This window comes from Helianthus annuus, chromosome 14, assembly GCF_002127325.2.
Source record: "Helianthus annuus cultivar XRQ/B chromosome 14, HanXRQr2.0-SUNRISE, whole genome shotgun sequence".
NCBI classification, from domain to species: domain Eukaryota; kingdom Viridiplantae; phylum Streptophyta; class Magnoliopsida; order Asterales; family Asteraceae; genus Helianthus; species Helianthus annuus.
This window is the reverse complement of record NC_035446.2, coordinates 29,808,990-29,881,078: the sequence shown is the minus strand read 5'-3', so window position 1 is coordinate 29,881,078 and position 72,089 is coordinate 29,808,990. Positions and strand designations below refer to the sequence as shown.

Below are 72,089 nucleotides of genomic sequence, written 5' to 3'. Positions count from 1 at the left end.
TATACGTGTGGGTGTGCCTTATGTGTTACTTGTGCGTGCTTACCTTATGTTTGGTGTGGTATTCAAGCAAATCAAGCGAAAATCAAATCGAAACTCGAAAAGCAATCGAACTCAATCGAAACCGACATCGAAACGTAACTTATGGAAGATTGTATGTTAGATATAGTGGTTGGGATTAAAAGTAATTTGACTAGGAACTCTATCGTATTTGTGTCATCGTCCGTCAAAATCGAAACGTCGAAAATCATCGCAAAATACTTGAAGTGCGTGGCGGATCGAACAGGAAGCATCCTGATTGAACAGGCCAGCCGATCGGCTAAGCACTTTGCCAGCCGATCGAGCTGCCCACTCGATCGGAGTTCCCAGCCGATCGGCTGCCACTTTCCTCTTTTGGAAGCCTATAAATAGGGCTGTCATTGTCATACTTTCCATTTTTGGAAAGCTCTGACCGAACCAGCTATCTTCTTCACCTTTTCTCAGATTTCTCTCAATCCCGGTAAGTTTTCACTCTAATTCTTGTACGATCTTGATCATTACTTGATTCTACACCTTTCTATCTTTCAAAACTTGGATTCTAACCGTGAAATCACCAAGATCTAAGTGTTCTTGGGTGATGTCATCATGGTGTTCTTGAAGAACATCATGTTTTGGCCTCATTCCACTATGATTAGCTTAGATCTAACCGATTTCCACATAAACAAGCTAAGATCCATCATGGATCTAAACATTTTCATAATGTAAAGGATTGAAAGAAGGAGTTCTAACTTTCTTTCAACTCTTTTACACTCAATGCTTTCAAACCGGTAGAAACGGAGCTTGAACAAGCTAACCAATCATTCAAATGGTTTAGAAGGTTCAAGATTCGGGCTCTATGGACAAGGTTCACCGATATCGGTTAAACTCTAAACCGACATTCCAAACCGTTCAACCGGCCGGACTTGGGTGATTCCTGTTCGAGCCAAGGGAACAGGTGGGAACGAAGGTTATCATAGTTCAACACGTTGTCAAGATACCTTGAAAGAATAACAAATAAACAAACAACCAAGTGTTAGACGAAAGGCCGACCAGGTCAGAAATGCTGGCCGAACGGCTAGGCTGTCGAACAGCCCAGCCGATCGGATATGCCAGCGGATCGACCGGGCCAGCCGATCGGCTAGCACATGGCCCCACACTCCCAAACTTTTGAAGAATAGTATTGACGAAGTAATGTTCAATCGAATGGGTCACTCGATGGGTATACATTACTGTTCGGATCATGAGATACTATGCTTCAACACTTAATCGTTTTCACAACTTGTTCTTAGTAGAGAATGTCAGCCGATCGAACAGACTATTCGATCGAGTGACATTCAGTTGAGGGCTAACTTTGAAGCTCCAAGCCGATCGAGTGAGCTAGCCGATCGAGCGAGCTAGCCGATCAAACGAACCGTTCGATCGAACGACTTGAAAAGGTAGGAACACTTCAGTGTTCTCAAATACTGCAACAAAAACTTCAAAAGTTCAAATCCTCTAACACAAACACACTAGAGGAAGAAACAATCCACTTGAATGGTTCAGCCGATCGAGCCAACCGGCCGATCGAACAGGACTGTCCAATCGGATATACCAGCCGATCGAACAAGTCGTCCGATCGAACCTGTCGTTCGATCGACCAGCCCATTCGATCCATCCATACTTGTTTACTTTTCCGCGTTACTCATCATTATGCTATCGAACTATTCAGGCTAATCTTACTCTCAGCGCTCCCTTCAATCCACAATCAATCACTGTGAGTATACTCGATCCCTTTTTACTTTTAGCACTTTTGGGTGTTACATACTTTACCTATCAAATCACAATCAAACACAAACTCTATGAACGCTAACCAACTTGCATGTGCTATTTGACTAAATAAATGTTGTTTATTATGTTTACACGTGGAGTGCTATCTACCTGCCTTAGCAACATAGTACTATAGTTTGGACTCAGCACCCGTTCACACGGGGGTTGTTAAGGACAAATACTTGCATGGATTACGGTGGTAATCATGTATTGCGAACCGTCTCAGACGGTCAACCCGCAGTCGTTGGTACCGATGGTCCCATGTCGATAATTAACATGCATCGTTTTCCTCTGTGTACGTGCCTGGTTATGCGTAAACTATTCGAACCCTATATGCTACTATCAAACTTGTGTGCTCACCTTTACATTTTATGTATTGACTTTATTTTAACGTATGTGACAGGTAATTAGGATGCTTACTTGCTAGGAAAGCGAGGCAATAATAAAGCTTTAGAGCCCATCTAGCAGTTGTAGGTCGTAGCCTACCTAGGGGTCTCTAAAAGTGAATAAACTATAGCCATGGAGCCGTTGGAGTTGTTCGATCAAGCATCTATGGCATCAGTTGTCTGTAGATCTTGTCCGGACGAGTCTTAATGACTCTGGGCAGTACTTTTAAACATTTGGTTTGTAATAAATTAAATCTGAGTTGTCGAAACAGTACTATTTGTTTAGTTGTATTCTATGATAACTTGTTTATTTATTTGGGATACGGTATGGGACGTATCACTTAACTGAATTTGTAATAATAGTTGTTGTGGAAACTTCTGGACAATCTGTTTCGCTCAGTGCCGCGCCCCGATGATTCCGCCATCGGTTGGGGTGTGACAACGTGACTACCCCGAGGTGTTCCCTGAAGAACTACCTGGACTCCCTCCCCACCATCAGGTCGAATTCCAAATCGAGCTAGCTCCCGGAGCAGCACCTATAGCTCGTGCGCCCTATCGACTAGCCCCCGCAGAACTAAAGGAACTCTCGACGCAACTACAGGAACTATTGAATAAAGGATTTATCCGTCCTAGTTCGTCACCCTGGGGAGCACCAGTGCTCTTTGTTAAGAAGAAGGATGGCACATTCCGAATGTGCATCGACTATCATGAGCTAAACACGGTTACCATCAAGAATCGCTACCCTCTCCCACGTATTGACGACCTATTTGATCAGTTGCAAGGATCGAGCTACTACTCTAAGATTGACCTACGATCAGGCTATCATCAGCTAAGAGTCCGTAATGAAGACATCTCCAAGACTGCGTTCAGAACTCGTTATGGACATTACGAGTTCCTTGTCATGCCTTTTGGAATGACTAACGTGCCTGCGGTATTCATGGATCTCATGAACCGAGTGTGCAAGCCTTACCTCGACAAATCCGTAATTGTGTTTATTGATGACATCCTGATCTACTTGAAAAGTCAAGAGGAGCATGAACAACACCTGCGTCTTATTCTCGAACTCCTTCGCAATGAGCAACTGTACGCCAAGTTCTCGAAATGTGACTTCTGGCTTCGAGAAGTCCATTTCCTTGAGCACGTACTCAATAAGGACGGAATTCACGTCGACCCAGCTAAGATCGACTCTGTAAAGAACTGGCCTACACCTAAAACTCCGACCGAAGTTCGCCAATTCTTGGATTGGCAGGATACTATCGTAGATTTATCAAGGGATTTTCGAAGATTGCTCAGCCCCTCACGACTCTCACCCAGAAGGGTATTGCTTACAAATGGAATGAAGCTCAGGAGTCCGCATTTCAGAAGCTGAAGGATAACCTCTGTAGTGCTCCTATTCTCTCGTTACCTGAAGGTACCGACGACTTTGTGGTTTACTGCGATGCGTCTATTCATGGGCTCAGTTACGTGTTAATGCAACGCGAGAAAGTTATTGCCTACGCTTCTCGACAACTTAAGACTCACGAAAGGAACTACACTACGCACGACTTGGAACTGGGAGCAGTGGTTTTTGCTCTTAAGATATGGAGACATTACCTGTACGGTACCAAGTGCACCATTTACACCGATCACAGGAGTCTCGAGCATATCTTCAAGCAAAAGGAATTAAACATGCGACAACGTCGATGGGTCGAACTCTTGAATGATTACGAATGCGCAATTAAGTACCATCCGGGCAAGGCCAATGTCGTGGCAGACGCCCTTAGCCGAAAAGACGCTGCACCCAAGCGCGTGCGAGCGCTACAACTTACTATCTAGTCTAACCTCCCTACTCAGATTCGAAATGCTCAGGTTGAAGCACTGAAACCAGAGAACATCAGGGCTGAGTCCCTGCGAGGATCGAGGCAGGGGTTAGAACAAAAAGAAGATGGCGCTTACTATGTGATAGGGCGCATTTGGGTTCCACTCTATGGAGATCTACGTGAACTTGTGATGGACGAAGCCCATAAGTCCCGTTACTCAGTACATCCTGGTTCGGATAAGATGTACCACGACTTAAGGACTACATATTGGTGGCCTGGCATGAAAGCCCACATAGCAACATATGTCAGCAAATGTTTGACTTGCGCAAGAGTCAAGACCGAGTATCAGAAACCCGCGGGCCTACTCCAACAACCAGAGATCCCGAAATGGAAATGGGAGCAAATTTCCATGGATTTCGTTACTGGCCTGCCTAGATCTCAACGCGGAAATGACACTATCTGGGTGATAGTGGATCGATTAACTAAGTCTGCACACTTTTTGGCTATTAAAGAAACAGACATATTCTCTACCTTGGCAGACATTTACTTAAAGGAAGTGGTTTCGAGGCACGGGGTGCCAACCTCCATTATTTCTGATCGAGACGCACGTTTTACTTCCGAGTTGTGGCAAGCTACGCACAAATCCTTTGGCTCACGTTTGGACATGAGCACCGCTTATCATCTACAAACGTATGGGCAGTCTGAACGCACCATCCAAACCCTGGAAGACATGCTTAGGGCGTGTGTGATCGATTTTGGCAAGAATTGGGAGAAGCATCTACCGCTAGTGGAATTCTCGTATAATAACAGCTACCACACCAGCATTCAGGCAGCACCCTTCGAGGCATTGTACGGTCGTAAATGCCGATCACCTCTTTGCTGGGCGAAAGTTGGTGACAGCCAAGTCACGGTGCCAGAATTGGTGGTTGACACAACGGAAAGGATTGCCCAGATCAGACAACGCATGGTGGCAGCTCGAGACCGTCAGAAAAGCTACGCCGATAAGCGTAGGAAACCGCTAGAATTCTAGGTCGGGGACCGGGTTCTACTCAAAGTCTCACCCTGGAAGGGTGTGGTTCGTTTTGGAAAACGGGGCAAGCTGAATCCGCGATATGTGGGACCATTCGAAATTACCGAGAGGATCGGTAAGGTTGCTTATAGGTTGAACCTGCCAGAAGAGCTGAGTGCGGTGCACAATGTCTTCCACGTGTCTAATCTGAAGAAGTGTCTGTCAGATGAAACACTCATCATTCCTTTCAAGGAACTCACTTTTGACGAACAGGTACACTTCATTGAGGAACCAATTGAGATCACGGACCGAGAGATCAAAACCCTCAAACGTAGCCAGATACCTATTGTGCGAGTTCGTTGGAACTCGCGTCGTGGCCCAGAGTTTACCTGGGAGCGGGAGGACCAGATGAAGCACAAATATCCCCAGTTGTTCCCTAACGAAACTCCCAGCACTGAAGCTACAACCGAATTTCGGTACGAAATTCCAAACTAACGGGGGGATGATGTGACACCCCGTTGAAACGTTCTCACCTATACTAGCTTGATAATGGCTGCCTTAACTTTCGGGATGAAAGTTCTTAAAACTTGGGGATAATGTGACACTCTAGGTTTTCCCGAGAAACCCTCTTGTATTAGCAGTGTGTACGTATGAGTTATTAAATGAAAGGTGTGAATTATCTTGACGTGCTATGTGTTGATAACGTGTATGAAATAAGTAAATATATATATATATATATATATATGTGTGTGTGTGTGTGTGTGCATAAGAACTAGTGAACCGAGACCATGACTCGAGACCACTCGGTCTCGAGTGAACAGTAAGTAGTTGGGCCGGTTGGGCCGCAAACCCATTGAGCCCCACTCGAAACCCTTGTAGGGTGCACCACCCAAACCAAGTATAAAAACCCATCATCCACCTTTCCCTTACACTCTCACACATCATCCTACACACACTCTCTCCCTCACTAAAACCCGAAGTCTCAACATCCTTCTTCCCCATTCTCTCAGATCAATCGGCAACAACAAGGAGCCTCGGTCAAGCTCATCATCATCACTCGGACACTTCATTTTCTCACTTTCTTTCTTGACTCGGTGCCTTTTCACAACCGGTTAGTGTTTTAAGTGCTTTACTAGATGTTTAGGTGTTAAATGGTGTCACTAGAGTGAATGAATAGCATAATAGTGTTGGTTGCTTTGAATGTTTAAATGGTTGAGTATTGATAATATGCATTGTGACTTTTAAGTGTGATGAATGCAAGATGAACATGATTTCCTTTTGCAAGAATGTGAATCTTTGTAGGACAATATGATGGTAAGAGGTGTTAAATGGTGAAAGAATGATAGTTGGGATTGTTTATAAGCATCCGATTCCTGCTAGATATTATGGAACATGTGTGATATGATGGTTTGCAAAGATTGTTTTCGGATTTAGAATGATTGCATACATGATTATCTTGGTACACAAAAATTGTAGGATATGTGTTCTAGATGAATGAAAACCTTAAAGGTTGAACAATATGAATATGATATGAACATGTTATGAATATTTGAAAAATACTTATTTGATCCGTTTTGATTGAGAATTAGACAACAAAACATGTTTGTGCATTTTCATTGGATAGTATATGGGAGCATGACATGGGAATTCTATTGGATAGTACAACTTGTGCAGACATGCAGGAAACAGCAGGTGGTGGAGTCGAAACCCTTGGTCTCCACTCGAGACCATTGAGTTACAACTCGAGACCGCAGTGATTGCGACTCGAGACCTAAACCAAGCAACTCAAAACAGACTTCAGGGACTCGAGACCATCAAGGTCTCGACTCGAGATCACATAGTATCGACTCAAGACTGGACTCGAGACCTCTAAGGTTGCGACTTAAGCCTGCACTACTCGAGACCGGACATCTATGACTCGAGACCTCCTGGTTGCGACTCGAGACCGCATGTTCTCGAGTCGAGACCACTTAGTCTCGATTAGGCTGTCTGACTCAGTTATTGGGCCACCAAATGCGACAATGTGTTTTGGGCTTGTATCTGTGCTACTGTGCTATGTGCTGATTGAATGATTAAGGATCGGAACAGGCCCAATAACTTAAATGACAATTGTATGTTATGCATGCTATGTGTTAAGTTATGTGCAAAATATACGTGACATCTCTGTACCCAAACCTGACCTATACTGGTAACCATGCTAGGACGCGGTGACCAGCGTGCTTGACCAAGTAACCTAATCTGCCGAGCAACCCAAGTTGAGTTCACACACTAAAAGCATGCGTCCCAGGGAGGGACACAGACAAACTGCCAACTTTTGGAAAAACACTTTCGAACTGTTATTTCCGGGGAAATACGAATGGGTACTTTTAAATTACTATCTCCGGGGGATATACGTTTAGATATTATTTATAAATCACAACTAGCAAAACTAAACGAAACTCTATCACATTAAGTCCCTGCTTACAGTACGGATTAATCACCAGGGGCGAACGGGTTATTAGTTGATAGCGCTATTAGGTTTGACAACCTCACACCGTGACCGGGGGGATTGGGCGTGAACTAGTAGACCTCGCATCTTGGTCAATGACGATAGACATTGACTCGGGGCACAACAACGTTACGTCAACAGTTTCGGTATCGATAGTTTAGTGAGCTTACAGATGGGGTAGCTCCCCATAACGTGATTATAAATGCTTTATCTAAACAACTTACGTTTTCGAAAACTAAAACTTGACACCTCGTGAACTCGCCAACATTATGTTGATACCCTACCGCATGCTTTGCAGGTACCCAGTGACTCAGGAGCTTGCAGCTTGGGGATGTGTAGTGGTCGTCTAACCCATGTGTTGGGTTCTAAATAAACTTTAACTATGAACTTTGTTTTAAACTATTTTGTCTATGCTTCCGCTACTTACCTAAGCTACTATTTGAATCTAAAACTTTTAAACTTTGGTTATGATATTTGCTAACCCTGTGGTTGGTGAATATGTTATTAATTAAATTACTCAGTATAATTGGTGGCTGGATCCTGGTCAGTCACACCCCCAGGCGGTGGCACTCCGCATGTGGATTTTGGGGGCGTGACAATTTCCACCCATGAACCCAGAAAACGTTGCTGAACTATGCCGCTACGGCGAGGAACTGGTGGATGCAGGAAATAGAATTCGGGAAGTGGGGAAAAATATTACGTGGAAGTACGACGAGAGGGATCGTCGTTTCTGAAGAGCCAGCTAACGGTGGATGTGTGTTTGTATAATAATAATATGTAGATATATATATATATATAATATTGTATAATAGTAACTAAAAATAGAACTTTTGTAAAATACACAGTGTGTATCGATGCATACTAATATATATATAAAATATGAAAGTCGCAAGGTCGACAATTTTGGCTATACTTGTTGACGTGATTATGTGTGATTGCTTTATTGTGTTTGGTTGTTATTTAATTTGTGACAATAATTTGTATAACTTGTACATATTGATAATTATTCAGATGGAAAACATGGAAAACCAACCAGTCAACGAAGTTAATCAATCTGAACAAAACAACGAGGATCATTTTCTTAATAGGCAAGACAAAGAAAATATTGTTGCCCAGGGAATAGCTAATGCTATCTCGACAATCATCGCTGCTGTTAAAAGCCCTGTTGAACCTTCGCAAGCCAACTATACTAAACACACTCGCGACGATAATTACAGTAATGGCGTAAATGGAGGCGGCAATAATGATAATAATGTAATTCAAGCCCCAATACTTAAGAAAATGAAAGTGGCAACACCTGGTTGCACTTATAAAGAATTTCTTGCCTGTAAACTAGTCGAATTTGCAGGCAATGAAGGGGCAACTGCCGCACTGTGTTGATTAGAGAAAACCGAAGCTGTAATTAAAATAAGTAAATGCGCCGAGGAAGATAAGTTCATGTATGCATCTCACCTTTTCAAGGAAGAGGCATTAGAATGGTGGAATACGGTGTTGCAAGCCAAGGGAAGTGACATGGCTTATGCCATGAATTGGGAAGAATTAAGCAATTAGTAGAAAGAAAATTTTGTCCCGAATATGAAAAGGAACAAATGGCAAATAATTTCCTGAGCCACCGAATGATGGATGTTGACTGTCGAGGGTATACTTCGAAATTCTTCGAGTATGCCAGAATTGTACCAACTCTGGCTTCGCCAGAATCGGTACTTATTTCTCGCTATATTTGGGGTTTAATTAGCGAGATTCGTGATATCGTCAAAGCTGCGAGACCCCGCACAATTGACGATGTGGTTGAATTGGCTAATACCTTAACCGACGAGCTGGTGCGTATAAGAGAAGAAAACAGGAAAAGGGAATCGGCTCAGAAGATTACCCTAGGATTTCGTGTGGATAATAATAGTATTAACTTCAAGAAAAGGGGAACTGGGCAATCTTCCACCCCGCCATTTTGCTGAAATTGTAAAAAGAAACATTTTGGAAAATGTAGAGAAAATTGCAATTTCTGCAAGAAACCGGGCCACCAAGAGGAGAATTGCAGAAAGAAATCCATGATTTGCTTCAATTGCGGAGAAACAGGATATTTCAGACCAGAATGCCCTAAACTAGCCAAGCCAGCTGATAACAAGGCCAAACCTACTGAAGGAACTAACAAGAAGAACGCACGAGCTTTTCAGCTAACTACACAGGAAGCAGATCTGATTCCCGATGTAATAGCTGGTACGTTTCTGGTACATGATGTTTATGCAAAAGTATTATTCGACTCTGGTGCAAACCAAAGTTTCATAAATACTTCATTCTACCAAGCTCTTAAGAAACCCTTAACCAAACTTAAGCAGATTTATACGGTAGAAACAACAGATGGTAATTCTGTTAAAATAGATAAGGTTCTGCAAGAAGGAAAGATAGAACTTTCAGGCCATAAATTTTCTGCAAATCTTGTACCTATGAATTTAGCTGGATTTGATGTCGTGTTAGGAATGGATTGGTTAATAACCAACCATGCTTGAATCCTCTGTGATAAGACTTCCATAGAAATTCATACACCCGCAGGAGAAGTAATTGTGGTTACAGGAGATAAGCCACGTAAACCAATGAAGTTCATTTCAGTAATGAAGGTTGCTAGTTATGAACGAAAGCAAGGAATAGTGTATATGATTTCGGTAATCATTAACACTAAAGGTAAGGAACTTAAGGAAATTCCAGTAGTATCGAAATACCCGGATGTATTTCTGGAAGAACTACCTGGATTACCATCCGATAGGGAAGTAGAATTTAGAATTCATCTAATTCCTGAAACTACACCGATAGCTAAGGCACCTTATCGGTTAGCACCCACCGAAATGCTAGAACTGAAAAAGCAGTTAGATGAATTGCTAAGAAAAGGATTCATACAACCTAGTTCATCCCCTTGGGGAGCACCAGTGTTGTTTGTGAAAAAGAAAGATGGTTCAATGCGAATGTGTATTGATTATAGGGAATTGAATAAAGTTACAATTAAAAATCGATACCCATTACCTAGAATTGATGATCTTTTTGATCAGCTTCAGGGAGCTAGATATTTTTCTAAAATAGATTTACGCTCCGGATACCATCAGTTGAAGGTACAAAAAGAAGACATACCTAAAACTGCTTTCAGAACTAGGTATGGTCACTACGAGTTTACAGTCATGCCATTCGGATTAACAAATGCTCATGCAGCATTTATGGATATGATGAATAGAATCTATAAACCATATTTGGATAAATTCGTAATCGTATTCATTGATGATATACTTATTTATTCCAAAAGTCAGGACGGACATTGTGAACACTTACATGCACTCTTAACTCTGTTAAGAAAAGAAAAGCTTTACGCTAAATTCTCGAAGTGTGAATTTTGGCTACAGGAGGTGCAATTCTTATGACATATGGTGAATCACAAAGGTATTCACGTAGATCCCTCCAAGATAGAAGCAATCACCAATTGGAAGGTCCCGCAATCAACTACTGAAGTTAGAAGTTTTCTTGGATTAGCTGGATATTATAGGCGTTTCATTAAGGACTTTTCTAAGACAGCTGTTCCGCTAACTAAGTTAACTTGTAAAATAGTTAAGTTTGAATGGGGACCCAAGCAAGAAGAGGCTTTTAAGATTTTAAAGCTAAGATTAACAAATGCCCCAATTCTTGCCTTACAAGAAGGGACAAAAGATTTTGAAGTTTATTGTGATGCTTCTAAGCTAGGGTTAGGATGTGTGCTAATGCAACGCAAAAAGGTAATTGCATATGCCTCAAGGCAATTGAAAAAGCACGAGGAAAATTATACAACTCATGACTTAGAAATAGGAGCCATAATTTTTGCCCTTAAAATTTGGAGACATTATCTGTACGGAAGTAAGTTTACAGTTTATACAGATCATAAAAGTTTAAGGTACATATTTGGGCAAAAAGAATTAAACATGTGGCAAAGAAGATGGATGGAAATTCTAAGTGACTACGACTGTGATATTCAATATCACGAAGGGAAGGCGAATGTAGTAGCAGATGCCTTGAGTCGTAAGTACCATGAAAAGCAAAAGCGAGTTCGTGCTCTTAAATTAAATCTACAGTTAGATTTAATGGAACAACTGAAGAATGTTCAGGAAACAGCAATCAAGGATGATGCTGAAGGAATGAAAGGACGATTAAAGGAATTAGAAAACAAGGGACTGGTGGAATTTGGAGATTCCACAAGAAAAGGATTTAGGTACCTAAGCAAGAAAATTTAAGAGATAAAATTTTAGAAGAAGCCCACAAATCTAGGTATACCATGCACCCTAGTAATAATAAGATGTACCAAGATTTGAAAAATAACTTCTAGTGGATAGGAATGAAAAAGGATATAACTAGATATGTATCTAAGTGTCTAACTTGTTCGCAAGTTAAGGCAGAACACCAGAAACCTTCAGGTTTACTTCAACAGTTAGAAATGCCTGTGTGGAAATGGGAACTAATTACAATGGACGTTGTTACCAAGTTACCCAAGACCCGGAAAGGTAACCATGCAATCTGGGTGATTGTAGATCGATTAACCAAATCGGCTCATTTCCTGCCAATGAAGGAAACCTTTAGCATGGAAAGATTGGCTAAGTTATACATGGATGAGGTAGTGTCTCTACATGGAGTTCCACTCTCCATTGTATCAGATAGGGATAGTCGTTTCACTTCACATTTCTGGACAAGTTTTCAAGACGCAATGGGAACGCGATTGAATTTAAGTACTGCATACCATCCCCAAACAGACGGATAGAGTGAAAGGACAATCCAAACCCTGGAAGACATGCTCAGGGCATGTGTATAGATTTTGGTGGAAACTGGGATGACCACATACCCTTAATCGAATTCTCCTATAATAATAGTTATCATGCAAGCATTGAAGCTGCCCCATTCGAAGCAATGTATGGACGAAAGTGCCGAACACCAGTTTGCTGGGCGGAAATAGGAGAAAGCCAATTATCACGTCCCGAGATTGTGCAGGATACCACCGACAAGATAACTCAAATCAAGGAAAGACTGAAAACGGCTCGAGATCGTCAGAAAAGTTATGCAGACAATCGACGTAAGCCACTAGAATTTCAGGTTGGAGATAAGGTACTCTTGAAAATTTCTCCTTGGAAAGGGGTAGTTCGGTTCGGTAAGAAAGGAAAGCTAAGCCCAAGGTATATAGGACCGTTCGCAGTTACCCAACGCATAGGACCAGTTGCCTGTCGCTTACAACTACCAGAAGAACTAGCCGGGGTACATAACGTATTTCATGTGTCTAACCTCAAGAAATGTTTATCTGATGAATCCCTAGTAGTACCTCTTCAAGATATAGAGGTAAATGAAAAGTTAAAATTTGTTGAGAAACCGCTCCAAATAGAAGATAGAAAGGTCAAGTTTCTCAAGCACAAAAGACTGGTGCTAGTCAAGGTAAAGTGGAATTCGAAAAGAGGACCTGAGTACACTTGGGAACTGGAATCGGAAATGAAGCGGAAGTATCCTCACCTATTTCAGTAAATCTCAAGGACGAGATTTTAAATAAGGTGGGGAGGATGTAAGGACCTGCAAAAATGTCCCAAAATGACCCGAAAGTAGAAACCTGGACCCCTAAAACCCTAATCCTTGTTGAAAATCAAGAAATTCAAAATTTATGGGTCGCTCGCGGGCCGCGTAAGACTTAAGCTAGGCTTACATGGGCCGTGACAGCTTCGAAGATATCCGGATACGCTTAGGGCATTCTGGTCTGAAATGTCCTGTTTCTCCAACATATAGTAGCACAAGGAATTATAGATGCTATGCCTTATATTATTAAGACTGTTAAAGAAGCAGAAAATAATAAATCTGCAAATGGAAGTAAACGCCAACACACTGAACCAACTCACAGTGTGAATAATGATAACGGACCTATTATCCAGGCTCCAATTCCTAAAAGAAGAAGAATCGCTTCTTACGGTTGTTCTTATAAAGAATTCTTAGGCAATGAAGGAGCCATTGCAGCCTTACGTTGGATAGAAAAGATAGAAGCAGTCATAAAGATATGTTAATGCGCAGACGAAGATAAGATTATGTTTGCTTCTAATCTTTTCAAAAATGCAGCGTTAGAATGGTGGAATACTATTCTCCAGTCTAGGGGAAGTAACAGAGTTTATAATATGGAATGGATCAAATTAAGAATATGGTTGAAAGAAAATTCTGTCCCTAATGAAAGGGAACAAATCGCCAATAAGTTCCTAAATCTCAAAATGACTGGAATAGACTACAAAGGTTACACTACCATATTCTTCGAATATGCTAGGATAGTACCTACCTTAGCCTCACCTGAACCAGTGTTAATCTCCCGTTATATTTGGGGATTGATTGGTGAGATTAGACATGTAGTCAAGGCAGCTAGGCCACAAACCATAGAAGAAGCAGTAGAATTAGCCAATACACTGACTGATGAATTGGTACGTACTCATGAGGAAAACCAGAGAAAGAACCTAGCTCAGAAACTTACCCAAGAATTTCAGTTTGTGGGCGAGGTACAGGTTCTTCCTCTCCACCTTACTGCAAAACCTGTAAAAAGAAGCATTATGGGAAATGTGCAAGGTTCTAGAATTTTTGCAAAAAGCCAGGACATAAGGAAGAAGAATGTCGATCGAAACCTAACAATAGGATATGTTTCAAATGTGGAGAAACAGGGCACTGCAAGCCGAACTGTCCGAAAATAGCTCTAGCTACAACCAACAAGACTAAGACAACCGAAGCGCCTAAAAAATGCCAAAGCCTTTGTTTTGACCGCTGAGGAAGCCAAGATCATTCCGGATGTGATTGCCGGTACGTTCTTAGTTAACTACATATTTGCCAAAGTATTGTTTGACTCTGGTGCAAACCAAAGTTTTATCAATACTTCTTTATACAAACTTCTTGACCAACCCTTAGCCAAACTTCAACAAGATTGTCTGGTAGAGACAGCAAACTGAGAATCCGTTAAGATAAGTGAAATCTTGCAGGGAGCAAGAATAGAAATCCTAAACCATCATTTCTTTGCTAACCTTTACCCAATGAATCTGGCTGGATTCGATGTTGTATTAGGAATGGATTGGTTGGTAGCCAATCATGCTAGCATTCTATGTGATCAAAAGATAGTGCAAGTAAGTACACCAAGTGGTGAGATCAAAATTAAAGGAGATAAGCCAACCAGATCGACAAAGTTCATCTCTGTGATGAAAGCTGCAAGTTATGAAAGGAAAGGAGGAGTAGTATATATGATTTCTGTAATCTTTAATACTAAAGGAAAATAATTAAAAGATATTCCTGTAATATCTAAATTCTCTGACGTTTTTCCAGAAGAGTTACCTGGATTACCGCCTGATAGAGAGGTTGAATTTAGAATTCACCTAATACCAGGGACGGCACCGATTGCCAAAGCACCATATCGATTAGCACCAACGGAGATGTAGGAACTGAAGAAACAATTGGACGAACTTCTTTACAAAGGTTTTATACAACCAAGTTCATCACCGTGGGGAGCACCGGTGTTGTTTGTTAAGAAGAAAGACGGATTGATGCGTATGTGCATTGACTACCGAGATTTGAACAAAGTCACGATTAAGAATCGGTACCCACTATCGAGAATCGATGATCTGTTCGATCAACTTCAAGGAGCTCGATTCTTTTCTAAGATCGACTTACGGTCAGGATATCATCAACTGAAAGTACAAGAAGAGGATATTCCTAAAACTGCTTTTAGAACGAGATACGGTCATTATGAATTTACCGTCATGCCATTTGGTTTAACCAATGCCCCAGCTGCAGTTATGGACATGATGAACAGGATATGTAAACCAAACCTGGATAAATTCATAATTGTGTTAATAGATGATATTCTAATTTACTCTAAGAGTAAAGAGGAACATGCAGCGCATCTGCATACACTTCTGACATTGTTGAGAAAAGAAAAGCTTTATGCTAAATTCTCAAAATGTGAATTTTGGTTACAAGAAGTGCAATTCCTTGTACATCTGGTTAATCATGAAGGAATTCATGTGGATCCCACAAAGATCGAGGCGATTACTAAGTGAAAAGTCCCTGAATCACCAACAGAAGTACGAAGTTTTCTTGGACTGGCAGGATATTATAGACGGTTTATCCAAGATTTCTCTAGATTAGCCATTCCATTAACTAAACTGACCTGTAAATCAGTTAAGTTTGAATGGGGACCAAAACAGGAAGAAGCTTTTAAGATTCTTAAGCAAAGGTTAACCAACGCACCCATACTCGCATTACCAGAAAGTTAACCAACGCACCCATACTCGCATTAACAGAAGGAACTGAAGACTTTATAGTCTATTGTGATGCGTCTAAGTTAGGATATGGATGTGTGTTGATGCAACGTCAAAAGGTTATAGCTTATGCCTCTGGACAACTTAAGAAACATGAAGAGAATTATACAACCCATGATTTAGAACTAGGAGCCATTGTTTTTGCCCTTAAGATTTGGAGACACTATTTATATGGAAATAAATTTGTTGTCTTCACCGGTCATAAGAGTTTAAGATATATTTTTGGGCAAAAGGAATTAAATATGAGACAGAGACGCTGGATGGAAATTCTTAGTGATTATGATTGTGATATCCAGTATCATGCTGGAAAAGCTAATGTAGTAGCTGATGCTTTAAGTCGAAAGTATCATGAAAAGCCGAAACGAGTACGTTTTCTCAGATTAAATCTATAAGTAGATTTAAATGACCAAATTAGAGAAGTACAGGTATCAGCAATCAAGGACGATGCTGAAAAACTAAAAGGAATGATTAAGGAGTTAGAACAAGGAACAGATGGAATTTGGAAGTTCCATAAGAAAAGGATATGGATACCTAAACAAGGAAACCTACGCCACAGAATTCTAGAAGAAGCTCATAAGTCTAAGTATACGATACATCCTGGAAGTGATAAGATGTATCAAGATCTAAGAAAGAATTCTGGCGGATAGGAATGAAAAAGGATATAGCAAACTATGTTACTAAATGTCTAACTTGTTCACAAGTTAAAGCTGAACATCAAAAACCCTCAGGATTATTGCAATAGTTAGAAATGCCAATATGGAAATGGGAATTGATAACAATGGACTTTGTTAACAAATTACCCAAGACAAGGAAAGGAAATGATACAATCTAATTGACCAAATCTGCTCATTTCTTACCAATGAAGGAAACTTTCAGTATGGAACAGTTAGCTAAGCTATATGTAAATGAAATAGTTTCATTACATGGAATTCCTTTATCTATCGTGTCTGATAGAGATAGCTGTTTTACTTCTCATTTTTGGACAAGTTTCTAAAAGCAATGGGAACCAGGTTAAATCTAAGCATAGCTTATCATCCACAAACAGACGGACAAAGCGAAAGGACAATTCAGACAATCGAAGATATGCTTAGAGCTTGTGTAATTGATTTCAGAGGAAATTGGGACGACCATTTACCATTAATAGAATTTTCCTACAATAACAGCTATCATACGAGCATTAATGTTGCACCATTTGAAGCACTTTATGGACGTAAGTGCAGAACTCCAGTCTGTTGGGCAGAAATTGGAGAAAAAACAATTATCTAGACCAGAAATAGTGCAAGAAACAATAGATAAGATAATTCAAGTCAAGGAGAGACTAAAAGCAGCACAAGATCGTCAAAAGAGTTATACAGATAACCGACGAAAACCATTAGAATTTCAAGTAGGAGATAAGGTACTATTAAAGGTTTCTCCATGGAAAAGAGTAGTCAGATTCGTTAAGAGGGGAAAGCTAAGCCCCAGGTATGTTGGACCTTTTGAGATTATTAGAAAAATAGAACATGTAGCCTATCAGCTACAACTGCCAGAGGAAATGGCAGGAATACATGATGTGTTTCATGTATGTAATCTTAAAAAGTGCTTAGCAGACCTCATTAGTAATACCTCTTAAGGACATAGAGGTAAATGAGAAACTTAAGTTTATCGAGAAACCTGTTCAGATTGAAGATATAAAGATCAAGAACCTCAAACACAAGACTGGTCAAAGTGAAATGGGACTCCAAGAGAGGACCAGAATACACTTGGGAACTCGAATCAGAAATGCAAGGGAAATACCCACACCTGTTCCAGTAGACCTCGAGGACGATATCTAAAACAAGGTGGGGATGATATAACAACCCTCCTAGAACCCTTAACGTAACCCTAAGCATTCCTAAATATACGCGAGAAACGAACCCGAAACAACTCTATACTTCGAAAAATCAAGAAAAACAAGATTTTTGTGTCATTCGCGGCCCGCGACAGACGAAGGGTAATCCTTCGCGTGGCGCGACAGCCTTTGCTTGGTCGACACTGCATAGTGCCACGTGGCACGTGACTCACCGGACCTACCCCCTTGACTCAGCAAACCTATAAGCGACACGTGGGCTCTCGCGGCCCGCGACGGCCAAAGCCTACTTGGTCGCGGGGCGCGACGGAGTGTGCGACCAGCCTATAAAAGGGGGGCTCTAGCTCATTTGACAAACCGTTCATTTCTCGATTTCTCTCTCAACTTCTGAAATAGCAATTATAATACCCGGGCATAATACCCACTATAAAGCGAAGCTATGCCTCGTTGTAAGTATTATAACCCTGCTATTACCCTACACGGTCGATTTAGGGATCTGTAATGCATGTCAAGGCTCTGCCTGACTCAGTCATTGGAGTTCTGTCTCATGTTACACTCGATTGATCTAGGATTTCGTAATGCATGTCGGCTCTGCCCGACTCAGTCATTGGAATTCTGTCTCGAGTTGTACGGTCAATGTGATTTGGGTTATTTTACTAACACGTGTGCATTGTTTGATTTTAATAGATAATAACCAGGAGATTCTCAGGAAACTTTAGTTTTACCTAAGTAAACAATGTGAGTACATCTGCTTTTAACACCTTTTTGTAAATTACTTTTATAAGTCAAAATACTTTTCCAAAACCTCAAATGTTTTAAATAACACTTAACAGTAATTGAGTATTTGCAAATCTACAATTACTGCCGATATGTTGGGGTTTTGTGTACATTACTTGAAACTCGTTACTATTGGAATAGTAGCATGACCAACCAGTCAGGAAAGACAGTACCAGGAAAAACAGGGTAATTGGATAGATATAAGCAAATGTAATTGCGGATGCCCTCAATACTGTAAAAGTGATAAAACTGTTTTGATTAAACTGGGATGCACTCGCTAATATTTCTTGCTGATAAAATGTTTTTAAAACGCGTTTCAGGTAACAAAATATGAAAGCCAATAGAAGCTAGCTGGAGAGCACTGAAGGCTTGGAAAAGTAGCTATAAAAGTTACCTAAATAAAAAGAAGCTTTTGTTTTCAATAATTTAGGATTATCCCTACAAATGTATTGTCAAATGAACATGGGTTTTTATCTCAAAGCTTTATTATTATAAAAGTTGGTGGTTTACTCTGATCAAAATATTTCCTAACTACGGTCCTGATGTATTCCGCTGCCAAATTAATAAACACCGATACCACCCATCTGCCCTCGCGGCGCCCGCTCCCGGGATAGGGGTCGGAGGCTGCGACACTTGCGCCAGCTACTTGGGACTTTCCTGATGGTCGCACGGAGGACAGAAGCGCAACTAATCTAAGGACAAGTACAAAGGGTACAAGTGGCAGAACAACGGACCAAGAAGCGTCCAATAGGTGTATCCAATGGTGCTTCACGATTGACAAATCGTACAGGAGACAAGAAGGTACACAAGGATGCTTACGTGGCACCAATCAGCGTGTGCCGACAACTGCACCACGATCTCCACTTAGCCGCTGATGTCAAAGCAGACAACAAGGACAACGGTCAGGCCACGTGGATCCAATCAACACGCCCCAGCTCTCTTCTCGTCCAGAAGCACCAACGGTCGTGGCAGAGGAGACAAAACGAATATTCCTTGTTGTCGACCTCAAGGCCCATGGTCCATCAGCCCACCTCCTTCCACACCACTCCGACTATAAATAGAGACCTTCTTCCACAGGTTTAAGGATCCACTTCCTTGCTCTCTTACTTCTAATTACATACTTAATCCTCAATACACATACTTATTCTCACGCCGGAGAGTGGTTAAAAAGAGAACCCCCCCTATTCCCCTCCTCTTAACGAGCTTAACGGGGTGTTTAGTGTTTGCAGGAAGATCATACCCACAGCTTGGAGAAGACAACGAAGATTAACCTTATTTGTCGAGGCACATACCACAAACTAATCACCTGATTAGTTTGGTATTTCTTCAAAATCTTATACCCGATTATAAACCGTGTTCCATACCCGTCAGGTACCAGATTACTCATTACTCGTTGGGTAACGAGTATCCACTAGTTTGTATAAATAACATGTTGGGATTTCTTAACACATTTCTTATTATTTTAATTTTGTTGCCTAAAATATTAGAAATTTAAAAACTGAAAGTTAGTGGAAGACTAGACTTGTTCGGGTAATCGAGCATGTATGTTTTGTGGAATCAAGTCGAATATCACTTAATATCACATCACAAACATTTTCAAAACTAATTCGAATACCCGTCCGAAATATTTCATGTTGATATACATATTTTTTGAACGGCCAACAGAATTAATCCCGAGCACTCTCGGTGTACCCACTGGACAAACGGAGTACTCCGAGAGTAACCTGAGTCCATCACCAATTCCGGGGAAAACCCGGTAACCCACTCGTCCGTAGGCATGACAGTAAAATTACCGGTAAAACCGGTTTGGCTCAAGGAACCAACCCAGGTTTCCCTGGGTCTCCTATCATTACTCACCAGTGCCTCACTCTCTGCACCAAGTGATAGTTGAACCTTCATCTATCACTTGATCTAGAGATGATTGGTTGTTTCAGACATACATTATGGTTGATATTCCTTTGTCTTCTAAAAGGTTGAATCTGATTCTCTTCCTCAAAATGCGTGCAAGAATATGTAAATAAATAAGGAGAATAGTCCAAAAAGGGATCACGTATCAAGACTGGCCTCACCTACCATTACAATATACAACTTCACTTGTGCCCATATATACATACCCACAAAGCAATATTGCCTGTTCAGACTTCTAAGCACCAGAAACAAAAGATCACTCAACAGTAGACCACCATCATTCACAAAACTTCAACATCTCTGCTATGGCTGCTGCAGTTAATGGTGGTTAGTTCTTCTGATCAGTCTGTTACACAAGTTGGTTGGTTTCTACAGTGATATTTAGTGGGATTGAATATGCAGGTGAAGAACGTGAGGTTCAGAAGAGTTACTGGATGGAACACTCTGTGGAACTCACTCTTGAAGCCATGATGCTTGATTCTATGGCATCTCATCTTGACAAACAAGATAGGCCTGAGGTACGATCATAGTTGGGCTGTAAAAGAGCCGAGTCAGGTTGGGGAATGAATAAGCTCGGTTATCTTAACGAGCTGGAACGCCCCGCTTGCGGTATGCGCATATAATGTATATATGTGGGGGCTATCGGGGGGCAAAAGTGAAAGTGCACTAATTTTAACGTTATTGTACTAATTTCGTGAAAACAACGTTAAAAGCTAAGGATGGTTAATCATGCATCATGTGGTGGCGTTGATAGCTGAAAGACAAACGGGTACATGCACTAATCGGTCTTTGTCCTGATTGCTGAGTGTTATGTGTCTTATGTCCAAGGCTTGATGCAAAACTACTATCGAGCCGGGGTCTCTCTGGAAGTAGCCTCTCTATTCCTATGGGGTAGAGGTAAGGCTGTCTACATCTTACCCTCCTCAGACCCTACCTTTGCTTTGCTATTGATGGGATTTACTGAGTATGATGATGATGTCTTAACGAGCTGAAATATTAAGCTCGAGCTTATCTTGTAAAAAGTTCAAAGCAAGAGCATTTGTTTTTTTAGTTATGTATTTCTTGCACATATTCATCATCATAAAAACAAGAACTGATATTTCTAAAATACACATAATGCACAATTTATGAATTATATATAGATTATAATTTGGGTTATAGGTTTATACATATTAAAATTTGGGTACTAGTGAGTTTAATTTGGCTCGGGCTTGACTTCTTTTTTTTTTCAATGAAGTGCAAGCTTTTTTTATTATTGTCTAATCCATTTTGTGTGTTTTATTAATTGATTGGTTTAACAGATCCTTTTCCTGTTATTATTTTGTATGGAACATTGTTTGTTATTAATTATAATAATCTTGAGGTCTCTGATTGGCTATGCTATATGTCAAAGAATCCTTGAGGCACTTGTAACCTAACTTCATGTTTTTTTTCTGGTTAATTTATTCTTCAATGATTTGGCTCTGTTGATAGTGGATCACCTTTAATTTAATTTTTTTTGTTATTAATTCATTTTCAATGATTTGGCACTATTGGTAGTGGGTTTAACTTTTTTTCTTTTCTTTTTTATGTGTATGATTGGGTGTTACTGTTTGCTGTGTTTTGGAACTACCTTTTTTATGCGATAATGACTTTTATTTTCCTTTTTTGTATATTTGTTCTAGTATGTTCTTACAGCAAATGAGTTTCTAACTTTTTTTACCCACAAAAGTATAGAATTGTAGGATGAGGTACACTGTTACACTATTCTTTCAGATTCAGATGGCAAATTGATGTGTATAAAGGGTTAATACCATATAAAAAAACAACTATTTTTTGTCATTTTGCATCAAAAACTCCCTCAACCTAATCATAGTCAGGTTGGAGAACTCGCTAAGCGCTAGTCGGCCGGTGAGGTGAGGACTAGCGACTACTCGGGATTACTCGAGATTAATCGGATCGAGTTTTTTATATGTAATTTTTAGTTTTATGTATACATATACACATTTTTATAGGTAAATATTCTAAGTATCTGGGTTTTAACTATTACTCAACTCATTTTTTTAAGTATACAAGATTAATTGTTGGAAATCACATGGTTTGGTTGGAAACTGATCGGAATTTAGAGGTTTTGGCCGGAATATACAGGGTTTTTTCCAGAATCTGGCCGGAATCGCCGATTTTTGGCTGGCCGACTAGGCCCTACTAGTGATTAATGGACTGATTAACGAAAAATTACTCAGTTACTGGCCGACTAGCGATTAATCGTCGACTAGTCGCCGCCTAGTCGCGATTTTTACAACACTGATCATAGTGTATGAAAGTCTCTAAACTTATTTAAAATTAAATCATCAAACCAAATAACCAGTTGTAATAAGACAGGATTGATCAGAAGATGGTATGCAGATGTGTCTAAGTTACTTGAAGTTGTTATATTCATATAATCATGTTTACGTGTTTGGCAAATTCGGATTATTTATGGTATTAATACATACAATGACCAAACCGGTTCAAAACACAAATGCAAACGCGTTGGTTTATTCATACGCGTGTCTTATGTCTACTCTTCGGTTAGGTACTGTCACTACTTCCACCCTATGAAGGGAAAAATGTCCTTGAATTAGGACCTGGTATTGGTCGTTTTACTGGTGAACTAGCCAAAAAGGCGGGAAAAGTAACAGCCATTGATTTCATTGAAAGTGTGGTAAAAAAGGTATGCATTATTCACAATGGAAAATAACTTCATTTTTATTATTATTATTATTATTTTTAATTTCAATTTATTGATTTGCAGAATGAGAGCATCAATGGGCACCATGAAAATGTTGAATTTAAATGTGCTGATGTTACCTCACCAGACCTAAACTTTCCAACTGAATCAATGGATTTAATTTTCTCAAACTGGTTATTGATGTATCTTTCTGATAAAGAGGTGAGTCTGAGTCATGAAATTTTGTATTGTTTAGTGAAGTTCTTGTGACCGAATGAGTACAAGTTAGTTTATACATGCATGTTTTGGGTTTGTCATATCTAACCCTTTTATTAAACGGGCCATGTTTGGGTTGACATGTTGAATCCGTGTAATTAAAGTGGTCAACCAGTTTGTCCCTTTAGCACTTTTAGAACTTGTCAGAACCCGACAACCCATTTGACTCGTTTAGATAAATGGGTTAAACAGGTCATATTTGGGTTACATGATTTAAAGTGTGCCTGAGTTAGAGTTGGTGTGTTTCACATAAATAAACCTATGGGTCTTGGTAGGGTTCAACAATTCAACTTGCCAACCCAACACGATTGACACTGTTATTTCGGGTCATGACACAAGTTAATGAAATTCATGTAGTATTTAATTTTTTTTTTTTTTTTTTTTTTAAATCTGGTTACAGGTAGAAGATATTGCTGAAAGACTTTTGAAATGGGTGAAGGTGGGAGGTTATATTTTCTTTAGAGAGTCATGCTTTCATCAATCTGGAGACCATGAACGAAAGCACAACCCGACACACTACCGCGAACCTAGATTCTACACCAAGGTGAATATAAAAATAACATTTGATAGGACAAATAAGAAATGTTGTGACTTGTGAGCTCAAATTAATGCTGTCACATTGTTTGTAATTTCTTTTCCAAAAGTGGTTCAATTTTCATGCTACAAATATTGACATCATATATAACTGATCGTCTTTTAAATCCGTTGCATGTGCAAATCTTTAACGGTTTTAATTTCTTCTTGGGTATGGTTGCGTAGGTCTTTAAGGAATGTCACGCATCCGATGCATCTGGTAATGGCTATGAATTCTCTCTAATTGGGTCGAAATGCATCGAAACTTATGTACGCAACAAGAACAATCACAATCAGGTACTCCATTTACTATATTTTTTTTCTGCTCTGATCTACTGAAACACTCTCCTTGGAATGTAGAGATGGCAAGATGAGCGAGTCGGTCAACTGGTTGACCTGAAAACACTTTTTGTCCATTCATTTAGAAAGTTTAATTGTAACACTAATAGTCATAATCTTTGAATAAACCCATTAGGAGATGTATACATTAGAAGTATACTTCAAGATACCTTCAACCCGTTTATAAGTAGATGGGACGAAACTGTCACCTTTATGATGGAATGCACACATGTTGGTCTTTATCGCAGATCTGGTGGATATGGCAGAAGGTGGTGAACACAGAGAAAGATAGGGGCTTCCAGAAATTCTTGGATAATGTACAGTATAAAAACACTGGTATATTACGCTATGAACGCATATTTGGACCCGGGTTTGTGAGCACAGGAGGAATAGGTATATATATATCAACTTATAGTTCTTTTTTAATGAACAAACTGATTTTGCTTTTGATATTTAGGGGTCAATTAATCAATTTAATACAAGCTCCCTACAAAGCCGGTTTCTGAGGGTAAAATAGAATTACCTCTTGACCCCTTTAATGATACTTGAGAGACTTATACTCTCCATTCAACAAAACATCTCGCATTTTTAGCTATAATGGCCTTTTTTTTGGTAATATCAACCCCAGGGCCGTGTCCGAAAATAACCAAAAAAAAAAAAAAAAAAATTGGCCCTGTGCGAGATAAAAAGTTTGGGCCCTATTCGCAAATTTCCATGTATTATAAACTCATCAATTATTTAATCACTAAAATTTATGTGAAAGTAATTTAAATAGTTATTTTGAGCTAAGCCTAGTTAGTAATTTATTAATTAAAGGAAAAAATGGTGTTGACAAAATTAGGCATTAAATGTCATATACAATTAAAAAGACTAAAAAATGAGGCTAAAATAGAGAATTTGGAGACAACAGAATTAGACCCAACGTCTCCTTGTTGTCTAAGCAAGGCAATAACCACCCTAACAAAAGCTTGTTTGTGTCATCTTTCGATTCAGTATATATATATTACTAACTAGGCTTAGCTCAAAATAATGCCTATATAGGGAGAAGATCATGCGAGAACCACCTCTTATTGTGAGAACCGCGAGAACCAACGTGAACACACCAAAAATGCCTAAAAATAGCTAAAAATCACAAATTTTTTTTTTAAATATTTTTTATATAAAAATCGCTACTTTTTGGGGGTTTTAGTTTTTAGCATTTAGTTTTTTTTTTTTTTTTGGGGGGGGGGGGGTTAGGTTTTTTTTTGGGGGGTGGGGGGGGGGGGGTGGGGGGTTTAGGTTTTTGGGGGGTGGGGGTTAGGTTTTTTAGGTTTTTTTTAGGTTTTTTTTAGCTATTTTAGGTTGTGTTCACACTGGTTCTCAAGGTTCTCACAATAAGGGTGGTTCTCGCATGAGCCCCTCCCTATATATACATATATATATATATAATATATAGAGTGGGGATCCTACGGAAAGTGTGTTTTTCCTAAAAAGTGTAAAAAGTCATAAAATACAATAATTTCAGGCATAAAACACACCTAAAACTCACAAATAATAGAATGAATATTACTAAAACACCATATTCAAACTCTAATAGTCCATAAAAACTTCAAACACACCATCGTAGAACTATGAATATAAAACACACAATGCTAAACAACATAAAACACAATAATATTTGTCATTCCACAATCAGAGCCTTAACATCTAAAACACAACACAAAACCCACATACATGATGTTTTAGTAATCTTCATCATATTATTTGTGGGTTTTTGGTGTGTTTTATGGTTGACATTATGGTGTTTTATGACTTTTTACACTTTTTAGGAAATTTGGACTTTCTGGCCAACTCCTATCCTAATATATATATATATGTATATATATATATATGTAGTCTAGCTTATACAATGTAAATTCTATACAAAATTAAAAAGATTTGGGCCCCCGAAGGGTTTGGGCCCCATGTCGTCGCCCACCCCGCACCCCCTCAAAAACGGCCTTGATCAACCCATTTGGCAGTCCTAGAAGTTGTATATTGGTTTATTGATCACAAAGTTTGTTGTTCTAAGTTAAAATTGTAATGTGGGCAGACACGACAAAAGAATTTGTGGCAATGCTGGATCTGAAACCGGGGCAGAAAGTTCTAGATGTTGGATGTGGGATAGGGGGAGGCGATTTCTATATGGCTGAAAACTTTGGTGTTGATGTTGTTGGCATTGATCTTTCTGTTAATATGATCGCTTTTGCTCTTGAACGCGCAATCGGTCTCAAATGTTCAGTTGAATTTGAGGTTGCGGATTGTACCAAGAAATCTTATCCGGACAATACGTTCGATGTCATCTACAGCCGTGACACTATCCTCCATATTCAAGTAAGGTTCTAATTATAATGGATTATTTTAATAGAATTACTAAATATAGCATAATCACGTTCAACGTGTGCATCTAAACACCCTTGAAATAGTTCAGTTATTAGTTATAACTATGGTATTCTTATCCTTTTATGTTATGTTTTTAAGGATAAACCTGCATTGTTCCGAACCTTCTACAAATGGTTGAAGCCAGGTGGCAAAGTTCTTATCAGTGATTACTGCCGAAAATCTGGAACACCATCTGAAGATTTTGCAGCATACATTAAGCAAAGAGGATATGATCTTCATGACGTAGAAACTTATGGTCAGGTAAATCAGAGAACTAGAAGATAAAAATACAAATATATAAAAAAAAAAAAAGAAAAATACTTTTGTTAGTTTATACGTAAGCAATGTGTGTATTGACTCTTTTACTTTTATTCCTAAGATGCTTAAAGATGCAGGATTCGGAGAGGTGATAGCAGAGGATCGAACAGAACAGGTTCTTTCATTGGTTAATTTATTCAAAAGATTATATTTCAATATGTTAAAAAAGTTATCTGTTTTGACCCGTTACCCAACTTGTCTAACCCGTATGGTTTGCCAGTTCAAGGAAGTCCTTAGGAGGGAACTGGAAAGGTTCGAGAAGGGAAAAGAAGAATTCATCCGTGAGTTTACTGAAGTGAGTACATTTACCTATTGCTTTAGAACGCTTGTAAAGTTACACGCGATCATTTTTTTTACAGGAGTGGTGGTGTCAAATGTGAATATGCTAACGTGTTTATGTTGAACATGATATATGTAGGAAGACTACAACGATATTGTTGGCGGTTGGAAGGCAAAGCTGGTGAGGACTGGTTCCGGGGAGCAGAGATGGGGCTTGTTTTTTGCGGAAAAGAAGTGAAGTGTATTTTGTATTTTCACAATAAAAGAGTGGTGGTGCTGAGGCTCAGATATCATGTGGGTTGTGATTTAAGCACTCCTTTTGTTGTACAACTGTGATGTCTTGTGGATCCTCTAATGCATTATGTGTGGCCTCAAATGACCAGTTTTAATATAATTATAATTTAAGCTTGGGATCCAAATAATCTGAGATACTAGGGTTGTTAGTGTTAATCAACGATCAAATACGAATACACACGATCGGTTGTGGGAACTCCAGGCCACCACTCCGAGTTCTGGCTCTGATACCATTGATGTGGTTTCGTGTTCTTGATTGAAATCAATAGAAGAACATCATTAACACTCGGGGAGATCGTAGTGAAGAACGACTTCCGAAAGTTGGTTAATTCTGTTGAAGAGAGATTGACGGAAAAAGATTCTTATTAAATTCTGAATGCATTTGATTACAAGTGAACTTCTCTATTTATACTAGCCCAATTGACTATCTTGACTAATATTGACTTCTAACAGACTAGACTAACCACTCTAACTATTACACACACTTTTGTACATATCATGGTGGTTCTTCCTCGTCATCGTCAGATTGTAAACCTTTACTATTGTAATTATAGTTGAGCTGTAACTATTTACAAAAACAAACACTTCAATTATCAAAAAGCTCAAAAACATAGATGATGGTCAAACATTACATAAAGTTCACCAACTTATTCTCATCTACTTTCTAAACATAAATACAAAACACCTTTACTCAACAGAGAACTCATAGACCATACTATGCTCATACTTGCCACCAGGCTGAACCACAACCGACGGAAAATTCGGTTGGTTAATCGCGTTCGGAAACCCCTGCGTCTCCATACACACCGCGCTGTGCTTTCCATACACCGCTCCCCCTTTACCAACAATCCCGTTCACATAATTAGCCGTGTAAAACTGCAATCCCGGGGCATTGGTCCACAGATTAAGAACCCGTGAGCTAACCGGGTCCTTAAGTTTTACAGCATGTTTTAATCCTGCCTTTTCTTCCCCGCAATCAAGCACGTAGTTGTGGTCGTACCCAATACCGACCTCGTGGATTGAGGTACCGATTTTCTTCTCGGTGGTGAAATCGAACGGAGTTCCTTCTACCGGCTTAATTTCGCCAGTTGGGATTTGCGTTTGGTCAACGGGCGTGATGTGTTTTGCAAATATCTGTGCTGTATGGTCGAGAATGGTACCCGAGTTATGGCCTGCTAGGTTCCAGTAGGTGTGTTGAGCTAAACTAACCGGGGTCGGTTTGTTTTCTGGAACCGCTTCCATGTCAAGCCTTAATGTGGTTTTCGACGTGAGAGTGTAAGTTGCAGTGACCGAAAGATCTCCAGGGTAACCTTCTTCCCCATCACGAGCGCGATATTTAAAGGTTATTGATGGATTGTCACCCTGTTTATGTTCAGCGACTTCCCAAACAACCTTGTCAAATCCTTTAAGCCCACCTACAAATAAGAAACCAAAGAAGAGCTAAACAACTAAATACAATAACAATAAAAATAATATTCTCGAATTACCGTTTATGCTCTTTAAATAACTATATATTAATCACAGTGGTTGCTTTATTGGGTACTTATTCATCGTTTCTAATGTTTTAAAACAATACCAAAACATATATTGCGACCTGAATCGACAAATATACGAATAGATAGAAAAAATAAGGCGATTACGCCATACCATGAAGACTGTTTGGACCGTTGTTAATTGGCAGAGTATACTCGATCCCATTGAGTGTGAACTTCCCCTCTTTAGTCCTGTTTGCAACTCTTCCAACAATGCAACCAAAGTAGGGTGCCACACGATTCTGATGAAACCAAAATGCAAAATATAGAGTACTGAGTACAAGTCATTCAAGAAAGGAATAAAGGGTGTGTTTAGATATGCATTTTCAAACTGATTATTGTAATGTGAAGAATCATCATCATCATCATCATCATACTCAGTAAATCCCACCAATAGCAAAGCTAAGGTAGGGTCTGAGGAGGGTAGATGTAGACAGCCTTACCTCTACCCCGTAGGAATCGAGAGGCTGCTTCTAGTGAGACCCCCGGTTCGATTGTAGTTTTGTATCAAGCCTTGGACCTAAGACACATAACACTCAAACAATCGGGACAGAGACTGATTGGTGCATGTACCCCCCTGTCTTTCAGCTATCAACGCCACCACATGATGCATGATTAACCGTCCCCGCTTTTAACGTTATTTTCACGAAATTATTAAAATAACGTTAAAACTAGTGCACTTTCACTGTCATGCACTACGTACAATTGTTTATGTTGTTCTAGTAGTTATTACTTAAAATTGGTTTTGTATTGAAAGCGTATTTTTAAGCAGTGAACCGCGATATAATCAGTTTTCTTACAACAATCTAACTATCTTGACACTAAACAATCAGCAAATCTAAGCAAAATCAGGGTAACACACTGATCAGAATCAACAACTTCAAACCCAAACCCACATGGATCTTCTTACAATTATAATAAAAGTTTGTTCTTTTATCTCACAACGTGAAACATACATTCTTTACTTAAGCCCTAATCTTGAAACCAACCAACAGAAATCAATAAATCATAGATCTTTTGATCAGATCATTCACAGTGAAGTGTAACAAAACTCACCAGATAGGGTTCGAGAGTGTCAAATCCAAGAACAACATCGCTCAAATTACCTTGAAAAACAGATAACAATTCATAAAATCAGCGACAAATACGGGACGTGAGGGAGAGAAAGTAAGTAGAATGATACCGTGTTTATCAGGGATGAATAAGGAGGTGATAGTGCAGCCATAGTTGGAGACGATGAGCTTCATTGTGCCATTGTTGAGCTCGAAGAGCTGTGGGTTCTGTTCTGCCATTGCTAAAATAACTATCCCAGTGATGATGATTGTTTATATAGATAAATGAAAAGTGGTTAGGTGAGATAAATTGATAATCAAATCAAATGGGGTTGCATACCTACCTACTCACAGAAGTCTTCTTCCATCCTAGATTAGTAATTAGTATGGGCCTAGTGTCATCATAGGTGGGTTCGGGTCGGGTCGTGTTATTTAAACAAAAGAACATCAAGCTAAAATTTATATAATTATCAAAAACACGTCAAACGTCATTACAAACATATTTAAAATGTCGCCCTAACGGGTTTTTATTTTTTAAAATCTATCCAAACATCATCTAGAGCTACTTTTTAAGCAAGTCTTTCTCAATATAACATATATAACTAATTTTTAACACTAAACACTTAAACAATCATCATCAGACTTCATAATTTTTAGCTTTAAAATCAAGCCCTATTTTTAATTGTTGATTCCTAGTAACTAACCATTTAAACACACTAAACTTTAACTAAAACAACAAAATCAGTAAACTAAAATTTCAAACTTTTTTAACAATTTTATTTCTCCTAAACATCCAAATAAAACAAGAAAACAACAAAATAATCGAACCATACCCGGAAAGAGTGATGAGGATGTTTTCGTGAGTTTGATGGCCATAATTTACTATTCTCCGGCAGAAGCCGAAGTTGTTGTTGCTGCCTGATGAAGACCTGTTGTACGTTGTTGTTGGTGCCATGGGTCTAGGATCACAAAACAAAGAGCGGGACGAGAGAAGGGGAAAGAACGATGGGTTGGGTTATTATATTTTAGTTCAAATTAGATTATTAGATTAGGTTGGGCTTGGGTTGTGGAGTGTTTATTAGGCTAAAGGTTAAGAGAAATTAATTGGGTTAAGTGAAAGTTAATTAGTTAAGTGGAAAGTTAATAGGTTGTATTTAAAAAAATCAGTGTTTACATAATTTTTTTTATTAATTCATAAGATTTTTTCCTGAGGGGGGCCGGCGAAAATTTCCAACGAGTGCGCACGAAAATTTTCAAGGGGTGCGATCGGGATTATATCGGGAATTTAGCACTTAATCTTTTTTTTTTCAAAGGGTGCACCCGCCCACCTTGGGCATAAGGTGGGTACGTCCCTGGTCTCAACCAAGCAGGTTGATGAGTTAACCCGTTTATATTTAATTTTATTTTTGTTCAAAATGTGTTTTGTATATAAATGAAACTGATTGGGCACAATTTGTCGGTTCTGTTGTAAAATTTTATTTATGAAATATGAATATGCGAAAACAAATATAGACATGAAAACATTAAAAAAATAAGGTTATATGGGTTATGTTCTGGTTAATCCGAAGATATTGTGTCGTTTCACGTTCACATATCTCACATGATTTTGGGTTCGAGTTGTGTTTGGTTTCATGTAAAATTTTTGGGTTTGGGTTGAGTTGAATCTGTCAACTCATGAACACAACTCGTTCAATATCCTTACATAGATATGGCACAAACCGGGTCGGGTTGGGTCAACAAAAGTCAAATCAGGGTTCTGGCCATACCAATCTGGGTCAGAACTGGTTTTTGAGGGGGAAAAGATTGGGTTTGAGTGGTTTAAAATCGGGTTTTAACTAGTTTGGTTGGGTTTCACCAGGTTCAACCCAGTTTCAAAGTATAGGGTTACAACCCGTTTTCAAACCTGTGTGTGGGGTTCGGGTTCAAATCGGGTTTGTTTCCTAACTTGTTTTTTTTTTGTGCAATTCTATACTAACATAGTCATCGCTTGGGCTCGCATGTAGGCCTATAACGTACAAAATGCCTTAACGTACGACGCATACGCGAGGCGTTATCAACATGCGAATACTTGTAACTAACATGCGAATTGGGTTTTTTCATAATAACATGCGAATTGTATGGGTTTCCATACAAACATGCGAAAGCGTATTTTCCATGTGACTGTATTTTTTTAACATGCGACATGAATGACTTTGTATTGAATTTCAAACCAAACTTTGAGTAACATTTAGAAGCACACATAATGCATTAAAGATCAACAACACATCACAGTTCTACAACCCACAAGATATCTGCGCCTCAGCACCAGTCTTTTATTATGAATACGGGTGTCCATGACATAAAAATATATAAAATACTATTCTAACGCAATCACTTCTTTTTTTGCAAAAAACAAGCCCCATCTTTGCTCTCCGGAGCCAGTCCTCACCAGCTTCGCCTTGCAACCGCCAACTATATCGTTGTAGTCCTCCTACAGATATCATGTTCAACAGAAACACGTTAAAACAGTCCCGCTGTTAAAGAATGATTGCGTGTAAATTTACTAGTATGCTAAAAGCAATGGTAAATGCACTCACCTCAGTAAAGTCATGGATGAATTCTTCCTTTTCCTTTTCGACCCTTTCCAGTTCCCGCCTAAGGACTTCTTTGAACTGAAAAAATAGACGGGCATAACGGGTCAAAACGGGTAATTTTTTACAGGTTGAAACGTGTCCAGAAGAAAACTCATTACATTCTATTAATAACTAGCCTGACATATATGAATGGTATATTATGTTAATAATGATTTAATCTTTTGAAAACAGTGACCAATGAGGTTTTATGAAAGGGGTGTGATAAATATACCCATCACAAGGATTAATATACCCAAAAGTCAAATTATGTAATGATTTTGTAATGATTAACTACTTGATTATATTATTTTATTATAAAGTAAAAAGTAATAATTATGTTTTATTATAAAGTCAAAAGTAATGATTATATTTTTTATCTTATTTTATTTTATGATAATTTTGTTACTTTTTTATAGAGTAAACTGCCATTTTGGTCCCTGTGGTTTGGGCACTTTTGCCATTTTAGTTCAAATCTCAAACTTTTTACATCTGGGTTCCTGTGGTTTGCATTTTTTGCCATTTTAGTCCAAAATCCAAAAACCCTCTATTTTGACTGTTGAAAACTGATTATTTTGTCCTTTAGTGCAGGGGCATTTTGGTCATTTTTTAAATTTAATTTTTTTTAACAATAAAACCCAGATCTGCATAATCAGCTCTCTCTCTCTTTTCTCTCTCTCTCTCTCTCTATAGCACCACCACCACCGCCACCTCCTCCCTCTCTCTCTCTCTTCTCTCTCTCTATAGCACCACCGCCACCTCCTCCCCCTTTTCACCACCGCCACTCTGAACTAAAATCACATCTCTGAAACCAGAAACAAACAAATCGATTGAAGGTTCAGATGTGAAGACACCATCTGCACACACAAATCAAAGATCAAAAGTTGATTTGACCTAAAAACAGGATAAAACCACATCAGAAACCAGAAACAAACAAACAAACCTGAAATGGAAACAGGAGAGGAGAAACAGGTGGAGAGGCAGCATAGAAAGAGAAACGAGATCAACATCTTCATACTTGTTGAAGAAGCAACCATAATGGATTGAATTTAGGGTTTTTACAGGATGAGATACAGTGGAGAACAGATAGATCCAGGATATGTATGTATGTATGTATGTATGTATGTATGTATGTATGTATGTATGTATGTATGTATGTATGTATGTATGTATGTATGTATGTATGTATGTATGTATGTATGTATGTATGTATGTATGTATGTATGTATGTATGTATGTATGTATGTATGTATGTATGTATGTATGTATGTATGTATGTATGTATGTATGTATGTATGTATGTATGTATGTATGTATGTATGTATGTATGTATGTATGTATGTATGTATGTATGTATGTATGTATGTATGTATGTATGTATGTATGTATGTATGTATGTATGTATGTATGTATGTATGTATGTATGTATGTATGTATGTATGTATGTATGTATGTATGTATGTATGTATGTATGTATGTATGTATGTATGTATGTATGTATGTATGTATGTATGTATGTATGTATGTATGTATGTATGTATGTATGTATGTATGTATGTATGTATGTATGTATGTATGTATGTATGTATGTATGTATAGGTGACAGCCAATATTCTTCACGCGGTATCACGGATAAGCTTGTCTGGTAGTTGATTTATTTGGGGTTTTATGTTGTTTATAGAGAGAGAAGAGAGAGAGTCAGTTAGGGTTTTATTTGGGGATGATGATGATTTATTTGGGGAAGAAAATGTTAATTAAGAAAATGTTAAATGAAAAGCAAAATGACTAAAATGCCCCTGAACTAAAAGACAAAATAGGAGGTTGCAAAAGTCAAAAAACGGGGTTTTTGAATTTTGGACTAAAATGGCAACAAAATACAAACCACAGGGACCCAGATGTAAAAAGTTTGAGATTTAGACTAAAATGAAAAAAGTGCCCAAACCACAGGGACCAAAATGGCAGTTTACTCTTTTTTTTATATTTTGTTATACTACTATTAGTATTAATATCAATATTAATAAATAAATGAGTCTCTAATAAAACAGTAAACGTGCAAACATTAAAACATTTAATCCCCTAGATCGAGAAACCACTTTCACGACGATCAAGTTGGGTATATAATTCTAGACGCCACCTATACATGGTCTCCCATCCATCCGCAGACATGCTAATGTTGCGAAAATTCCAATAAGGCGTGATTATAGGCATTGGGTACCCTCCTTGTAATTTCACCATGACATAATGGTTCTCGTCATTTACTAGGCCAATTGTAAGAGCTCTGTGATGTTGAATCTCTTCTGGATCACTCCAAAACGGGAAAATAGTGAAACTGCCTGACATGCTTAAAGAATGGATGATTACACCAAACTTATTGGCAATCAGAACACCTGTTTCAGGCATTTTCATCCAGTGTTCTCTTGGACAAGGCGACCCAAAGAAACACAAGTCATGATATAATGAATTTACATCCCTGAAAAAAATGCCCGCGTAGATATGATATCGATTTTGTAACTCTTCTCTCATTTGCTGTCGAATGTACTCATAGTATTCATGTTCATCAAGTCCGAGGCAAACAGCTAGTGCTCGAAATCCACAATTTCCATCGGGTTTAACATTTCGTATATTTGTTATGTATGGATGAAATACTTTTGGAATATACAACAACAACAACAACAACCATACCCAGTATAATCCCACCTATAGCAGAGCTATTGATAGGGTCTGGGGAGGGTAGGATGTAGGCAAGCCTTACCTCTATCCCAGGGATAGAGAGGCTGCTTCCAGTGAGACCCCCGGCTCTATAAACCATAATCAAGACATAAGCTTCTGGGACATTATATAAGCACACAACTACTAAAAAGGGGGGAATAAAAATAAACACATAAATGAATAAGTACGTGTTAGTAAAATTACGACACCAGGACTATGTGAGAACTTATAAAAGCTATATCACACCTTATACAAACTGAAAAATTAAACTCATAAGACGAGAACCTAAACCAAAAACCAGGCCACAATCCTAAAAGTCCTTAACCTTAATCCTACGTCTCCACGAAGTTCTGTCCTCGACCATGTCCTCAGAGAGGTGCAAATCTAGCAAATCTTGCCTAATCCGCTCATCCCAAGTCATTTTCGGCCTGCCTCTACTCATCCTTCCATCTACAGTGAGTGTTTCAACTATTCTACTCGGGTCTGTCGTCTGCCTCCTCCTGACATGCCCAAACCATCTCAATCTCCCCTCCCTTATCTTGTCTGAAATACTAGCGACTCCTAGTCTTTTCCTAAAAACCTCATTTCTTATCTTGTCCAACCTAGTATGCCCACACATCCATCTTAGCATCCTCATCTCTGCTACCTCTAGCTTTCGAGCATGCATTTTCTTGATGGCCCAACAATCTGTTCCGTATACGATAGAGGGTCTAATTGCAACCCTATAAAATTTCCCTTTTAATTTATCAGGGAACCTCTTATCGCACAATACCCCCGTGGCTGCTCTCCACCTACACCATCCAACCTGGATACGGTGAGCCACGTCGCTGTCTATCTCTCCATTACTCTGAACAAACGATCCTAAATACTTGAACTTAGTTGCCTGTGGAACCACCTGGCCCTCATTGGTAATCTGAGTGTCTTGTTCATCGCCTGCTCCGCTAAAATCACAGTAAAGGTACTCAGTCTTTGAACGATTTATCCTCAAACCTTTGCATTCTAAAGGTACTCAGTCTTTGAGCGACTTTTGGAATATCACCCATTATATTCAAGTGATTCGTCAATGGCACTTCGTTCAATTCTATCATGTATGAACTATGTCTAGCCGGCTTATCTGGGACCTCGTTCCAATCGATCATCGGTTCCATGTTGAAGTCAAATTCGAATGAACTATGTCTGGCCGGCTTATCTTGTTGCGATTTCTTCAAGCTTGGTCGTCCACGAGTTTTCTTTTTTTTTTTTTTAGCTTGAGGTTCCGACTCCTTTTTGGCACTTTGTTGTTGTGATTTCTTCAAGCTTGGTCGTCTACGAGTTTTTTTTTCTTTTGAACTTGAGGTTCTTGAATGTCGGTTTTGCCTGGAAAAAGGATATCCTTCAGTTTTCTTAACCAACTTTTTTGTCCATCTTTAGACTGCTTCTTAAAGTATTCTTTAAAAAGTAGTAGTTCATCATCATAGCTAACATCGTCATTTTGAAAAGATACCAATGGTGAAATATCTAGCTTCTTCCAAAAAATATCAATCGAATCCAAGGAAACATATTGATCTGCATGCAAATACAAATACATATTGTTTTATTGAAACTTTAACATGAAGAGTCTTATTTGATGTACATGAATATACTTACGTGATGTCATATACTTTGAAATTTCGCAAGCACATGGTAAACCATGACTAGTGCGAAGTCGACAATCACAGTGCACCAGGCGATCCTTCCATCGTTCACGATCTTCAAGAATTATTTTGAGAGCCTCATTTGAAACAAAACCACGCAATAGTGTGAAACATCGTAGGTTATGTTGATGAATGCGGACAATTCTACTACTTTCCAAGCTTTCTTTAATTGTTATTTGTTGAGACGTCACGATTCGGTCAATACAACGTAGAAATCTATCCAAACTAGAATTCGAACCGTCCAAATATTTTTTAAGCTTTGCATGCTGACTCTCTACTCTATTGGTTGTGTTATTTCCAAAGTTGAGATGTTGATCAATCCAGACAGAAACAAACCTTTCCTTGTAGTCGTTTAACCAACTTTCATTTACATATGCTAAAACACCTGAAAATCAAAATAAATCATTATGAGATATATATAAAAGATGTATATATATACTTTTGTGTGATTATGGAAGACATACGTGGATGTTTGATCAACAATGTCTCAAGTTGCCTGTAATTTTCTGTGTAAGATTCCAACGTTGTAGAATTTTCTAGTGACTTCCATAACAAAAGAAATTCTTCCCAAGCCTTTACTGACCTAAAAGATTGCCTACATCTTCTAAAGAGGTTCTGCTCAATGTGCCACCTACAAAACAAATGAGCAGCATCCCGAAAAACTTCTTTGCATGCATTCATTAGTGCCATCTCCCTGTCTGTAACTATAACACGTGGGAGCATGCATTGGTCTAGTGTCAACTTTAGACAGTTTAAAACCCATGTATAGTTAACTATCTTCTCATTATGCATGAAGGCGAAAGCTATGGAAAATGTTTTGCTGGTTGAAGTTACACCAACAACCTCAAGAAAAGGCATATTATAGTGGTTTGTTTTGTACGTGACATCTATAATCAACACATGTGGAAATGCACGCCAAATATCAAATGATGTCGGATGAATGAAGAATAAATTTTCTAATTCGTTTAACCCGGTTGTAGTAATTTCATAAACATAACCATTAGAATGCAAAAGGGATAATAGAACCTGCATTGGAGATTTGCCTATTTGATCGACCATGCGAATTTTGTTGCGTGCGTTGTAAATAGTCCTAAGTGTAGACACGTTACTTAAATTCCTCTCTTTAATTATTGCTAGAATATCACGTGGCGCCACATTCATCCTTGTCAATTCTGCAACCAAGTTAAATTCATCTTCGAAAAGCCGCTTTGCATATGGATGACCCTCCATAAATAGTACAGGTTGATGATTATGTTGATCACATGTCACCTTTAAGGTCTAACAATCATAGTCATCTGAATATGTTCCTTCTAATTCGAAAGGACAATTAGTTTTTTTGGTGCCGGTAACTTTACTTGAATCCTTAACTTTATATTCGCCGCCACGATCACATTGGAGCACAACCCTATACACGAAACCACAAGATCTTCTAGTCGACCTTCTTTTGTTGACGACAACACCGATTGAGTATGCCAACTTTTGTACCCAATTTATCAATTCTTCACAAGACTCGAATACCTATAAATGAAATTTGGAAATAACACAACCAATATATAAATAATTCAATAAAAAAATTATATATAATTTTATAAATTAAAAGGTTGCTCCATTATTATATAATTTTATGTTAACAATGCCACCAAAATAAGACAAAAATATCAAAGTTTTCGTCTGTTTTGAAATATAAAAAGAACTCAAAATAAAAAATCAACATATGGTAACCTTCACCAATTTATATACACACACTTTCCCACTTTATTTTTCCTTCACAGATTGTTTCTCTCTCTACCTCCCATATCTCTTACATACACAAGCACATTCTTGAAGCTTGAAAGACATATCAATAGAAACTCCGGCGACTTCACCGGAGAAACCAGTCATCATTACCGAGTTGTTACAATTTTCCGGTGACTTCACCGGAGAAACCAGTCATCATCCGCCGGTTACCGCCGACTTCACCAGAGAAACTAGTCAACATCCATATCAATAGAAACTCCGGCGAACTAAGACGGTTCCGGTAAAAAGCTTGTTTTTTATAGATCTGGTGAAAAAAAGCTTGTATTTTAAGGATCTAGTTGTAAAAAAGTTGTTCCATTGAGTTTTTGTTTGTACCTGATTAGTGAAAAATTGAGGTGTTCTCATCATAAAATTATCTTCTTCCATTGACCGGAGGTTTGTGGTGGATGGTGGTGGCCTGAGGTGTGCTGTGGGTGGTGGTGGCCGGAGGTGTGCGGTGGGTGTTGGTGGCCGGAGTTGTTTAACAAAGACTGAAGCTAACAAAAAAAATTGAGATTACTTGGATCGAAGGGAAGGAGGCAGATTGGGTGTTATAAATCAACATCTTCAAAATTTAAAAGAGTTGTTTAACCATAAATGTGTTTATGGAAACTTTTAATATTGGTTAAAAGCTTGTTTTGTAAAAAGTAGTTTATGGAAACTTGAAATAAAGATGTTGACTTGAGAGAAAAAGTAAAAAAAAAAAAAAAGGTTGACTTATGGGTGAATTTAACAACACCCTTATGAAAGAACCTGTTCTGTCCTATCCTCTGCTATCACCTCTCCAAAGCCTGCATCCCTAAGACCATGGGGTATGGTTTGGATAGTCCCCAAAGAGACTACCCGCCACGTAGGCGCCACATCACGACGGGAGGAGGATCATCCCCTTGGGGACTACCCAAGGGTGTGGAGGGACTACCCACTTTAATAAAAAAATAATATATATTCAAGGAGAGAGAGAGAGAAGAACTAAAGGGGGCCCACCAATTTTCAAACTTTTGGCTCGTCTCCGGCGTCTTGGAGGAGACGGCAGCGACGCGATGAGCCCCTTGGGGATGGTGTGCGATGGAGCGAAACGGGGGGACGGCCCGGGGACGAGCCCCATACCGTTCGGTCTAAGCATCTAAAGCATAAAAGTAAAAGAATCAATACACACAATACTTGCAAATAAACTAACAATAGTAACAACAACAACAATAATAATAATAATAATAATAATAATAATAATAATAATAATAATAATAATAATAATAATAATAATAAATATAAAAATAATGAAAACAATAATAATAATAGTAACAATAAAAATGCTAATAATACATAAAAAACTTACAATATTAGCCATAAATTAAACCACAACGTTAAACAGCTTAAACAACCAACTTTGTACTTAAACGTAAACAGTGTAAACATCAAATAACATAAACGGCTTAAACACAACGCCATTTATATAGCTCGTCCGCCATGTGGCGTCGGTAATTGACACAAGCGTCTTCGACATCGTTTTCAATCAACAACGATTTGTTTCTAACCAACTTCTCCATCATGTAACAGACAAGAACCCCGACATTTGCAGTGTCACCTTTGTCTTGGGGCACATCTACTTCAACTAACCCAATAGAAACATCATACTTTGTTGGGTTGTTGGAGTTTGACCAGAAATGAATTTTTTCAATAAACCATCTGAAAAAAAAGGTTAACATCTCCATATAGTGAGCCACTTGACGATGCTTTTCATTCCTCCATCTCTTATCAGTCCAGTATTGAGTAATTACCTTGGTTGGCAAATCAATACGGACAAGTAGCCAGTCTGTTTGCCCAATCCATAACGGGAGATAAATATATTCAACCTCCCAAAATGGAGGATATGGTTGTTTTCCTCCGGCCATCTCCATGGCTGATATACACTTCTCGTCTATAATATCATCATTGAAACTAGACGGTAACACTGTCCAACGTAGTTTTGCGGCTGGATTTTTTTAAAAGCTTTGACTGTCTAATACGCATAATTCTCGTTGTCCATGCTAACGTGCTGTACAAGAAATAGACTCAGAAAGTTAGTTATTGTTTTCCGTAAGAAAACTTTAAATTTAAGATTAAACAATATATATTTACTATTGATGATAGCGAACGGTTGGACTCGCAACCTAGTAGGGCACCCCAAAAGTCCCTATCTAGTTTTTTGTAATAAAATGAGTATGGCAAAATGGGGCATCCCCGTTAGTATAAAACTCTACATCCTTGGACCAGTTTTCTGATTCTTCGACTTCAACTACGAAAATCTTTCTCTGCTGGGGTTTTCAGGTGGATTTCCTGGTTGATTTTCTGGTGGATTTTCAGGGGTTTTCTTCGAGCTCGACCCACGCATGTCTGCCGTGGACGGCCGCCTTACACGCCTCCAAATCGGGTCCGTCATTCTTGCAGACTTTGGAGCTGGTTGAGAACAAAAAGATGTGTCCATATTGTTATCGATTATATGAGTAAAGAGTTGTGGAAAAGGGTAAGGGCGTTGTGGAATGGGGGGAGGTATTTATAGATGAATTAAGATATGTGGACAAGGTAGTGGTAATTAAAAAGAATAAAAATTTTTGTCATACAACATAATTAAAAAGAATTTAAAATTTGTCTTACAATATAAATTTTGTCATACAACATAATTCAAGATATACAACATAAAATCCCAAACTACGTGCCACAAGGAGGCCCCCTACCGGCGTTAGTATGTGTTGTTCTACAAAGCGGGAATACATTGACATCATCGGTGTCCGCCTCAACATTTAGGTCAATCTCTATGTTTCTCCTTACCGTGAATTCAGTCTCCGACCCTAGTTGTTGTGTTCTTTGTACCGGTGGATTCAATAACCCGAGGCCAGTGAATGGATCCTCGTTGTAAAATGGGATATCAAATTTAGGAGACAAAAACTGGGGTTGACTGGCTTGGTTGACGTGTGTTGACGAACCCCCCACCTCAAAATTTGGATTCGAATAGTTTATAAGCTCAGAGAAAGGTTGTGTCTGAGCGAATTCCATTAGATCATTATCTGTCATTAACCCATCAAACGAGCCAACAGACCCTCTGCCCATTTGATTATGAGACGGGGTATGAATTTGTTCGGCTCCTGTATTTGTTTTAAAAACATTTGGAAAACGACGCATTAGAGGTCGATTCCTATGCACTTGTCGGGTAACGGGGGGAAGTTCCTCAGCTATGGCATTCGTCTCAAACGTCGGCCAGTAACCCATATGGGGGTGTTGGACATTTCCAAATTCCATATATCACGAAGCCATATTTCTAATATGTTCTTCTCCACTGCTCAGGAAAACTTGGCTCGCAAACTCCCCCTGCACATGGGTACATAAATATTTTTAAAATCTATTATAAATTATTTTATAGTTTAATATATGTTGACCTACCAACATTTGCACCCTCCCACCATCATTGGGAAAACCTTGTCCTTCTGGCACATCGTTCCTTGGGTTACCAATAAATAAAAGACCATGCGAAGAATACCACCGCATATATTGCTCACTGGCAATGATGGAATCAGATGCTGGTTGGGCAACAACGCTTTGATGACGAGACAACCACGACTCAATGTACAGATGGTGTTCATCGCGCCAGTTATGATTTTTTCCCTCAACACGTCCAGGAATGTGAAGAGCCTGATAAGTGTCCTGCGTCATAAGACTATTATCAGGGATCGGTTGAAACATGTGAAACCGCCTCAACACCCGACTTGGAGCATGTAGTTCCACAACATTCCAACAAATAAGGTAGGTCTCGCTCCTCTAGCAACCTTCACCACTTCGACACATTTCTAGTAATCTTGAAAGAATCGCGTCATACGGGGTCCAAATGAAGTTGGTCTCTGACAAGGAATTAAATTGAGACCGGTGTGCCTTCAACACGTGTGATGTTGTATCCGTATGACTCAATTTAAACTCTTGCCACCTATAACATATATATGAAAACTTGTAAGTTTAAAAATAAACTAGTAAAAATGATAACTAATTAGACAAATAATATAACATTGTTTAAATGCGATTACCTAGCACCATACGGTCTATTCGAGTTTATGATTCTGTCCAACTTGGGTTTTGTGCAAAGCAATCTTTTCCGGGCCCATAATTTTAACAAAAACACCGCACCACTAATCTCATGGGTTCTAATACTTGTGGCTCGGGTTAGTTGATTATACAAATAGGCCAAAACCGCACCTCCCCAACTGTACGCCCCACATATGGACAAATCTTCTAAGAAGCCTATATATCTAATATCGACCCACTGAGACCCAGAACTTGGGAATAAATGAGAACCAATTAGAAGATAAATAATTGTCCTGGCGCGTTGAAGACATTCGTGATCAGTTGGATTTTCGAAAAAAAACTATTGAATTTAAAGCATTTAAAACATATGGCATGTTAATTTTTTTTGTTATTTAAAATAGCTTTATCCTCAAAAAAAATTTCAGTTAAACTATAAAATTTTTCCTGAATCTCAGATTTTGTATAACTCTCATCAGTGCCACAAACCTCATGGCCGTCAACTTTTAAACCCCACAAGACTTCCACATCTTGTAGTGTTATCGTTACCTCTCCGAATGGCATATGAAATGTGTACGTTTCAGGCTGCCATCTTTCTATTAAGGCGGATAAACCCGTTATCAATCCTTCAGTTATCAACCATGATAACTCCAGCAAAACCAGCCAAAGTTATATATTCTGCTACTTTGGGTGGAAAGGGTTTTTCCTGCCGAATAAAATTCCATAGCTTCTCGTTTCCTCTTCTAACTCGTAATAACCCATCGTCTGCCAATGCCGTAGGATACGAAAAAATGTAATCGGCTCTGTGGTCTCCTGTACCACTAAGAAACAACAACTCCCTGTTTAGAGGACCACCACTATAACGAAGCGCCATTACAAATGGAGAATTGATAAAAAAAAATAATTATGATACTTTCTAACACTTAGAAAATGTGGTGGGAAAGTAAGAACTTGAACAATGGTCCCCTAGAATGAGACTAATGAAAAAATACGGAGTTTTTATTGGCAACATTACAATAATCAATTCCTATCAATATTTTTGAACTCCTTTTCCAGTACTTTTCAGCAAATTTGCTCTTTTCGCCATTCATAATGGATATTGGTGCAGTACTTTTCAGGTTTTGTTAACTTTTCGCCAATAATATTGGCTAATTAGCTACTTTTCGCCAATTTAAATGGCAATTGTGCAGAATTATGCAGAAAAGTTAAACTTTTCGCCATTTAAAATGGAAATTGTGCAGAAAAAGGTTCACTTTTCGCCAATTCAAATGGCAATTGTGCAGAATTGCAGGATTCTTCAATTTTTCGCCAATTGAAGTGGCCTTTAAACAATAAAATGGCAGAAATGTGCAGTAGAACCTGAGAGTGGAACTTTATCTGGAAATATACCGACGGCTTCAACCAACGGTAAGGAACCTATATCTTTTGCTAACATCGTAAAGTCAAAGAAGGACCCAATCAAAATTAACTTTAGATCGATGGAGTTGAATGAAACTGTTGAAGGAGCTGATGTTGTCATCCCTATCTTGTCGGTTAAGCAGGTGAGTGAAAGATATGAAAACACCTTGTATGGTTACTTCTTGGGTAAACGTCTAGCCTTTCCGGTTGTAGATTACTTTGTGAAAAACAATTGGGTCAAGTATGGTCTCTCTAGACTTATGATGAACGCAAAAGGATTCTTTTTCTTTAAATTTAAAACGAGAGAGGGAATGGATCAATTGATGGAAGATGGGCCATGGACTATCAGGAACGTTCCTATTATCCTGAATGAGTGGTCTCCGAATGTCACAGTTGAGAAACAAGATATCAAAACGGTTCCAGTTTGGATAAAAATGCATGACATACCTTTGACTGCTTTCACAGAGGATGGATTGAGCCTGTTGGCATCGAAGATAGGAAACCCAAAGATGTTGGACTCATATACAGCGACTATGTGTGCGGAATCATGGGGTAGGAGCAGTTTTGCAAGGGCTCTGGTAGAGATTCATGCGGATAAAGAATTGCAGAAGAGTATTACTGTGGCCATACCATCCTTAGATGGGAATAGTCATGCAAAAGTGGAGATAAAGATTGAGTATGACTGGGAACCGATGAGATGTTCTTCATGCTGTGTATTCGGCCATGCAGATTCTTCATGTCCGATGAAACCTATTCAATATAAAAATGAGATAACTAGAAAAAATAAGGATGATTTCCAGGAACCGGTTGTGAAAGCTAAAAGAACTAACAATCAGGGTGTCAATGTGAAGATCCAAAAGCCTAAATTTACGTACCGGCCGGTGGTTAAACCCAAGTCTAATTCAGGGAATGTGGAGTCAAACCACAACCGATTTCAAACATCAAATCCCTTTGGGATTCTGTCTAGTGACGCTGCTAATTTGGATGAGAAAACAAGTGGGGGGAGCGGATTCAGGTGGTACTTTGAAATCAAAAGAAAAACCCAACAACACGGATGAGGTACTTACCGATGATACTGATGTCGATAATCTTTTAGATGATATTCCGAAGTATATGGGAAACAACATTGATAAAAAGTCTGAGGGTGCAAGCACACCTGGTTCATCGGGTGCCCATGGGTAGCCTTGCTTCATGGAATATAAGGGGGTTGAACCGCTCCCTCAAACAGAAGGAGGTTCGGCAGGTAGTAGTGGATAATCATGTTTAGGTTTGCGCTATTATGGAGACGCATGTGGACTCGTCGAATGTGTCAAAGGTTTGTCAGAAAATTTTTAACGCTTGGTTTTGGACAACGAATGCGAGTTGCTGTATAAAAGGTACTCGGATCATGCTTGGGTGGGATCCAAATGTGGTTGATGTTATGGTTCTCTCGCAAACAGATCAGGTGATACACACTCAAGTAATTTTTAAACTAGACAGAAAATCTTTATTTTGTTCGTTTGTTTATGCGGATAACCACTATAGAAATAGACGAGATTTATGGCACAACCTGGGTGGTCATAACTCGTTTATGAAAGATAAACCGTGGGTAATTATGGGGGACTTTAATGCCTACTTATTTCATGATGATACGAGCACGGGTGCTTCCACTTATAATATCGGATCTCGTGAGTTTAAAGAGTGTGTCAACAACATAGAAGTTTCCGATGTTAATAGCACGGGCGTACACTATACGTGGACGAATAATCAGCGACAAAGTGGAACTATTTTAAAAAAACTGGATCGAATCATGTGTAATATTAACTGTGTTACTGAATTTCTGAATGCTAGAGCATACTTCCATCCCTTTCGGGTCTCGGACCATTCACCCTGCATTCTGAAGTTGCCGAATGTTTCTAGAGATAAACCGAGACCCTTTAAATTCGTGAATCTTATTGCTGAGAAACAAGGCTTTTTGGAAGAAGTAAATCAGATTTGGAGCAAAGATATTGCAGGGTTTCGAATGTATCAAGTTGTCATGAAACTTAAGTTGTTGAAAACCCCGTTAAGAAAGCCATTTTTTCAGCAAGGTAACCTACATGAGAATGTGAAGATGGCAAGGAAGGAGCTGGACGAATGTCAGCTTCGTAGGGATCAAGATCCGGCAAATGATGATGTGCTAGCTAAGCATGGTGTTCTCCTTCAGAAATACAAGGATGCAGTTCATGATGAAGCTCTTTTCTTACAACAAAAATCTAAGGTCGATTGACTGACACTTGGGGATTCGAACACCAAATACTTCCATAATGTTGTGAAAGCCAAAAATCACCGGAGCCGAATATTCACAATTCGTGATACTGGTGGTAATTTACATGAAGGGGGAGCAGTGGCCCAGGTATTAGTTGATCATTTTTCTAATTTGTTTGGGAGTGTAGGACAGGTGGTTATTAGTCCCGGTCCGGATCTTTTTCGGAGCACTTTGTCGTCGACTAAAGCAACTAATATGGTCCGTTCAGTGACTGAGGATGAAATCAAAAAAGCTATGTTCTCCATTGCCGGGAATAAGGCCCCAGTTCCGGATGGTTATACATCTATCTTCTTTAAAAAGGCTTGGGATGTGGTTGGAAAGGATGTCTGCATGGCGATTCAAGATTTTTTCGAGAATGGCAAGCTGCTAAATCAGTTAAACCACACGGTTATCTCTTTAATTCCCAAGGTAAAGACTCCCGCCTCTGTTACTGATTATAGGCCTATATCTTGCTGTAATACTCTGTACAAGTGTATTAGTAAGATTATCACGTCTCGCATTAAGGAGGGCCTAGAAGATATTGTTAATATTAATCAGTCAGCGTTCATTCCGGGTAGAAAGATATCAGATAATATTCTACTTACCCAGGAATTAATGCACAATTACCATCGTAACCTTGGACCACCGAGATGTGCTTTTAAAGTTGACATTTAGAAGGCATATGATACGGTTGATTGGGGTTTCTTGGAGAATATTTTAGGTGGGTTTAGGTTTCACCAGAAGATGATCAAATGGGTTATGGTGTGTGTTACTTCCACTACTTTCTCTTTGGCTATAAATGGGAATCTGCATGGCTATTTTAAGGGGAAGCGGGGTCTACGCCAGGGGGACCCTATGTCTCCATATCTTTTCACTCTGGTAATGGAGATCCTCACTCTGATCCTTCAAAACCAAGTTGATGTAAACGCTGAGTTTAGATTCCATCACAAATGTGAAAAGCAAAGGATTATTAACTTATGTTTCGCAGATGATCTGTTCTTGTTTGCTCGTGGTGACCTGAATTCAGCTGCGGTTATTCTAGAATCCTTGAATTTATTCAAGGATATGTCGGGGTTGGTTCCTAGCTTGACGAAGAGCACAACCTTTTTTTGGTGGGGTTCCGAATTATGTAAAAGATCAAATCCGTAATATAATGCAATTCGAGGAAGGAGTTCTCCCGGTGCGGTATTTGGGTGTCCCTCTAATCTCATCTAGATTGATATATAGTGATTGTAAAAAGCTGGTTGAAAATATGGAAGCTAGAATCACTAATTGGAAAGCTAAAAGCTTGTCTTTCGCCGGCAGGATTCAACTAATCAGATCTGTGTTATCTTCGATGCATGTTTATTGGGCTTCCGTGTTTATATTACCGAAAAGAATTATCCATGACCTTGAAGATAGGATGCGAAAGTTTCTTTGGGCTCAAGGTAATAATATTAAGGGTAAGGCAAAGGTGAAATGGAGTCGCGTGTGTTTGCCTAAGGATGAAGGCGGGTTGGGTATTCGGAGAATCTATAACATGAACAACGCACTTATGGTAGCTCATATTTGGAGTCTCTTAACACATAGGGAATCCTTATGGGTTAAATGGGTCCATTCGTATCGTATTCGTGATAGAAGTTTTTGGGATGTGCCGGTCCGGAATAATGTCACGTGGGGTTGGAGAAAGATGTTACAATTGCGGCCAACCATACAACAACATGTATGGAGCAAGCTGGGTAATGGTGCTAATACTCTTGTGTGGTTCGACATATGGGATACCCTATGTCCATTGAACAGTTTTATAACACCTCGAATGATAACTAATGCGGGTTTTAGTATGAAGTGCACGGTTGCAGACATGGTCCTAAATGGCGAGTGGGCTTGGCCAAATTCGTGGTTATCTCGATTCCCTGCTTTGCAAAATTGCCCTATGGTAGTATTAAATTCATATGCTCAAGATAAAATCATTTGGCGTTCCAGAGAGGGTAATGATATGGATTATAGTGCGTATGGCGTGTGGAATGACATTCGGCAAGTCCAAAATCAGGTTCCTTGGAATCGGGTGGTATGGTTTCCTCAGGCTATCCCTCGTCATTCATTTATTATATGGCTTATTATGTGCAAAAAACTAAAAACTCAGGATATAATGAGCAAATGCCGATCGTCTGGTAATGCAAACTACAACCTTTTGTGTTGTTCATTATGTACATCCGGACCGGATTCTCATGAGCACCTTTTTTTCGAATGCCAATATGCAACTGAAATTTGGTATGGGGTTTGGGAGAAAGTGGGTATGCAAAATATTGGAAATAAGTGGGAGGAAATCACGGATCACTTAATGCAGAATGCGGATTCTAAGCGAGCGACTCACATAATTGCCAAGCTAGTGGTGGCGGCATCGGCTTATTTTGTTTGGCAGGAATGAAATAACAGGTTGTTCTCTTCAAAAACAAGGAATGCAACTCAACTTATTGATGTGATTCTAGTGACCATTCGGATGAAATTACATACAATGAAGTTTCAAAGAACAAGTCATGTAACTCGAGTTCTACGAGAGTGGAGATTACCAAGAGGATTGTTGATGGACCAAGATGAATGCGGCTAAGTTATGAGAGTGTATTGTTGTAACTTGTGGTTACGTGTTTTGTCTAGTTCACTGGTGTGCATTTTTGCATATTTGTTCGGTTCTTGATTGTGAGTCTACTCTAGTAATGGCATGTCATTCTAGAGAACTGAGGTTTACTTTATTCCTCACTTGTTTTAGTTTGGTTGATGAATGAAATTTAACCGGGGTAACCCTTTACCCAAAAAAAATATGCAGAAAAATTAAACTTTTCGCCAATTGAAGTGGAAATGTGTAGAAGTCGCCATTTCGAATGGAAATTGTGCATAATTGTTGCTTTTATGCAGTAAAATGGCAGAATTCGCCAATTCGAATGGAAACTGTGCAGCATTCGCCAATTCAAATGGCTTTAATGAAGTAAATTTGCAGAAATCGCCATTACTATCGGCAATTATGCAGAATTTCGCCATTAATAACAGGAACGGTACCTGCACCGAATCATTGGACTCTTACACGTTCTGATCATTCTAATTATTCACTTACACAAGTCTAGGGCCTTTAAGAATTCGCCATTTGCAATGGCGAGGGCATTATTTGTGAAATAAATCTAAACGTGGCATTAATTGTGATTAATATTTTCAAATCAGCAGCATATCCGTAAAAAAACTCTAAAACATAGAGACAAATGGTGACGGTAACGGGGGCCGCACCGGTGAGGAAACGGACACAGAAAAGGCCAGCCTAGGCCTTTTTTGCCAAAATGTAAAAAATGACTTTTATGGATTTTCGGGCCCCTTGAAATGAGGGGAAAAGCCCTTCGGCGAGAAGACGCTCGTGGTCCAGGTACACATTGACCCCTCCTTAAAACATAGAGACAAACAGTGACGGTAACGGGCACCGCACCGGTGAGGGAACGGACACAGAAAAGGCCAGCTAGGGCCTTTTTTGCCAAAATGTAAAAATTGACTTTTATGGATTTTCGGGCCCTTCGAAATGAGGGGAAAAGCCCTTCGGCGAGAAGATGCGCATGGTCCAGGTACACATTGACCCCTCCTTAAAACATAGAGACAAACGGTGACGGTAACGGGTGTTGGTGCATGCATCTGTCGACTTCGTCTTGTATCGAGTCTTACTCTAGATATGTTAGATCAGGGCACATTATATGAGAAAATAGCAGAGTTTAGTGATTATTATCTTGATTTCGCTTGAATGATGCTATTCCGCTTGAAGTCGTTTTAAGGGAAATCATGAATAGTATAAATACATGTTCCAAGCGAAATCAGTAGAGAGTCAGAACAGTTGTGAACTTGGATACCGAGGTGCTGCCGGTTTTCCTTTTGCATGTAATCTGTTATATATCAATCAGAAGTGTGTTAAAAGTGAATTGCAAGCTGTTTCTACATTAGGTTCTTTGTTTCCGCCTCTGAAACTGATAAAAACTCATCTGAACGACTCGTTTGGATCAAAACACGATCCTACAAGTGGTATCAGAGCTCAGTAGGAGAGTTCTTTCCGAATCAGCTTGATATTTCTGTTTTTCTACACCTTCTTTTCAAAATCAACAGTTTTTACGGTTAAAATCGGCTCATTTTCACATATATTGTGTAAAATTGCATATTAACAAACCCTTGAAAGTTTCAGAGCTAAAATCAAAGTAAAAGTGGTAAAAATGGACCTTAGACTAGATTTCGCTTGAACGAGTTCAATGTGATTCCGCTCGAGATTGTCATACTCCGCTTGAAATTTTCAAGCAAAACCTGTTATTCCACTCGAAATTGTCCTTATTCCGCTTCAACTGGTCTATTCTACTTGAAATCTGAGATTCCGCTCCAAACTGATTGTGAGGGTATTCCGCTTGAAACTACAAAGTTGGTATTCCGCTTGAAGTGCATATTTCCCTTGAACTTGACTATTCCGCTTGAACAGTGCTGTTTTTTAAAAACCGTGTTGCCGAAACATGGATTCTGAATTCTACAATGCGTTTGCTACAACCCCGACTACTCCGGCTGACATTGCTAAGAATATGAACATGGAAAATGAAACTGGAACAATGCAAAAACCCCCGAAACTTATGGGAATGGAAGAGTACCATGTATGGAAGAATCGTTTTGAGAATTGGGTTCAGGCAAACCATCTAAGAGCTTGGGAAAGCATTGAAACAGAATACACCAGACCACAGACTGCTATGAAAGTTGATAAAATTATCTCGGAGTTTTCAGATACAGAAAGAGAGAGTTATAAAGGAGAGAAAATGATGATAAGTCTGTTGCAGCAAGCTATCAAATAGGATATATTTGTTTTGCTTCAGCATCATGGAAATGCATTTTCAATTTGGAAAGCACTTGAGAAGAAATTTGAAGGAAGTACAGAAATGCTTCAGAGTAAAGCAGCGTTGCTGAAAAAGGAGTTTGAGTTGTTTACTAGTATGCCTGGTGAGACCACAAAGACTCTCATTGAGAGATACTGCCATCTTGTGCGCACCGTGTCTCAGTTGAAGATTACTAAAACTCCAGCAGAATGGTTTGAAAAGCTTGCTGACGCGTTAACACAAAAGGAATGGGGTACATACCTCATGATTCTGAAGAATTCTGGACAGTTTAGCAGATTGTCGATCGGACAGTTTATTGAAAAGCTTGAGGCACAGGATCTTGAACAGCAGAAAATTGCAAGAATGAATAGCTCAAGCAATCAACAAGACATCAAGCTGTACTATAAAGGAAATGTTCAAACAGTTGAAGCCAGTCCAAAGATCCAAACCGCATTTAGTGCAGGAAACTCATCTGGAACAGGCAGTCAAAGTTCAGTCAAGACTAGTGGATTTTCAAACGTTAATCCTCCGAGTGTTCAAAGTGCGAACGTTGGCAATGGGCATATGATTCAGTGCAATGTGGCATTGCATCTTCAAAATGGACAGAATTTTTCAGAAGAAGTTGTGAAAAATCATATGGCATTGTTGGTTACTGCGTTGGAATCTTACGAAGGATTGATTGCTGGAAAAATTGGCAATCCGATGCTAACAAAGGAAGATTACGGCCAGATTGATGCCGAGGAATTGGAACTTATGGATATAAAATGGGCTTTAGCAAGTGTCCTAAGAAGAGCTGAAAAGTTCAAAATGATTACAGGAAGAAATGACTTTTTGGATGCTCATCTTTCAGCTTTAGGATTTGATAAATCTAAAGTTACTTGTTTTAAATGCAGGGAGAAAGGTCACTTCAAAAGAGAGTGCAAAAATCAGGGGACTAGTAGAGCAAAGAATCCTTTTGGAAAAGATGATTACTATAGAAAGGCTATCTATCAACAAATCACAAATCAACCGCATCATCAAAAGGATTCACAAACTGCTCATGGAAAAATGATCGAAGATGCGAACAAGAAAGCTTATTATGGCATTATTAATCAAGATGATGAGAAAGTGGCTGATGGTTTTAGCTGCGACAAGTACATTCCAGCTGATCCCAATGTTAAAGCTTTCATTGCTCAGATTATTCAAAAGCCAGAGTTGATGAAGGAATAGATAGCTATGTTATCCGATGAAGAGAAAAGTCAAGATGAAGAATCTGTTTCTTCTGAAAGCAGTGATGATGAAGAAATTGAGCAGATAAATATTGGAAAAACTCATTTATCTTCTGACAGATTTGAATTTTATTTTGCAGATAAATTGAAGAAACTTAAAGAGAGAAAAGCTGCAAAAGAAATGAAAGAAGTCAAGGTGATTGAGAAGATAGTTGATGTAACACCTCGAAATTTTGCGTCCAATAAAGTATTGACACGTGTCTTAAGTTTATACGTGGTGTTAATTACTAAATAAAGGACTAAAGTTGACAAACATTGAAAGTATGTAAATTTGAGGGTTAAAAATGTCAACGAGGGATAAATATATTGTACAATAACCCTAAATGATGCTCGTACCTTCAAACGGATAAATCATGGATCATACGGAACGAAATGCGGAAGAAAGTGAGAGATTACAAGCTACAGGGGTTAATTGTGTCAACATGTTTAAGTTATACCTCTGAGTGACCCTTTAACATACCCGAGGCTTTGTAATAGTAAATTACGCTCACTAGAATATACGATATGAATTTCGCGAATTTCCGTTTTAAAACGAGAAAGTTATGATCAATTTCGTATGCGAGGGGTTAGAAGCGTCAACAATGAAAGTTAGGGCTTTTCGGATAGTAATTAAACTAACCGGAGACTTAACGATGCGGGTAAAAGTCGCGAGGCCCTTATTCGTAAATAAACGAGGCCCAAAACGCAAAGTTACCCCTTCGAAACCGAAAGGCCAGGGTAATAATGGCAAAAGATTTGAAAATCTTGGAAATCAGGTCTCACGCGACCCGCGTTAGAGATACAAGTAATCTTACGCGGGCCGCGAGCCAGGTGCAGATTCGATTGCTGAAAACAGGATCCAGGCGACCCGCGTAAGGGAAGCCTGATCCTTCACGCGGGCCGCGTCAAGGCGCCAGATGCAGAATTCGGGGACAGGTTCACTGTTTGCTATTTTAACCGCCTTAGAACGCAATTATGGCAGCATGGGCGCCCCCTACACGTCCCCTAACACTCAGGGACAGTTGTTGAACATCCATGATCAATTATAGGCCTTGTTGTAATGATCTAATGCCCCAAAGTTCACTATAAAAGGCCATGTAGTGCACACATTGTAACCACACCTCAAACCTGCTTTCTTGATCACATCTGGAGCTCAAGAGCACTCTTCTAACATCTCTGGTCGTGCACCAAGCTTCTGTAAGTATGGCTAACCCTTTGTGGTTTAGTTTTTCATAGTTTTAGCTTAAAAGTCAATCCGTCGTACTTAACGATTGACTTTACGATAAATCACAAATGGTCTAGTGGTTTGTCGAATCAAAGGTAGTTATATGTTGGTAATCATGTGGGCTTTAAACCCCTAAAAGGGCACCCTCTGATTCCCACTCTAACTAGTCCGATTGTCGAGTCAAACTTGCTTAGAAAAAGTCAACAGAATGCTATTTTGCGATTTTATGCATAATCGGTAATGTAGATAGCGTGTAACATGTTTTAACACTCATATAGCATGATAATAAGTATATTAACTAGTCTAAGCTTGTTTGATCCGACCATTTACTGTTTTGACCCGGTTCGGAACCGAAAGTCGCAAAACTTTGACTTTTGCTTTGACTTCAGTTCTGACCCGTTATGGTATGATTTAGATGTGCCTTAGGACTCTCCTAGGACCAGGTTCCATGATGGTATAGCCCTCTGTGACCGGTTCGTTGTTGTCCAAGTCTTTAGCACATTTCCGCTAAATGCTTAAAAGTTGACCTGTTGGATCTGAGTTTGATTCTGATTGTATTTTGTGTTTGTAATTAAAGTGAAAATGGATGAGTGTGCAGCGGAATTGAGATGAAAACAAACTTTGCATACAATCAAACGAGAGTAATACTTTGATCAAACATCTTTAAACAATGAATCGGAAGATTGAATTTATTTCAGTAACGATTACAATGATTGATGAATGAATGCAAACTCCCCCTCAGCCAGAGCTCAGTTGTTTGTTCGTGCAAAGAAGACGATTGTGCAAAAGAGCTAATAGAACAGTACAAAGTACGGATCTATTTATAGGCACTTGCAAACTACTGAGCATCTTAGCTGACGTCACCATGAAAGTGACATCTAACTTCCTAACAAACTCTAACCTCTGATCTATACAAACACTGTTATGTTAACTACTGCTATTACATTACATTACAAGACAGACTATTGATCAGCTGCTGTAACCTTCTACTGCTGTGAACCCAGCAGCACTTGTCCGGGTCAGCAGAGCTTGACTCAAGGCAGTAGATTGAATCAGCAGGGCTTTAGTCTTTCATCAGGTCTTTACTTGAGCAGCAGTTGTAGGTCAGCATTTAGCAAGATCAGCAGATAGGAGGTCAGCAGATGTTGAATTCACTTTCAAGGGGAGAGATTTGTATGTAAACATCTGCTTATTCAGGTTCCACTGCTCTGATCCAGTTTTGGCTTTAATTATCTGTTCCTCTGATAGGGTTCAATCCCAACAATCTCCCCCTGGAACAGATAATGCCAAAACTCTTCATTATTGTGGACATTTATTGCCTCATCAACAGTTCCCTTATCTGACCTTTAAATTGTAGTTCAAAGTCAAGGGCATCTGTGTCTTCATCATCCCTGCTAAGTGGAAGATCAAGGAGATCCTACAAATCTTCAAGACTCAGGCCAAGAGCTTGTTCCCTTGATATTTTCTCCACTTCTCCACCAGACCTGAGCAAAGTCAATACGCAGGTCTGTTTGTCAGTTTCCCACTTTTGTATTTTTGAGCCTGGTGGGTTTCTTGGGAGATGTTTATTTGCAGAGGTATTTGGTGAGGCTGGCCTATTCATCACTGGCTGACCAACATTTGCAGATTGACCCAAGCCAAGAGTTTCTATGATCATTTTCTTTATGCCTTCTTTTACAAGGTCATCCCCTTTTATCAAATCTTGGATGGTTTCAGCTCCCAACTGTTTGTGTATCCTTCTTTTATAGATGGCAGTACCAGTTGGAGCAGTGGCTCTCCTGATTTGCAGTTTTGATGGTCTTTTTGAAACCTCTGCTTCAGGATAGTCAGGCTTTTGAGGAATTTTTGGATCTTTCTTTCTTAATTCCTCCAACCTTTTGTAGGTGATCCTGACCACATCTTCTTTCCATCTAGCAATTTGTCTTTTGTTTCCATATTCAGCAACAACCAGCTCTTCTCTCATTCTTTTCAGTTCTACCTGTTTGTCAGGTGCATTCTTTCTAAACTTTGCCCAGTCAGGAGGAGTGTGAGTGACTTTCCTTTTTATCATGTCTTGAATTCTTGCTGCTTCATTTTCAAGCTCAGGAACAGTCCACTCTTTGTAAATGTATCTCTCTCCTTTGTACTTCTTGTGAGCCATGATGCTTTCAATGTAGTCTTTCTTCAAAGTTTCAGCTGCTCTCTCTGAAATTTGTTGACTGACATTTTTTGCAAATCGTTCTAGGGAGCTGACTTGTGTGAGCAGATATTGATAGTATCTAGAAATTTCCTTGTCAGATTTCCCTTGTATGTTTCTCTTTGAGATATCCTCTGCTTGCTTGGCCTTGATCTTCAAATATTCATCAACATTATTAGGCCAGGGATATCCTTTTATAGATGGCAACCTCCTTTTGACATGGTCATCCTCATAGTAAAAAGATTTTATTTCTTCTCTAACAGCTTCTAGTTCAAGAGGAAATTGAACACCTGCAGGAGGTAAGGGCTTGTGCATTTGAACTGAAGAGAGAGCAACTGGTTTTGGTATTGTGACAAGAGCTAGAGGTTTTGAAGATGTTTGAGGTGGTGAAGTGTCATCATCTTTGAGAATTAGCCTTCTCTTCTTTGTTTGAGGAGAGGCTGATGATGTTTTGGATGGAACAGTGGTGGTGGATGTAGTGGCAGTGATTTGTGATAGACAAACCGTTGTTGAAACAACTGGTGTTCCAACCACTGTTGTCTTTACAGCAGATGTTGTAACAACTGCTGTCTTCTGCCTTTTGGCAGGAGGTGATTTTGTTTTTGGTGGTGATGGTGGTAAGGCAGTGGATGTAGTGTGTGTTGAAGTGGTGTGTGTTGAAGTGGGAGCAGATGTTGAAACCACTGAAGTACCAACAGTAGTGGGCACAACAGGAGTTACAACAGCTGTTTTAGGTGGTGGTTTTGAAACAGACTTTGAACGTCTGGTTGGAATGGATTTGGGTAGCCTTACTATTTTTGTAGGCTTCTTCTTTTCATCAACAAGATTTTCATCATCTTTTGACCCTGAAGTACCCTGATCCGGATAATCCACCCTGGCTTTCCTTTTGGCCTCTCTATCTCTTTTTACACTTGCAACTGCTTCTGCCAGTGCATTTGTGGTCACTCAATTTTCTTGCTTCCATCTGGCAGAGGGATCTGTTTGGTCCTATTTGCACTTTCTGGTTCAAGGTAGATACCATCCTCTATTCCCTTCTTTTTCCACTCCTGAATTTTCTCCCCCTTTTTGGCATTATCTGGGGGAAGTTAATCAATGAAGAGAACAGTTGGAGGAGCAATGCCAGTGGTATGCAGGATCTGAGTTTTGAGAGCCTTTAGATGAGCCTGAGTGTTCTTGAACCTTGACTCCATTGCATTTCTCAGCTGTTGAACATGTTTTTCATGTTGCTGATCTACTAGTTGTGCTTGATGATGGAGAAAAGGTTGAAATAGATTCCAGAGCTCATTTGTAGCAGATGCTTGTTGTGGAGCTGGTGCTTGAGGTGGAACAGCAGTGGATTGCATCTTTTGAGTTTTCAACACCTGCTGTAGCATGTTTTTAAGATCTGCAACAGATGTTTCCAACTTTTCAATTCGTTCCGTCAAATCCTGATATTTTAAATCATCACCCAATTTAATGGGATCATCTGATTTCCCACGAACAGTGGTTTTATCAGTGGTAGAGGTAGGGAGTATACTCCAAACATTAACCACTGATGCCCCTTTTTCTTGGTACTGGGGTCTTCTCCCTTCAACACTTGACAACCTTTTGATGTTGCCAGTAGGATAAATAAATCCACTGGTGGTTGGTAGAGGTGCTATAAAAGGAATTGCCTCCAAGGAAGTCTTATTGATGTAACCACTGTCCAACTGTAAACCAGTGGGTTCAACAATTGTAGTGGCTGCTTCACTTAGATTACCACCAAGAGTTACTTGTAACTCAAGGGGTGTAACCTCCTCAGGTTGTGTTGGTGGGTTAGCAATGAATGATACATCAGGCTCAGTCAGTTGTTGAGGCATATTCTCATTGATAGGTGATTGAGAAGGATTGAGTAATGCCTGGTTCAAATCTATTGCATCCAACAAAAGTTGTGTTTTTGGTGGAATTGTGGATGTGAGGTGCGGTGTAGAAGGAGAAGTTGCCCCGGGCATTGGGCTGTGGATGATGGAAACGAGTGTTTCCAGAGCATCATAATGTGGTGGCCCTATGTGTACAACCTGTTCTTTTTGTGAAGAAGCAGGAGGAGTTTTGGTTATGGGTTGAGATATTTATACCAACTGCTGTGAGGAAGTAGCAGCAGTGGTTTCTTGTGACATTTGTGTTGTCACACGCAGCAGCTCTGGTATCTCATCCTCCAGAGTTGCCATTTTGATTGGTTTGGGGGGTTTTTGATTTTTCTTTTTGTTTGGCTTTTTAGGATTTGTAGCTGTGGTTTTCAAAACAGTTGGTCTGCTGCTTTGATCACCTAGAGCAGTGGGCTCAGCAGCAGATACCTGAGGAGCAGTGGTAGCTGCTAAATTCTGCTCAGGCACCTCTGCTTATGTTTTGCAAGGTGCTAACATTCTTGAAAAAGTTTCAGATGTTAAACTGTTTATTTGAGTAGACTCACCTTGATTTATTGCAGCTAAATCATCCTTACTGAATTTCTTTTCAAAATAGTAACTTAAAAACTTGGAAACAGTAAGAATGACTTTGTTTCAACATTATTAACCAAATCTTTAAAGATTTCCTGAGAGTAGTTAAAATTTTCTTCTTGAAGAATTGCATACCCCAGATTTTGAATCTTTAAAGGGATTTCATTGAAAGAAGTGGTCTTGTTTGAAACACATAGTAGGAGGGTATGAAATAAAAATCTGGTTGCAGAAGGAAAATAACCTTTGTAAGGTAAGTTTCTTCATCATTGTAGCTTCATACCCTCTTTCAATGAAGTAAGTTTGTAACTCGTTTTTAGTGAAAGAAGTTTTACCTTTCTGATCATCGAGTTGAAAGACCTCTGAAATGGATTGTGGCGTGATTTGGATAGCTTTTCCCTTTATAGAGGAGTGTATGGTAGTTGCAGTGTCTCCTTGTTTTTCAAGGGTTGCATTCTTCCAGAACTCCCTTTGGGTATCCAAATAGTTTGGTGCATTGGCGGTGAACAAAGTTTTGTACTTTGATTTTGCCATGATGTTATTGGTGGAATCGAAAACATCGGTGGTTCCTGGTTTTGTGAGAAGACCCAGGAGATTGTGAGATGATTTATATGGGATTTCAGTGGAGATTGCCTTTTAAGAGGCTGTTTTCGATGAGGATTTGGATGAGGGTTTTGCGGAAGGCTTCGATTTTGTCATTTTTGAAAAGAATGATCGAAGAAATTTGTGAAAGGTGAAATGAAAAACTGCTTTGAGAAGAGAATTTTTGAAGAATTCAATTCGACAGTAAAACCCTGTTTTGATGGTGAGTGGGGGATTTTTATAGGGAAGAAAGTGAATGCTGACGTGGCAGCCGTTACAAAAGGTCTGACCGCTATGTACTGCCCACGTGACAACCCCTGGTGAAAGTGAAGGACAGTACTTTGATGAAAGTGAGAGATGAAGGCAGTGGTAAGGAAGCAGTGGCTGATTTTCACTATCAGTGGATAGCATATCAGTGGATAAGACACTGCTTTTGAACAACAGAGTTTATCAAAGGAAGGAGAGAACAGGGGTTGACTTTCAGCAGTGGACAGACTTTTGAAGTAGAGCAGACTTTTGAACAATCAGTGGTTATGGCAGACTTTTAAGGATTCTAATGAAAATTTCATTTTTAGCTATTTTAAGGATGGATTTTTGATTTTCTGAAAACATTTTGTTGCTTTTATTCACAGAAAAACAAGATGTTGCTTGTTATTCCATGTTCAGCATCCCAATCCTAGAGACCAAGCTTTCAAAAGTGGCTGTATCAAGTGCTTTTGTGAGCACATCTGCCAGCTGGTCTTTAGTTGGGACATGATGCAGAGAAATCAAACCTTTTTCATAGCAATCCCTCACAAAGTGATGTCTGATGTCGATGTGTTTGGTGGTAGAATGGGAAACTGGATTTTTGATGATATTTTCTGCTGCCTGGCTGTCCAACATGAGTGGTGTTTTTTAGGCAGTGATACCAAAATCCAGTAATTGATTTTGAAGCCACAGGAGTTGGGCTGTACAGCTTGCAGCAACAATGTATTCAGCCTCAGCAGTGGCTGTTGAAAATGCTGCTTGCTTTTTGCTTTGCCAAGAAACTAAGCAATCACCTAGAAACTGGCACCCTCCTGAAGTGGACTTCCTTGTGGTGTGACATCCAGCAAAGTCACTGTTTGAAAAACCTGAAAGCTTGATATTCCCATTAGCTGGATACCAGATACCAAGTGTGGGAGCACCTTTTATGTATCTGAAGATCCTTTTTACAGCAATGAGATTTGATTTTCTGGGAGCTGATTGACTTCTTGCACAGACACATGTTGCAAACATGATGTCTGGTCTAGATGCAGTTAGGTACAATAAAGACCCAATCATGCTTCTATAGAGTGTTTGGTCAATCAGCTCATCCTTTTCATCAGACATGACCAGCTTATTTGTTGCCATGGGTGTGTTGCATGGTTTACAATCATTCATATCAAATTTGGTTAAAAGTTCTTTAGCATATTTGCTTTGATGAATGAAAGTTCCATTTTGCATTTGTTGTACTTGGAGACCAAGAAAGCATTGCAGCTCACCCATTGCACTCATTTCAAACTTAGCTGTCATGAGTTCTCTAAACTCTTCACACATTTTGTTACATGTGCTTCCAAAAATAATGTCATCCATATATTAAATTCTTCCCTCTCCATTTAAGAAACAGTGTTTTATCAATGGTACCTCTTTTGAAACCATTTGAGAGTAGGAAGTTAGAAAGAGTTTCATACCAGGCCCTTGGTGCTTGTTTCAGGCCATACAAGGCTTTATTCAGCCTGTAGACATGATTAGGATAAAATGGATCCTCAAAACCTGGAGGTTGACATACATACACCTCTTCTTGAATTGTACCATAGAGGAAAGCACTTTTGATATCCATCTGAAACACCTTCATGTTGTGGTTGACAGCAAAGGCCAGGAACAGTCTAATGGCTTCCAATCTTGCAACAGGGGCGAATGTTTCATCATAATCAATCCCCTCTTCCTGTCTGTAACCTTGAACCACAAGCCTGGCTTTATTCTTGACAACAATGCCCCTTTCATCAGTTTTGTTCTTGAAGACCCACTTTGTGCCAATGGGACTAACCTCTTCTGGCAGTGGTACAAGCTCCCATACTTGTTGTCTTTTAAACTGTTGGAGCTCCTCTTGCATGGCTTCTACCCAGCTGTTGTCTTTCAGTGCCTCTTGGTACTTGACTGGCTGATGGAGTGATAGAAAACCAGCAAAAAGACAGATGTTTTGGGTTTGGCTTCTTGTGAGCACCCCTTCATTGATGTTGCCAATGATTTGATCAGGTGGATGAGATCTCAAGAAGATTAAATCTCCTTGGTATGGTATGATGGCATTTGTTGGTGAAGGCTGCAAATGTGTATCATCTGAGCTAACCACTGCTGGTGACTTTGATGACCCAGCAGTGGCTTCAAAAGGTGGTGGAATAGGAGGTAATGAAGTGGACAACTGCTGACTTTTATCCACTGTTTGAGGACTTTCGTCAGCAGTGTTTGAGGATGTGGAAGCAGTGGTGGATGGGCTACTTTGGTCAACAACTGTTGAGGTAGCAGTGGTTGAGCTTTGACAACTGTTTTGAACAGCTGGTGCTTTTCCCTTTGTGGCAGACCTTTGAGGGATGATGATTTCATACCCATAGTCTGGTGTTGTATCCTCTGATGGACCTGCACTGTTAGTCTTGACAGCAGTATTTTCAAAAGTAAATTTTTCAAGATCAAACAGATCTGCAGGATTTGCTGGGATTTTCATTGATGAAAGTTCATTGAACTTTACATTCAAAGTCTCCTCCACTGCCTTGGTTCGTGTATTGAACACTTTGTATGCCTTGGCAGTGGGTGAGTATCCCAGATGGTAACCACAATCAATTTTGGCTGCAAATTTTGAAATGGAATCTTTCAAGTTCAAAATAAAGCATGGGCAGCCAAACACCTTGAAAAATGAGATCAGTGGTTTGATTTTATACAGAATTTCATAAGCAGTCTTTTTGTGCCTGGGGTTTATTAAAACTCTGTTCTGGACATAGCAAGCAGTGTTTACTGCCTCTGCCCAGAAAGTTAATGGCAAACCTGAATCTACAAGCATGGTTCTGGCAGCCTCAATCAAAGTTCTGTTCTTTCTTTCAACAACCCCATTTTGCTCTGGTGCTCTAGGGATGCTGTACTGCCTTCCAATCCCTTTCTTCACACAGAAGGCATCCAACTCCTTATTTTTAAATTCTGTGCCATTGTCACTCCTGAAGCTTTTCACTAGAAGGTCAAATTTCTTTTCAACCTGTGTCACAAAGTCTTGCAAAATGCATGCAGTCTCATCTTTTGAGTGTAAAAAGAAAGTCCATGTATGTGACAACTCGGACTTTAGACTTGCTTTGATGTAACGTTACGTGCTTACGAGAACTGAATTATGTGATTTAATGAATGTTTTGGGTTTTATGTGTATCATGTGTGCATGTATGTATTGAACCGCACAACACTTGGAAACCCGAATCACACAACACCCTTGGACCACACAAGCCTATTGGGCTTTACACTTGCTCGCGGACCATTAGAAGTAGCCGAGTGGGCTCGGCCCACTCCCCTTATGCGCAAACAAACAAAACACCCCTTAGGGACTTGTTTTCTCATTAGTTGCAAACACACACACAAGTCACAAAACCCTAGAAGCTCTTATCCTCTCTCTCGTTTCTCTTGAAGCCGACGGCACCCAAAGGCTCACGAGTTTGGAATTGTTCTTGCATCCTTCACCTTTCGGTTAGTGTTTGGTTATTAAATTGGTTGATGTTATGTGGTTTCACATGTTTTAGAATTGCATGATGATAAACTAGGGCTAATCCGGTTAGTGTTTGATGTTAAGTGCTTGCTAAATGATGCTTCGGTTATGGGTTATTGAATGTTTGTAATCGGCTATAATAAGAATCGGTTTGATTAGGTTGCATGATAGTTTATGATTTTGTAAATCACATGATCCGATTTGATGCTTGATTAAGTGCGAATTCTGCATTCTTGATGATGATGCTATGAACGTATATGAATGTGTTTGATTTTGGAATGAAACTGTTGTTTGATCTGATTTCCGAAACTGCCTTAGATGTTTGCTAGAATCACGGATAAATCATTGCATGAATTATTGCATGAATTATGGAAATCAGTTACACACTTGGTTGCGACCCAGATTGCGAGTCGGGAACCCACAGTCTCGACTCGAGACCACATCAGCATGAACCGAAACCACGGTTGCGAGTCCCGTTGCGACTCGTAACCAGACCATGACAAGCCGAGATCACCATTGCGACTCGTAACCTCCTGTTGCGACTCGTAATCTCCTGCTGTGACTCGTAATTCCCTGTTGCGACTCGAGATCGCCGGTTGCGACTCGAGACCAAGTATGCACGTGCACTGTGTTGGGCCTACACTGTCACGGGCCCAATCATTCGGGACCAAACCTTTTGGACTTATGCAATTGACTGTCATGCGTTATGTGTTTGGGCCGTGTATACCATTGGACCTCTATTGGGCCGATATGTTATTTGGTAGTATGTAATTGGACTAATGACTGTTATGTTTTTGGACTGCTTATCTGTTTGGGCCGGGTTTACAATGGATCGCACAATATGTTGGGCTTGTTGTTATTCGCACATTGTTGACTGTTATGTGTTTACCATGATATTCACATGCTCATACTATGTTAACCTATGTGAAACCAATGTGTATTACTTAAGTCAAAACCTGACTTGTACAAAAACCGTGATAGGACGTGGTTGACCATTTACTTGCTACCTGTACTCTTTGTGTATCTGCCGAGCAAACCAAGGTGAGTTCACACAGCCAAGGCATGGGATTCCCGGGTTGGGAATTGGGTTGGATATGTTGATATTGAAAGAGTTACTCGTATTTACGCAATCACTAGACTATAGACCATCGTCCTCAGGATAGTCAGGACACGTTACGTAAAGCCTACGTAACCCAGTAATTACCATTTGTCTCCCGGGTCGGGAGGACACGTTACGTAAAGCCTACGTAACCCAATACCATCTACTGTCTTCCGGGTCGGAAGGACACGCTGCGTAAAGCCTACGTAGCCCCCACGCGTACCACTGTCCTCGGGGAAGGGCACGTCATGTAAAGCCTACGTGACCCAGTACGTATTCCTGTTCTCGGTTTGAGAAGAACACATGGTTGCACTAGTCTAGTAAGTACAATAATGGGAAACCCCCATTATTAAGGATAAATGTGAGAATCCCTCACCGATAGAATATACTTGTATGGGAAGCCCCCACCAGTTGATTATACGCATTACTATTACGAACTTACTTTCTGTGAACTCGCTCAACTAGTTGTTGATTATTTGCCGCATGCCTTGCAGGACCTTAGGTACTTTATGGAGCTTTCACAGGGAGGAGCAGGTCGTTGTGGACAAGTATTCATGAATGCTTACTAAACACTTATGATATTTCATACGTTAACACTTATGATTGGGTTTTTACTTAAATGCTTCCGCTACATATACAATGTTTGGTTTTGAACATCAATTATGTCTATGGTTATTGTTATATACTATGTTTGATATAATTGGTGGCTTGATCCTGGTCATGTCACGCACTCAAGCGGTGATACTCCGCGGGTGGATTGTGGGGGTGTGACAGATTGGTATCAGAGCCATTGGTTATAGAGAACTAGGTTTTAATATGGGAAAACGTTTTTATTAAAACCAGACTATAACCAGAACAGTGCTCTCAACGATCCACAACGACGCTTCGCTCCACGTGCAAGACTCGACATCCTAGGTAATAAGGTTTATGTTTATTGCCTGTATACTAGAACTGCTTAGAACTTTGCTCGCATTACGTTTAGATACACATGATACTATAGCATGAGAATCCCTATGTGCTTACACTTTTCTGTCATCGCCCTACTCGCGAACCACTCTCACTTACGTTACTTTTACTATGAAGATCATGTCTGGACGAATCAACATGACTCAAGCCCAGCTAGAGGCTCTCGTTCAAGCTCAAGTTGCTGCGGCACTTGCAGCTGCTCAAGCAGGTAGTATACCCTGCAGTATAGATTCATACTAGGATCCTTAGATCCTGCATTAACTCTCGTATTTAATCTCGTCCTATTCGTACACAATAGGTCAACACGCGCAGCAACCTGTCTGCACTTTTAAGAACTTCATGGACTGTCGTCCAAACTCTTTTAGCGGCACCGAGGGGGCAGTGGGACTCCTCCATTGGTTTGAAAAGCTAGAATCAATATTCGAAATGTGCGAGTGCCCTGAGGCTCGCAAGGTCAAGTATGCCACCGACACCTTGGAAGGAATCGCGCTAACCTGGTGGAACGCGCAAGTGCAAATTCTGGGGTTGGCAGCTGCTAACGCCACACCCTGGAACGATTTTAAGGAACTTATCAAGAGGGAGTATTGTACGAGTGAAGATATTCACAAGTTGGAAGACGAGCTGTATAACCTGAAAATGGTTGGGTCAGAGATCGAAGCGTATACTAAACGGTCGAATGAGCTGGCCGTATTGTGCCCAACTATGGTGGACCCTCCCTACAAGCACATTGAGATGTATCTCAAGGGATTGGCGCCAGAGATCCAGAGCCATGTTACTTCGGCTAATCTCGACAACATCCAGGAAATTCAACGTCTCGCTCATCGCATCACCGACCAGGCAGTGGATCAGAATAAACTGCCTAAGCGTGTCAACGCTACTGCTACAGTCACTCCTTCAGCTACTCCTGCTACTACTAGCGAAAGCAAAAGAAAGTGGGAAGGAGATTCTAGTAAAGGTTCAGCATCTGTTCAGCCACAAGCTCAGCAGCAGAAGATTGACCACTATCAGAGTCCCAGTCAGCAATCCTCTGGTGGTCACAGACAGAGGAGATATCAGGGAAGTCAACCTAAGTGCTACAATTGCCACAGACATCACAATGGCCCGTGTAACAAGGGTCGTTGTCAAAGGTGTCTTAAGATGGGTCACGAGGCCAAAGACTGTAGGAGTCCACGGCCTGCGAATCAGAATCAGCAGCCTCAACAACCAGCTCCACAAAACCAGCAGCAGCAGCAGCAGCCACAGCGTGGAAACCGGGGATGTTTCCAGTGTGGGGCTGAAGATCACTTCAAACGCGATTGCCCTCAGTTGAACCAGAACCACAACAACAACAACAACCAGGGAAATGGGCATAACAACGGCGGAAACAACAACAACGGCAATGAAGCTCGTGGTCGTGCATTCGTACTAGGTCGAGGCGACGCAGTGAACGATCCCAATGTGGTTATGGGTAAGTTTCTCCTCGACAACATTTACGTTACTGTTTTGTTTGATTCGGGTGCGGATACAAGCTATATGTCTGTGAAAATGTGTCAACTGCTAAAACGTGCACCAACACTTTTACCCACCAAACATGTAGTAGAGTTAGCTAACGGTAAAAGTCTAGAAGCCACGAACGTAGTTCAGGGTTGTAATCTTATCCTAGCTGGCCAAGCTTTCTCTATCGACCTCATTCCCATAGTATTGGGTAGCTTCGACGTCGTGATTGGGATGGATTGGTTATCCCAACACCAGGCAGAAATCTTATGCAGCGAGAAGATAATTCGTATTCCTCGTTCGGGTCAGGAACCTCTCGAAGTTCAAGGCGACAAGAGTGGTGCAGTGGTTGGCATCATCTCTTTCTTGAAGGCTCAGAAATGCTTACGAAAGGGTCACACAGCCATTCTGGCTCTTGTTTCAGACGCAGCAGCAAAGGAAAAGAAACTGGAGGATATTCCAGTTGTACGCGACTACCCTCAGGTGTTTCCTGAAGACTTACCTGGATTACCGCCTCATCGTCAGGTCGAATTTCAGATCGAGCTCGCTCCTGGAGCAGCACCCATAGCTCGCGCACCATATCGTCTAGCTCCATCAGAATTGGAGGAACTGTCAAAGCAGCTACAAGAGCTCTTGGAAAAGGGTTTCATTCGTCCAAGCTCTTCGCCTTGGGGAGCTCCAGTACTATTTGTGAAAAAGAAAGACGGTACGTTCAGAATGTGCATAGACTACCGTGAACTCAACAAGGTGACGGTGAAGAACCGTTATCCTCTTCCGCGCATCGACGACTTATTCGACCAGTTGCAAGGGTCGTGCTACTATTCGAAGATAGATTTGAGGTCGGGGTACCATCAGCTGAGAGTCCGGGATGAGGACATCTCCAAGACTGCATTCAGAACTCGTTATGGCCACTACGAGTTTCTTGTCATGCCGTTTGGGTTAACGAACGCGCCTGCTATATTTATGGACCTTATGAACAGGGTATGCAAACCCTATCTTGACAAGTTCGTCATAGTATTCATCGACGACATTCTGATTTACTCCAAGAGTCAGGAGGAACACGAGCAGCATCTACGCCTCATTTTGGAACTCCTTCGGAAGGAACAGCTATACGCTAAGTTTTCTAAATGCGACTTCTGGCTTCGTGAAGTCCACTTCTTAGGCCATGTGGTGAACAAGGATGGGATCCATGTCGATCCATCCAAGGTAGACTCGATCAGAAACTGGCCTGCACCGCGTACGCCGACAGAAATACGCCAATTTTTGGGCTTGGCGGGTTACTACAGACGGTTTATCAAAGACTTCTCCAAGATCGCGCAACCGCTTACGCTACTGACACAGAAGGGTGTAGTTTATCGCTGGGGAGAGCCCCAGGAGACAGCTTTTCAGTACTTAAAGGATAGGCTTTGCAGCGCACCTATTCTCTCATTGCCAGAGGGCACCGAAGACTTCGTAGTATATTGTGACGCATCAATACAGGGTCTGGGTTGCGTATTGATGCAGCGGGATAAAGTTATTGCCTACGCCTCTCGTCAACTAAAGGTTCATGAACGGAACTACACGACGCACGATTTAGAGCTGGGAGCTGTTGTTTTCGCGCTTAAGATATGGCGACACTACCTGTACGGTACCAGGTGCACGATTTACACCGATCACAGGAGTCTCGAGCATATTCTTAAGCAGAAGGACTTGAACATGCGTCAACGAAGATGGGTTGAACTGCTGAACGATTATGAATGCGCTATCAAGTACCATCCAGGCAAAGCTAATGTTGTGGCTGACGCTCTTAGTCGAAAGGACACCTTACCGAAGCGCGTGCGAGCGCTACAACTTACAATTCAGTCTAGCCTTCCTACACAGATACGAAACGCTCAGATAGAAGCATTGAAGCCCGAAAACGTCAAGGCTGAAGCCTTACGCGGCTCACGACAGCAAATGGAACAGAAGGCAGACGGCGCCTACTATGTAACGGGGCGTATTTGGGTCCCGCTTTATGGCGGTCTACGCGAACTTGTAATGGATGAAGCTCACAAGTCTCGCTATTCGGTACATCCAGGGTCGGATAAAATGTACCACGACATCAGCACTACTTATTGGTGGCCTAGTATGAAGGCCCACATCGCTACGTACGTTGGAAAATGCTTGACATGTGCGAGAGTCAAAGTTGAATATCAGAAACCCGCTGGCCTACTTCAGCAGCCTAAGATACCTCAATGGAAATGGGAAGAAATTTCCATGGATTTCGTTACAGGCCTACCTAGATCCCAGCATGGGAATGATACCATATGGGTGATCGTGGATCGACTCACCAAGTCTGCACACTTCCTACCTATAAAGGAAACGGATAAGTTCTCCACTCTCGCAGACGTCTATCTTAAAGAAGTTGTTTCGAGGCACGGGTGCCCACATCCATCATTTCGGATCGCGATGCACGATTCACGTCAGAGCTATGGCAAGCGATGCACAAATCTTTCGGCTCACGGTTAGACATGAGCACAGCATATCATCCTCAGACGGATGGGCAGTCTGAGCGAACGATTCAAACACTTGAAGACATGCTTAGGGCATGCGTTATAGACTTCGGCAACGGCTGGGAAAAACACCTCCCTTTGGTGGAGTTCTCGTATAATAATAGTTATCACACCAGCATACAAGCCACTCCATTCGAGGCATTGTACGGACGTAAATGCCGGTCACCTCTCTGTTGGGCTGAGGTGGGGGATAGTCAGATTACGGGTCCAGAGATTGTAGTGGACGCCACAGAAAAGATAGCACAGATACGACAACGCATGGCGGCAGCACGCGACCGTCAGAAAGCCTACGCCGACAAGCGTAGAAAGCCTTTGGAATTTCAGGTCGGGGACCGGGTTTTATTAAAAGTTTCACCCTGGAAGGGTGTGGTACGTTTTGGCAAAAGGGGCAAACTAAATCCGCGGTACGTCGGACCGTTCGAAATCATTGAGAAGATAGGCAAAGTAGCCTACAAGTTGAACCTACCAGCTGAACTCGGAGCAGTTCACAATGTCTTTCACGTGTTGAATCTGAAGAAGTGCCTATCAGATGAAACCCTCATCATTCCTTTCAAAGAACTCACTATCGACGAGCGGTTGCAGTTCGTCGAGGAACCAGTTGAAATCACGGACCGGGATGTGAAGGTCCTCAAAAACAAGAGAATCCCTCTTGTTCGAGTATGTTGGAACTCCAAACGTGGCCCAGAGTACACCTGGGAACGCGAAGACAGGATGACAGAAAAGTACCCCCAATTGTTCGAAACCAATGCAACCACTACTGAGGCTGAAGCTACTACTTCGGAATTTCGGGACGAAATTCCAGATCAACGGGGGGAGGATGTGACACCCCAGGAAAATCAGTGAACAATACAGTTTACCTAGCTTCCTCAGTGAGTGCATACCAAATTTCGGGACGAAATTTCCAATTAGTTGGGGATAATGTGACAACTCGGACTTTAGACTTGCTTTGATGTAACGTTACGTGCTTACGAGAACTGAATTATGTGATTTAATGAATGTTTTGGGTTTTATGTGTATCATGTGTGCATGTATGTATTGAACCGCACAACACTTGGAAACCCGAATCGCACAACACCCTTGGACCACACAAGCCTATTGGGCTTTACACTTGCTCGCGGACCATTAGAAGTAGCCGAGTGGGCTCGGCCCACTCCCCTTATGCGCAAACAAACAAAACACCCCTTAGGGACTTGTTTTCTCATTAGTTGCAAACACACACACATGTCACAAAACCCTAGAAGCTCTTATCCTCTCTCTCGTTTCTCTTGAAGCCGACGGCACCCAAAGGCTCACGAGTTTAGAATTATTCTTGCATCCTTCACCTTTCGGTTAGTGTTTGGTTATTAAATTGGTTGATGTTATGTGGTTTCACATGTTTTAGAATTGCATGATGATAAACTAGGGCTAATCCGGTTAGTGTTTGATGTTAAGTGCTTGCTAAATGATGCTTCGATTATGGGTTATTGAATGTTTGTAATCGGCTATAATAAGAATCGGTTTGATTAGGTTGCATGATAGTTTATGGTTTTGTAAATCACATGATCCGATTTGATGCTTGATTAAGTGCGAATTCTGCATTCTTGATGATGATGCTATGAACGTATATGAATGTGTTTGATTTTGGAATGAAACTGTTGTTTGATCTGATTTCCGAAACTGCCTTAGATGTTTGCTAGAATCACGGATAAATCATTGCATGAATTATTGCATGAATTATGGAAATCAGTTACACACTTGGTTGCGACCCAGATTGCGAGTCGGGAACCCACAGTCTCGACTCGAGACCACATCAGCATGAACCGAAACCACGGTTGCGAGTCCCGTTGCGACTCGTAACCAGACCATGACAAGCCGAGATCACCATTGTGACTCGTAACCTCCTGTTGCGACTCGTAATCTCCTGCTGTGACTCGTAATTCCCTGTTGCGACTCGAGATCGCCGGTTGCGACTCGAGACCAAGTATGCACGTGCACTGTGTTGGGCCTACACTGTCACGGGCCCAATCATTCGGGACCAAACCTTTTGGACTTATGCAATTAACTGTCATGCGTTATGTGTTTGGGCCGTGTATACCATTGGACCTCTATTGGGCCGATATGTTATTTGGTAGTATGTAATTGGACTAATGACTGTTATGTTTTTGGACTGCTTATCTGTTTGGGCCGGGTTTACAATGGATCGCACAATATGTTGGGCTTGTTGTTATTCGCACATTGTTGACTGTTATGTGTTTACCATGATATTCACATGCTCATACTATGTTAACCTATGTGAAACCAATGTGTATTACTTAAGTCAAAACCTGACTTGTACAAAAACCGTGATAGGACATGGTTGACCATTTACTTGCTACCTGTACTCTTTGTGTATCTGCCGAGCAAACCAAGGTGAGTTCACACAGCCAAGGCATGGGATTCCCGGGTTGGGAATTGGGTTGGATATGTTGATATTGAAAGAGTTACTCGTATTTACGCAATCACTAGACTATAGACCATCGTCCTCAGGATAGTCAGGACACGTTACGTAAAGCCTACGTAACCCAGTAATTACCATTTGTCTCCCGGGTCGGGAGGACACGTTACGTAAAGCCTACGTAACCCAATACCATCTACTGTCTTCCGGGTCGGAAGGACACGCTGCGTAAAGCCTACGTAGCCCCCACGCGTACCACTGTCCTCGGGGAAGGGCACGTCATGTAAAGCCTACGTGACCCAGTACGTATTCCTGTTCTCGGTTTGAGAAGAACACATGGTTGCACTAGTCTAGTAAGTACAATAATGGGAAACCCCCATTATTAAGGATAAATGTGAGAATCCCTCACCGATAGAATATACTTGTATGGGAAGCCCCCACCAGTTGATTATACGCATTACTATTACGAACTTACTTTCTGTGAACTCGCTCAACTAGTTGTTGATTATTTATCGCATGCCTTGCAGGACCTTAGGTACTTTATGGAGCTTGCACAGGGAGGAGCAGGTCGTTGTGGACAAGTATTCATGAATGCTTACTAAACACTTATGATATTTCATACGTTAACACTTATGATTGGGTTTTTACTTAAATGCTTCCGCTACATATACAATGTTTGGTTTTGAACATCAATTATGTCTATGGTTATTGTTATATACTATGTTTGATATAATTGGTGGCTTGATCCTGGTCATGTCACGCACTCAAGCGGTGATA

General features: G+C 40.1%; 5 protein-coding genes across 6 annotated transcripts; 2 read left to right on the top strand and 3 right to left on the bottom strand.

Moving 5' to 3' along the window:
* The first annotated feature begins 20,463 nt into the window (after positions 1–20,463).
* LOC110908410 (phosphomethylethanolamine N-methyltransferase) lies at positions 20,464–27,627 on the top strand. Of its 2 annotated transcripts, none has more exons than XM_022153348.2 (12): positions 20,464–20,658; positions 20,737–20,852; positions 22,889–23,026; positions 23,108–23,245; positions 23,700–23,843; positions 24,059–24,169; positions 24,460–24,604; positions 26,283–26,563; positions 26,711–26,872; positions 26,991–27,044; positions 27,150–27,224; positions 27,348–27,627. In XM_022153348.2, the coding sequence occupies exons 1-12, from the start codon at positions 20,640–20,642 to the stop codon at positions 27,444–27,446; spliced, it is 1,482 nt and encodes a 493-aa protein (XP_022009040.1). In that variant the 5' UTR covers positions 20,464–20,639; the 3' UTR covers positions 27,447–27,627. The 2 variants fall into 2 exon arrangements, with proteins under 2 accessions (XP_022009040.1, XP_022009039.1); XM_022153347.2 differs by having other exon boundaries at positions 20,465–20,661.
* A 443-nt stretch (positions 27,628–28,070) lies between these two features.
* Positions 28,071–30,431, bottom strand: LOC110908411 (galactose mutarotase). The gene is made up of 4 exons (XM_022153349.2): positions 30,218–30,431; positions 30,091–30,140; positions 29,150–29,276; positions 28,071–28,917 (listed from the first exon to the last, which is right to left on the bottom strand). Exons 1-4 carry the CDS (start codon positions 30,324–30,326, stop codon positions 28,190–28,192), a joined length of 1,014 nt encoding a protein of 337 aa, XP_022009041.1. The 5' UTR covers positions 30,327–30,431; the 3' UTR covers positions 28,071–28,189.
* A 4,926-nt stretch (positions 30,432–35,357) lies between these two features.
* Positions 35,358–36,552, bottom strand: LOC118486462. The gene is made up of 2 exons (XM_035982935.1): positions 36,395–36,552; positions 35,358–36,345 (listed from the first exon to the last, which is right to left on the bottom strand). Exons 1-2 carry the CDS (start codon positions 36,550–36,552, stop codon positions 35,715–35,717), a joined length of 789 nt encoding a protein of 262 aa, XP_035838828.1. The 3' UTR covers positions 35,358–35,714.
* Positions 36,553–36,695: 143 nt separating this feature from the next.
* On the bottom strand, positions 36,696–38,307 carry LOC118486461 (protein FAR1-RELATED SEQUENCE 5-like). The gene is made up of 3 exons (XM_035982934.1): positions 37,542–38,307; positions 37,229–37,462; positions 36,696–36,949 (listed from the first exon to the last, which is right to left on the bottom strand). The coding sequence occupies exons 1-3, from the start codon at positions 38,305–38,307 to the stop codon at positions 36,696–36,698; spliced, it is 1,254 nt and encodes a 417-aa protein (XP_035838827.1).
* A 7,267-nt stretch (positions 38,308–45,574) lies between these two features.
* On the top strand, positions 45,575–46,543 carry LOC110906701. Its single transcript, XM_022151799.1, has one exon. It carries the CDS (start codon positions 45,575–45,577, stop codon positions 46,541–46,543), a length of 969 nt encoding a protein of 322 aa, XP_022007491.1.
* Positions 46,544–72,089: the final 25,546 nt, after the last annotated feature.

Excerpts from the sequence above, each read along its gene's own strand:
- LOC110906701 (XM_022151799.1), top strand. The coding sequence starts at position 45,575 with ATGGAGACGCATGTGGACTCGTCGAATGTGTCAAAGGTTTGTCAGAAA.
- LOC118486461 (XM_035982934.1), bottom strand. The coding sequence starts at position 38,307 with ATGGAGGGTCATCCATATGCAAAGCGGCTTTTCGAAGATGAATTTAAC. Across the intron at positions 37,463-37,541 it reads ATTGTTGATCAAACATCCAC|GTGTTTTAGCATATGTAAAT; the intron begins GTATGTCTTCCA and ends TTTGATTTTCAG. Across the intron at positions 36,950-37,228 it reads AATTAAAGAAAGCTTGGAAA|ATCAATATGTTTCCTTGGAT; the intron begins GTAGTAGAATTG and ends ATTTGCATGCAG.
- LOC118486462 (XM_035982935.1), bottom strand. The coding sequence starts at position 36,552 with ATGGAACCGATGATCGATTGGAACGAGGTCCCAGATAAGCCGGCTAGA. Across the intron at positions 36,346-36,394 it reads AGTACCTTTAGAATGCAAAG|CGGAGCAGGCGATGAACAAG; the intron begins GTTTGAGGATAA and ends CTGTGATTTTAG.
- LOC110908411 (XM_022153349.2), bottom strand. The coding sequence starts at position 30,326 with ATGGCAGAACAGAACCCACAGCTCTTCGAGCTCAACAATGGCACAATG. Across the intron at positions 30,141-30,217 it reads ATTCATCCCTGATAAACACG|GTAATTTGAGCGATGTTGTT; the intron begins GTATCATTCTAC and ends CTGTTTTTCAAG. Across the intron at positions 29,277-30,090 it reads ACACTCTCGAACCCTATCTG|AATCGTGTGGCACCCTACTT; the intron begins GTGAGTTTTGTT and ends TGGTTTCATCAG.
- LOC110908410 (XM_022153347.2), top strand. The coding sequence starts at position 20,640 with ATGGCTGCTGCAGTTAATGGTG. Across the intron at positions 20,853-22,888 it reads ACAAACAAGATAGGCCTGAG|GTACTGTCACTACTTCCACC; the intron begins GTACGATCATAG and ends CTCTTCGGTTAG. Across the intron at positions 23,027-23,107 it reads TTGAAAGTGTGGTAAAAAAG|AATGAGAGCATCAATGGGCA; the intron begins GTATGCATTATT and ends ATTGATTTGCAG.